General features: G+C 43.5%; 1 protein-coding gene across 1 annotated transcript; it reads right to left on the minus strand.

The window, feature by feature from the left end:
* Positions 1-1,712: 1,712 nt before the first annotated feature.
* Positions 1,713-57,720, minus strand: MUC5AC (mucin 5AC, oligomeric mucus/gel-forming). The gene is made up of 54 exons (XM_086748145.1): positions 57,648-57,720; positions 55,655-55,726; positions 53,994-54,065; positions 52,782-53,043; positions 51,613-51,727; positions 51,048-51,138; positions 50,513-50,625; positions 49,787-50,003; positions 49,315-49,440; positions 48,144-48,261; positions 47,161-47,299; positions 45,292-45,402; positions 44,807-44,876; positions 42,079-42,216; positions 41,822-41,986; positions 40,997-41,091; positions 39,902-40,028; positions 39,131-39,386; positions 38,481-38,530; positions 37,760-37,860; positions 37,480-37,631; positions 36,804-36,942; positions 36,589-36,702; positions 36,089-36,268; positions 35,380-35,619; positions 34,643-34,799; positions 33,924-34,052; positions 33,434-33,575; positions 32,120-32,163; positions 31,814-32,020; positions 29,676-30,722; positions 25,883-29,099; positions 19,829-24,754; positions 16,062-17,596; positions 15,868-15,898; positions 14,355-14,395; positions 13,938-14,158; positions 13,508-13,682; positions 13,077-13,327; positions 11,446-11,629; positions 10,855-11,053; positions 9,735-9,913; positions 9,446-9,515; positions 9,012-9,112; positions 8,606-8,637; positions 7,626-7,803; positions 6,832-6,936; positions 6,597-6,631; positions 6,095-6,217; positions 5,886-5,984; positions 5,025-5,153; positions 4,161-4,212; positions 3,448-3,553; positions 1,713-2,964 (listed from the first exon to the last, which is right to left on the minus strand). The coding sequence occupies exons 1-54, from the start codon at positions 57,718-57,720 to the stop codon at positions 2,739-2,741; spliced, it is 17,277 nt and encodes a 5,758-aa protein (XP_086604271.1). The 3' UTR covers positions 1,713-2,738.
* Positions 57,721-62,895: the final 5,175 nt, after the last annotated feature.

A 62,895-nucleotide genomic window follows, 5' to 3' on the forward strand; every position in this document is an offset into this window, starting at 1 on the left:
AGTCCTTCGACTTCCTCTTTCATGCCCAAAGCACATTGTCCACTGTCGGTCTTCTCTTGAATTGAGGGTTCCTGTTTGCTCTTTCCCAGCACTAGGACTGTATCTGGGATACAGATCCTTCCTTGTCCAAGGCAGCATCTCCAGTACGTCCTCAGCCACACATTCTGCGTGCCTCCATGGTTTGCTTTGGCTTATATTTCCCTTCCTTGTTTCCTTGCCTCCTTGTCTCCCCATGCCAGGACCAAAGTCTGTCCATTCCCTTGCTTCTCTCTCTCTCTCTCTTTTTTTTTTTTTCCTCCTTATACCACCAAAGTCTAGGTTAGTTCTGGCCTCTGCTGTCCCCATTATCAACTCTCAATCTTTCCATATGCCACATATTATGTGTTTTATTCCTTTCTTCCTCATCATGTTAGTTTTTCCTCTTTCAGTGAGGTGTATGAAGTGGCTGGTGGCAGAGACTTAACGTACACAGAGTTTTCCAGGGAAGAGTGTAGCTGCTGGAATGCTGAGATACAGGCTTTGCATGGAAGAACAACTAACGATCTTGAAGCAACTTGCAGGGAATTTGTTATTTCAGTGGGTTAACTGGACAAGGAGCTGTTGTGGATCAAAGAAGTGCATAATAGTTGATTTTATATTATAGATAATATCTTTCCTTTCTGCAGAATGAGTGGGAGAAGAATAATTTCCTAGCTTGCCTGGGAAGGCCAGAATATCTGTCACTCACCAAACCAGTCATGAATTCAGTAGTACTGCACTGGGAAGCCTGGTGGGTTAGGTGGAAAGTAGTACGCCACATGGGACCTCACTGGGAAGCAGAAGAGCCTAAGGACTGGGAAAAACTGACTATGAAGTAACAATTTGTCAAGAGGAAGCTGGGAAGACATAGGGATTTTAGCCACCAGGAAGTATGATGTTACTAGTGATCCTCAGTCAGAACTCCATGCTCACCTCTGAGTGGGGGAGTATATGGGTTGTTATTGTTCTGTGAAAGAAAAATGGGTGAGAAAGCAGCCTAAGCTGCTGCAGGGCACCTGCAGAAAGCCTATGTTGTTAGCCTGTTACTTCTTCTTCTGAGCTGTCCAAACTGTAGGCTAGGAGAAAGGTCATAATCTTTAAATTTTTTTACCGTTCTTTCTACTGACCCTAGAACAGTCATTTGTAAATTGTGTAAAATATGTTTCTTGGCATTATACAATCTACGATCAGATCTGTGGTTGCTGGTTCAAAGTGTAGTGTAACTAAAGCTGCACAGTAACCTGTCAAAACTTGTAAATTTACAGCTGGGCAGTTTCAGGTTTGAGATTTATGTTGCAGTGGGCTCTAAAATATGAGACTAACTGGTCTGGGATACTTTGGATAGTTTCTGTCTGTCAGGTAAAGAACTTTCAGAGCTACAAGGTAGGTACAGACTCAAAGATGTGCTTGCTTACTGGAAGCTCACTAATTGATAGCATCTGAAGTGATGTGCTTGGAACAATTTCCTTTTGAGTGCCTTTCATTCAAAGCACTATCAAAGATCTATAGGGGGTTGGCTACCACAATCTAGATTAACATTTGACTTGGAGCTATTGAGAAAGAGCTGTAGTAGGATGGGAAGCAACAGATTGCAAGTCTCATGTGAGGAATTCAGTGAAAAGTCAAAGGAGATACGCTGTAAAATGCTTAGAATTTATTAATCATCATTACTTTTTTTTTTTCATAAGGAACAAAAATAAAATTATATTCCAAAACAAAACAGGAGAAAATGTACCACACCCAGATAACACGACTAAGACTAAGAAATGGGATGACATTAATTCTGAAAGAAATGACTCAATAAATCAATTTTCCAAAACCAAAATAAATAGCAATGGTTCAACTTTTAAAAGCTTCCGAGGAAAGGATTTACATATATTATTATTATTGTTATTATTATTATTATTATTATTATTATTAACTTTTGTTTACAAAAATCCTTCATATGCCCCTGTTGGCAAAAATATATATATATATACTTCTTCTGTAAACAGTTAACCACAAACAAAAAAAATAATCCATATTTTCATACAGTTACTATGTGGATGGTATTATGTAAACAAAGAGTAGTGTGCAGCAGCTTCTTATTATAGGATTTCCTTCTTTTTCCCATAAGAATATACAGGGAAATATGTCCATCATAAATTGTTCAAAATATTGGAGTTTATAGTTTTGAGAAGGTATGGCTTTCTGCAGTCTAAGTTTTCCTTAATGCAAAGAGAAAAATAAAGAAACAAAGAGGTACAGTTTTCCTTGGGTTTTGTTTGTTTGTTTTCTGGACTTTAGCTTTTGATTTACCTCAATGAACTGAAATGAAAATGTTGTAAAAAATGTCAGTCTGCATCAATGAAAGTATTAGATATTGTCAAGTGTCTATGTTATGCCACCACAGGCAAACTTCAAGCCAGAAAAGAATGTTATTCTTGTAATAGACTTTGTGCAAGTGTAAATCCAACTCAGTCTTATGCTACAGCACTTCTCAGAAGACAAACAAATGAACAATGTCAAAATGACCTTATGCTGTACCTCTAAAGGTGTAAAAGAAAAGATGTGAAAAACAATGGGAGATATATTGGTAGACAGACATATTGTGTTTGCATGCAGAAAATATCATCTGTTCATCCAGAATTTTAGCTGCTTTTGACACTTTTGTATTTCTTCAAAGCTTTATTTAGTCTTAAGTTCAACCCTTGTTTGACTTCCTCTGTTTAGTTATAATTTTAGACATCCGCTTGTTCCTGAGAGACCGTTATCTGGTTTGTTGCCTGTTGGGTGCCGGCTTGGGGAATGCACTCAGCACTCACACAGCTGCATTTGTCCACATAGGTGTATGAGTGATCAAGGTAGGTTCCATCACTGCACATCAGAGTTACCTTTCTTTGGCTGGTCTTGATTTCCTGACAACATGAACATTTATGTTCCATTGTGTTCGCCTCTGGAGAATATCTGATTGCAAAACCAAGACAGATTCAGAAATTGGGTTAGAAATACCACTACCACTCATACCCATTGCTAAGTATAACCAGAAGTTGTTTGCTTTCATGTGGACTGCTGCTCCTCATTGTAAAAATGAATGGATCTAGCCCTTCATTAAGACACAGAAAAAGTAAATCAATTAATCCAGATCACATATAAACCCAGTCCAAAATGAGAGAATAGTGAGAAACAAATAATCTCACTTTCACATGGGCAAAATCAAAACTCAGGTCTATTCACTATGACACTGAACAGGCTGTTAAAACATGGTGAGTCTTGGGGTAACTAAGCTAGTACAACATAATGTCTGTTAAAAATTCTAGTTAGCACAATGGAAACAGCTGATGATTGGGTGGATGTTGGACATATTAGAAAATCACTTGTGATTTACTTTATGTAACTAGTGTAAAGAGTAGAAGACAAAGGACCGTGATTATCTTCTATGCCACTTACCGTGAGTAAGCACCACAGCTGCCTTCACAATATGTCATTTCAACAGGTGCAGGAGACACACATCCATGATATTTGATGACAGTAGTAGTATTGTGCTTCATACAACCTGAGGTTGTCACAAACCAATGGAAAATAGGTTAAAATATATGTACATTTAAGTAGATATATGTGTATGATAGTTTGTAATGGAAAACTGAAATGCATGGAGCTGAAATAGGAAAATTGGGTCCCAGTGCATTTCTCTTGTAATTGTTAAGGGCCAAATTATGACTCTTGCTGCTTGTGTTATCAATGAATGAAAAATTCCCTTTTGCTTATGCAACTTTGGTACAGGATGCAAAAATAAAGAGCAGTACTGTGGCAACTGCTCAATGCACACCCACCTTCCAGGACTGGCTTCACTTTCTTCCTTAAAGAGATGTATCTATGGAAGTTGGACAATAGTAATAGTCTTCTCCTTCCCACAAAAAGGCTAACATTTAACAGTAGGGGATGGAAAAGTTCACTATATCCATGTTTTCCAAGACCTTAAAGTGTGTGCTGGAAGTGTTCTGTTCCTTTCCTTATCCACCTGTTTCCTTTCTCACCTCAGTATGAGGCAGTGGTCCCAAATCTGGTCTGTTTATCTCTTCCATCTGTGCATCTACCACGCAAAATGGACTAATATACCTAATAAGGCACATATTTCTCTTAACAAAATTATCATTACTTACTCTTCAATTGGCATTCTTTACAGCAGCCATCTTCAGATAGCTTGATGTCATCCTTGAGTGGAAAAACAGAAAAAGATAACTCAAGTTTTGTATTTGCATACTAAAGCACAGACTTTCCCTGCTTCCTAGGTTTCTCTGGTACCAGAAAGTTCTTTGTATTGACACAGAATCTAATTATTTCAAGCAAGGCTAAATATTTAGGGCACATAACTACTTCAATCTAATATTAACAAGAGTTCTTTGAAAGCTGACATTGAGGGTACTGTAACTGGTTTGTTGTCATCAGAGTCCAAGTAGTAAAATTTCAGAAGTAAAGCTTATAGCGTATGTGGGGTATTTTGAGTAACCAAAGTCAATACAGGTGAAGAATTATCTCAGACAGGATAACACAAGTAACAAAATAACTCACTCCCCAGATGTGTGGGGCTGGTCCTAATCTACCCTGAGCTGTATTAAGCTGAATGATGTTGTGAACTGAAGTAGCTTATTTTCCTTCACCTTTGCTCTCAGTAAGTGAGTTCCAAAAAAGAATTCATAATCTTAAGTAATTTAGGAATAAAAACCCCATTATTTTTCAATAAGAGTCTTACTTCTAGGTCACACTTTTAGGAATCCAAAACATTATGCTGTACCATTTTCTCTAGTGCCCAATCCTCAATGAGGGTTGATATATCATCCATTTTAATTTGTATTTACTTTTCTGAAATGAAATTTGATGGGAACCAGATTCAGAGAGGATAAAATGAGAGCTACATCCTGTGTGATTGTGATGCTTCTGCTAGGAATTTTGCTTGGACACCATAATCCTTCTATCACTACCATTGCAACCTTTTCAAATATGAGAACTGGTAGAAGGGTACTTACTGGATTACACTCATCAGGGTTAAAAGGAGGACAGCTTTTCTCTAAGATGACTTGAATGAACTGGTCATCGTATTTTTTACATGTATAGGTTGTACAGTTATCACCAGGTAGGTTCCAGAATTCTCCAACCTTAAAGTAGTTAAAGTGATTAAAATCTGCACATAAGAATGAAACATCCTCCCCTACCCCTCCCTGTCACGTCTTACCATTGCTGCCTATTGCATTTTGATTATTCTGAATAATTTCCTTGAACTTCAGCTGATAGTTACTTGTCATATTATCATACTGCTGTAAGTCTTTTTCATTAACCAAGCTATATTTTTATCTGGATATGGACGTGCTTTTTGTGTGAATAGGATAAGTATGTGGACTCATTTGGAAAGATTAATTTATGTTTCAGTGGTTTTGCCATCAGAATTTATAGGTATGTCCATTGAAATATATGGCAGAATTTCTACTGGCTTCACTGACTTATCCTGTCCTAAAGCTCTCAGCTAACTTGAGATTGGCTGTTTGGTGCAGAAAACTGCCTCTGCAGATAAAATTATCGTTCAAGCAAAATGAAGGCTATATTTTCAGAGCTGAAGGCAAATAAGTCCCCATTGCTTTCACCTATGTATTTTTCTATGTTGATTTCTGAAAGCCATTGTTCAGTGTCACAGTTGCTTCTGAAATTCTTAGAACTGGAGTTTCATGGCTCAAGGTACTGTTCAAGCTATATGAGACAGTCCATTCCCTGCCTGAATTAGCATTTGTCTAACATAAGAAAAGATGTGGCAAATTAATGCAACAAAGACAAGGAGGGGAAAGAGTGAAAAGACCAGCAGAGTTCACCAAAAGTGAATGAAAATAGGCAGTTACCTGGAGCACGCGTGTAATGTTGTCTCCCACAGTCACTACGCAAGCTGCTGCCTTGCACGTGCCGCAGCACTGTCCAGGTTTCTTTGTATACTTATAGCCCTGTTTTGAAAGAAATAGAGAGGACATGACGTTGATTCGGGACGCTGACCTTAACTGATGGGTGTTTCAACTGAGTTGGGTAGAATTACTGACAGCAAAATAGCACTCACTGCTGGGCAGTACGTATTACAGATAACAGGCTCGCACTTGACAGTAGCGTGGTGAGGGCTTGAGTACGGCGATTCAGAGCACATGCATTCTTCACAGGGGCCTGATGGAATGACAGTTCCAGGCTAGGGGAAGTCAGAAAAAAAAGTCATTATTAGCCAGTAAAAGCAAGTTACTTGTTGTGTGTACATCACAGACAATACAAGCAGAACTACGTATGGGCTAAGCTATCCTTAAATATGACTTCGGTTGTTTTATTTTAAGCAGAGTTTCTGCTGTTGGTAATATCCATTTTGGAATAAAATTCTCCTAATGCAGAAAGGAGAGCAGAAAATACTTTTGCTTATAGAGAGGGTGCTGATATGCTGTCCTCGATTAAATAATTAATAATATTTTATCTCAGGCCTTTCTGCAAAGTATGGTCCATGACAGGAGTCTCAAAAACATTGCATTGTTAACCTATGTGAAGATGTATTTTTATAGTGAGTTACTCTGTGTACTTACTGCATAGTAGGTTTCATTGACTACACAGCCATGCCCTGTAAAGAAGGAAGAAGGATGGTGTCATAGAAGTGTAAGTTTCAGGAAGCAGAAGAATGTGATAAAACTGCTGCTTTGTTGGCCCAATATGATAACACAGATAACTTGCATCTTTCTTTTTTAAGGTTTTTTTTTTGTATTCATAGACTTAGAAAAATATAGTTGTGAATAACACATGAAGAAGGTACATAGTACTTACTGCATTCAAAGGTAGGACAACATTTTCCAGGCTGCATTATTGTGACTACTTCCTGTCCATCTAAGCACTGGGGTGTCAACTCAGGGCAGAGGCTAGTGTTGCAGTCTGTTTAATATGAGAGAATACAGAAAATAATGAACTTAGAATTTTTAAATGAAAGTAATTTTGTTTTACATGAACTTGAGAAGTTTTCCCATGGGGCAAATATGGTCTTGTTTACACAAGCTAGTTTAATGACTAATTCAGTTTATTTGCTCAGCTATTTTTAAAGTGAATGAGGTTTTCCATAACCTTTGTAAAACAAAGCATTGTCTGAGAAGAACAGAGTGGTGATTGCTGGAAAGAGACACTTCCAAAGAGAATTTGTACCAATTGGGAAATCTGATGTATTCTCAGGGGTTCAGAAACTTTCTTGAGCAATTTTTAAAAGTTCAAGACACTTTTTTTTTTTAAGTTAAGATCATTTTTTGGTACTGTTCTTTGAAACAGAAAATGCTTTGAATGATTTTTTAATATTGTTTCAAGTGATGACAGCATTAAAGATTTTAAATGTTAAAGTATAGGAGATTTCCAGCTACTTTTCTATGTCTAATAATATAAAATGTTTTCATCTTTAAATTGATTTTCTTCAGGCATTTAGTAAATGCTGTGCAAGAAGGTCTTAAGGAGTGAGATGAGGGAGAAAAACATTATGAAATCAATGCAAAGTACTAAAGAAATGAGAAATTATTGCTGTAGTTACCCAAAATAAACATAGAATATTCCCCATGTTAAAGAACTAAGACCATACTTACAGCACTCAGTCCTGGTACAGCATGGATCTTCTGGTATCTGTATCTTAACAGGCACATAACCTGGTTCATCACAAAATACTTGCTGTGTCAGAGGACATTTGTGTTTTGTACAGTGCACTTGAAGAGTATTTTTGTCACAGACACATTCCTGGCAATTTTCTGTCCATATTTCTCCTGGCTATATAAAAAAAGAAGCAAAAGGAAGGAAAAAATTATATATAAATTCAAATAAAAATGTTTCTGTTTGTTTCTAGTTGACTTATTCATGGATACAGTGATATCTGATTACATCAACCTTTTCATATTTCTAGTATTTTTAGATTTTATAAGAAACCCTCAAACTGAAGCTAATTAGGGGAAGATACTGGAGACCACTGAAAGTTCTGAGCATGTTCATATTGCTATCACTTTCTATTTATCAGTAGTGTTAGTATGAGGTATACAAGAGGTATAAAGGAGAAGCGATTGAGCTTTTCATGCATTTTTGAATAAGAAATGACCATATGACATAGTCATTTGCACATTAGGTTACAAAGAGAAATTTCTATGTGTATGCAGCTGAGGAACTAAGAACGCAGACTATCAGTATTATCAGCAACAGGTGAGCTTTATTATCCATCTACCCATTCATCTATAGTAACTTTAGTAAGCCAAATTTGTGAAATAAAAGAAGCACATATGCCAAAGTTCCCCTACTACCATCTAGCTATTTTTCTCTCTCTCTTTTTTTTTTTTTTACCCCAGTATGTGAGGTGATGGTTATTGAAAGAATATCCCATCACTTACTGTTAAATTTCTTAGGGAGTAATGTGGTTAGTGCTCTGGAACTCATAATTATTTTTAAGACTAAAGGGGAAAGAACACTTGGAAAAACCCTAAAGTCTCCCTCAGTCTAACCAAAATTTGTTTTTGTGAAACACTAAATATCCTCTTATTTCACTTATCTGTGCCTAATAAACCACATTGTTTGTGATACTCACACGTCTGGATACTCCATTTGGCTCCCTGCAAGCTGGAAACAAACAAACAAAAAAAAACAAACCACTTAATGAACATTTACACCACTGAAAACTGATGTAAAGGAGTAAATTTTGCAGTTTCAAACAGAAATACTGTGAAGATAAAACTAAGAAGAAAATGAATATGCAGACTAGTTCTTCTGAAATGTAGAATTCTGCCATCTCAATAGATCTCATGTAAGGAGGGAAAATTGAAAAAAAAAGGTAGTATTGATTATTATTCTATTTTTAGATGTGGAAAATAAAGGAGCTTAAAGAGGCTGATTTGCCCATGATCTGACCATGTAGAAGATGGGAGTAGAATACTGGCCTCCTAACTATCAATCCTAATCTCTATTTATTCCCAAACTAGCTACAGATTACTTACAGCATTCAGGGACACAGATGTTGCTGTCTTCACTCATCAGTGTCATTCCTTCAGGGCAGAAACATCCTTCACTTACTCCATAGCTGGGAAACTCAACAAAGCTAGAGCGAGAGGAATGTATATGTTTGAGTACAATGTTTTTGCAGAGAAGCAGGAGAAAGAGCAGCATATGTATAAGGTCCCCATGTCAGATACAAGGAAGACAAAAGAATTAACATGTTCTGAAGTGCAACAGGAAATGTATATTCGTACAGCTGATTGATATTCATGAATCTTGAATAACGTATAAAAATCCGTAAGACATTTCATTATGAAGTAACTCGATTTTCTAAGGTGAGTATATAGGTAAAAATAGAAAAAAAAAAAAAGAAAAATACAAGCAGTTATTTCTGGGGTAGGTTTTTTATTTTTTTGTTTTGTTTTGTTTCCCATACCTTGGTTCGCAGGTTGCAGGATTAACGGGCCCACATGGCTTGTATGCCATGCCTGCTGGACAGTTGTATGCTGTATGGAAAAAGAAGAAAAAAGATTCAGAAATTGACAGTAGATGCATTTTTGCAGCAAAAGTGACTACAGCTTTGCCTTCTTCATCTGCAATTTCTGTAAGGATGTTGCTATATTTTTCTAGACAGTAGTCAAGTGTTAAGTGTAAAATGTTTTTACTAAATAAAACACTAATTACTACCATTTCTCACATACATTTTTGAGTTCTGCAATACTTACGGCATATATTGTTGGTCTTCCATCTCCAGTCAATGCAGACACCTCTAGCAGCACACTCTGTAGCATATATCTCCAAACTGGAGCACTGCATGGATTCATTGGCTATGCGACATCCATCAAAAACACAGCCTTTGAAAAATGGTTCTGGTGGTATCACGGCATGGCATTCTGAAAAAATCCTGCAGACAGACAAGAAACCAAACCCCTTTTGTGTTAACCAGTCATTATATAAAATCCAGCACTTCCCAGTTAATGGCATGTGACTCTCTGCTTCAGGAAGGAATGTATTACAAGAAACAAAACCCTAAGAACGGCCAATAATCTATGAGGTAGATTCAGAAAGCAAAGATTAGGAAAATTGACGCTCTATTTTTTTTCTAGAGAGGCTAATGGTCATAGTGTTTCTATCTGCATACACAACTTTTCATCAGTCTGACACTGGAAATTTAATGGAAAAGGCAACTGCGTTAGATTGAGGAAAAAGGGATGATAAAAGTAGCTGAGGGATGGTGAAATTGCACATACAATAACTCATAACTTATTAGACATTGCAGCAAATGTGTGTAAGAGGGCCTTTATAAGTGACTGAGCTGAAAAAAAGCTTTTGTCAGAGCTCACATAAGTGTAGGAAATACTGAGCTTCCTGTTTTACATAAAATCTACAAAGAATGAAGGGCGCTTTTTGGCCAAGATGTTTCTATCTGCTTTGTTAACCTGGGTGGTAACCAGGTTCTTTACGATTTGTACTGAAGGCCCACTTTAAATTTAGCATTTACTCTTGACTTAATAGTGTAACTAAGAGTGAGTGAGTATACTGTGGAAGGTAGGGAGGGAGAAAGGTAACATAAATCTGTGTGGTTGCAACCCAGGGAGTATGGATTTTAGTGCTTGCTGCATCCCTGATTTTCTAACTTCACCTCTCCTTGCTTAGTTATCTTTGGCATGCAAGCCATCCAAGAAGAGTGGTGTCTTTTGCGAAAGCCTTTTACTGTATATATCCTGTCATTAAGCTGACATTTTCAGCTGTTATCAGGTGCTAGGTCTATAGTTCTTACTCTTCTTGTAAGATGCTGAGACAGTTTTGTCTAAAAAGAGTGAATTCATTCAGTTTTTTTCTTACTCGCTCCAGATAAGCTTGCAGAGCTGAGGCGTTTCACAGTGAGGCTTTGGTGGAGGTGTGGTTACAACTGGTGGTATTGGTACTCCATGGCATGACTTGTTGTTATCAACGATCCAGTGATGAGCCATTTGTGGACAGGAAGAAATGATCTTTCCACTTGGTAAGCGGCATTCATCTGATTTATTATTTGTACATGTTCCTGGAAGAGACAAGCTATGTAAGTCTCAAAAGCCACATCAGAGATGCACAATACACTATTGTGCATGATATCACATTTACATGTGGTGTGCTTATGAAGTGTATAAGGTGTCTTGCTTCATAAGGAGTGCTTTCTTTAAAGTTATATGAACTTTAGTTTAGGTTAGGGAAAAACAAGAAACCCAAATCACCAGCCTGAAAGAAAAGAAAAATGTGTTGCTGAAATATCGAGCTTTTGATCCTACAGAAGTGGAAAAGCAGAACTGTTTTCATTTCCATTTTACTGCTAATTAAAAATGTCTGTCAATCATGAGACTGCATAGCCAGAGTGGGTGAGAATAACCACACAGGGTAGGGAAAGAGTCCCACCTCCAATTAGTGCATCTGTCTTACCACACTGCCCTTCGGTGTTGTTGCCAAATTTGCTGTATGGGAGTTTCACGGAGAAAATCAGCCCACTAAAGGTGATGGTTGCACCAATCTCTGGTATTTCAACAATCATGTTGATGCCAAGTGTGGAGAAAGAAATGCCATCTTTTTTGAAGCCTGGTTTGACAATCTTTTTGTTGAAGTACATCTGAATGCAAGATTAAAAAAAACACAGCTTCAGAATAAGCACTGCTTCTGCCTGATTGTTTTAAATAATGTATTTTCTAATCTTCATAATCATGCATAACTCCGTATTGTTGTGCGTCACATCCAGTGCCCACTGCCATCACAATACAACATATATTTGCATTAATGTCTCAGCTTGTATTGCTATATTGCTACAATGTGATAATAACCTGTGTCCTCTATGTATCGTGTTTGTGTAGATTGTGTGTTAATGCACAGCATTCTAAATCCAAGTATTTTTTTTATCCCTTATCATTTTATTCACTGTAAACATTTTTTGTATGCAAACAAATGGTAGTTTTCTTTAACTACAGAAATATTTCTGCCGTTATATGATAACTTTCTGCAAAATCGCACTGTCACTATACTATATGTTGCTTGCCATTGGCAGAGTTGTCTGAATTCAAAATAAAGTCAAATGTCCCTGGCACCAGCTTTATGTAGCGGTCTTATTTGTTCATCAATCTAAGCTGTTCCGTTTGCAGCCTGTATCTTATATGATCTAATGAAGATGAACATATTTGCTTAATAACATTTTGTCAGGAATTATTCTGCAACTTTTTTCTCATTGAATTGGGATAAAGTAAGAGTTAAAACTGTCAGTTATTGTTTTCTTTCTCAGGGAATCACTGGACTAATTGTTTCAGCATGCCTTTCTGACTGTTGGTAAGGAGAACTTGGCATGGCTTTGTAGGGGGAGAGTGCATATTGAGACAAACTTTTCCTTCCACCTCTTTGTGTTCTCCAATCAACTAATGCATTCCCCAGTGTACCAGTGGGACTGATTTTCTGTTTTCACTGACTCGCCAGCACTAGTTTAGGATTGTGAAGGTGAAGTGACACCCCCAGTCACACCTTTTCTTCATCTATACCTCTCTTCCCAGCAGGGAATTGGAGAGGGAATTATGTCATGATTCTGGTGCCCGAAGTTCCCCCTTCAGAGGAAGCAGTCCCTAGTTATCCAGCTGATAAGGCATATATATACATCTTCACCATTAGAGAAGAATCATGCTTGTGATTTGCATCTGTTTCTTTGTAATGTGGTTTTTTTTTTACGTAAGTGAATGGCACAACATACAAGTTTTCATGAAATGTGAATCAAGCACCAGTATAAGCATTCTTTCTGTCTTCTCTATTGGCTGTATTAGTCTCTTTCCTAGTATTATTTATGTATATACATACATGCACATAGTATATTCATATCTGCATAGTGCTAAGCTGTTTCTGACATTTTATTCTTAGAAACTGGTGTAACTCTTTTTTTTTTTTCCTCCCAATGATACCCCATGCCCTCATCACCTCCATGATATGATATTCTAACAGACTATATTTTAAAAGAGAATAAGTAAGGCCTATGGAACTTTTTTCTTTTTTACAAAATATATAGAAATAAAAAATGTGTATTTTACCACATTGGCCATCACACCATTCATGAGTTTACGCGTCAGCACCACTTCTGCAGATTTGTAGAAAATAATAATGGATTTAGGGCAGGACAGTCCATCTTCTGCATCACAGTAATAATTGTCAATATAAACACGGAAGTTGTCATATTTAGGTATGATCTGTTTCACTAGGACGTAAGTACAGTTTTCAAGGAAAGTATAGTAGGTTCCATCAAAAGTAATATAATGAGGATCTCCCCATCCACTGCACACACCTGGTAGAGAGAAAATATTTAGAAGATTAATATTAAATTTAACATAGAAGATGTAATTTAGAAACTGACATGAATACACTACAATTTATAGAGCAACCCTAAGAAACAAAATGCCTCTATAATGTGTGCAAAGTTTTGCTTTTTTCAAAAAACATTATTCCTTGATCTACTGGTGCTTACATTGACACTCATATCGGTAACAGCAGCCATTTTCATCTGGTACCAGTATTGCTGGATATTTGTTTGCACAGGTAATTTCCTTTACAGGTGGGCAGTGCGTTGGAATTACTTCTACCTTGTTGTCTCCCTTACAGATGAGTTCTGTACAGTTGGATAACTTGTATCTTTGTCCAGGCTGCAAAATGAACAAAAATTACCGTCACAGGAGTTTGTAAATATATTTGCTCATATTTCTGCTTTAATGATATATTGTTTCCAATAATGGTGGTGTTGGAAAGGAAATTAGTATGTGTTACTTCTCTTCAATTTGTGGTACTAATGACTTGTAATGTTGACTAGAGGGATTCATATTCTAACCATGATATGAAGGATCAGAAACTGTTTTGTTTTGCAAATCTGAAGCGAAGACTAAAATGAAGAAATTACATACCTGTAGGGGAGGGTGAGTGGCAGAAACACAACCATGAAAAGGAACTCTTCCAGAAGTGGAAAGCAGAGGAACTGATGTTACAGGAGACCATTCAGTTGAAGTTGTGGTTAGAGGAGTAGTAATGTTACAATCTACAGTGTGTCGTTCGATTGTACATGTTGGACTACAGATGGCATAAAACCTACAACCATCACTATCCATTCTGTTATAAATCAATTCACCTGAAAAAAAAAAGAAAAAACAGTAAGATAAACAGAAAAAAAAAAATTAAAAAAAAAAGATAAAAGAGGAACAAAAAAAAATTGAAAAAAAAGTATGACTATGTAAAAAATGAAAGCAAGGAAAACAGTTATGGAAAAAATAAACAAGAAACATTAAATATGCTACATATGAACAAAGAAAAAGAGGAAAACTAACCAGGTGAAAAAATGGCATCCCCAATTTTACAGTAACACAGTCTTGATACAGGGGCAGAAGAAGTGCTGGCAGTAATGGTGGTGGGGCTGGTGGTGGGCAAGGGTGTTCCGGTTGGGCAATTGTAGTTCGGGCTGCAGCAGAGCACGCGGATCCTGTAGTTGAGGCACATCTTAAGGTTGCCGGTCTGGTCTTCGTTCTTGCACACCAGTCCAAAGTGGACGTCGCACTGCACGACCTGTCCGACGTACTGGATGGCAACCTCGGGGTAGCGCTCTGCCCGGCACTCGATCTCCTTTGGATGCTGGCAGACTTCCTTGCCGGCGGCCCGGATGTGCTGGTAGGTTTCAAAGTCTCCCTGGCCGGGCCCCGAGGAGGGGAAGTCGACGTCGAACCATTCGCTCCAGGAGCACACTTCGGGCTCACAGGCGGTGGTGGACTGGGTGGTGGAGGTCACGGTGGGCAAGACGATGGTAGGTGTTTGCGTGGGGCTGGTGGTGGTGGTGGTGTAGGTTTGCGAGGTGGTTTCTGAGGAGGTGGGCCGCGTGGTGGGTGAGTAGAAGGTGGAGGTGGAGGTGGTGACCGAGGTGGAGGTTGGGGCGGTGCTGGTTGAGCTGCTGGTGGTGATGGTGGTGGGGCTGGTGGTGGGCAAGGGGCTGCTGGTTGGGCAATTGTAGTTCGGGCTGCAGCAGAGCACGCGGATCCTGTAGTTGAGGCACATCTTAAGGTTGCCGGTCTGGTCTTCGTTCTTGCACACCAGTCCAAAGTGGACGTCGCACTGCACGACCTGTCCGACGTACTGGATGGCAACCTCGGGGTAGCGCTCTGCCCGGCACTCGATCTCCTTTGGATGCTGGCAGACTTCCTTGCCGGCGGCCCGGATGTGCTGGTAGGTTTCAAAGTCTCCCTGGCCGGGCCCCGAGGAGGGGAAGTCGACGTCGAACCATTCGCTCCAGGAGCACACTTCGGGCTCACAGGCGGTGGTGGACTGGGTGCTGGTGGAGGTCACGGTGGGCAAGACGATGGTAGGTGTTTGCGTGGGGCTGGTGGTGGTGGTGGTGTAGGTTTGCGAGGTGGTTTCTGAGGAGGTGGGCCACGTGGTGGGTGGGTAGAAGGTGGAGGTGGAGGTGGTGACCGAGGTGGAGGTTGGGGCAATGCTGGTTGAGCTGCTGGTGGTGATGGTGGTGGGGCTGGTGGTGGGCAAGGGGCTGCTGGTTGGGCAATTGTAGTTCGGGCTGCAGCAGAGCACGCGGATCCTGTAGTTGAGGCACATCTTAAGGTTGCCGGTCTGGTCTTCGTTCTTGCACACCAGTCCAAAGTGGACGTCGCACTGCACGACCTGTCCGACGTACTGGATGGCAACCTCGGGGTAGCGCTCTGCCCGGCACTCGATCTCCTTTGGATGCTGGCAGACTTCCTTGCCGGCGGCCCGGATGTGCTGGTAGGTTTCAAAGTCTCCCTGGCCGGGCCCCGAGGAGGGGAAGTCGACGTCGAACCATTCGCTCCAGGAGCACACTTCGGGCTCACAGGCGGTGGTGGACTGGGTGCTGGTGGAGGTCACGGTGGGCAAGACGATGGTAGGTGTTTGTGTGGGGCTGGTGGTGGTGGTGGTGTAGGTTTGCGAGGTGGTTTCTGAGGAGGTGGGCTGCGTGGTGGGTGAGTAGAAGGTGGAGGTGGAGGTGGTGACCGAGGTGGAGGTTGGGGCGGTGCTGGTTGAGCTGCTGGTGGTGATGGTGGTGGGGCTGGTGGTGGGCAAGGGGCTGCTGGTTGGGCAATTGTAGTTCGGGCTGCAGCAGAGCACGCGGATCCTGTAGTTGAGGCACATCTTAAGTTTGCCGGTCTGGTCTTCGTTCTTGCACACCAGTCCAAAGTGGACGTCGCACTGCACGACCTGTCCGACGTACTGGATGGCAACCTCGGGGTAGCGCTCTGCCCGGCACTCGATCTCCTTTGGATGCTGGCAGACTTCCTTGCCGGCGGCCCGGATGTGCTGGTAGGTTTCAAAGTCTCCCTGGTCGGGCCCCGAGGAGGGGAAGTCGACGTCGAACCACTCGCTCCAGGAGCACACTTCGGGCTCACAGGCGGTGGTGGACTGGGTGCTGGTGGAGGTCACGGTGGGCAAGACGATGGTAGGTGTTTGCGTGGGGCTGGTGGTGGTGGTGGTGTAGGTTTGCGAGGTGGTTTCTGAGGAGGTGGGCCACGTGGTGGGTGAGTAGAAGGTGGAGGTGGAGGTGGTGACCGAGGTGGAGGTTGGGGCGGTGCTGGTTGAGCTGCTGGTGGTGATGGTGGTGGGGCTGGTGGTGGGCAAGGGGCTGCTGGTTGGGCAATTGTAGTTCGGGCTGCAGCAGAGCACGCGGATCCTGTAGTTGAGGCACATCTTAAGGTTGCCGGTCTGGTCTTCGTTCTTGCACACCAGTCCAAAGTGGACGTCGCACTGCACGACCTGTCCGACGTACTGGATGGCAACCTCGGGGTAGCGCTCTGCCCGGCACTCGATCTCCTTTGGATGCTGGCAGACTTCCTTGCCGGCGGCCCGGATGTGCTGGTAGGTTTCAAAGTCTCCCTGGCCGGGCCCCGAGGAGGGGAAGTCGACGTCGAACCATTCGCTCCAGGAGCACACTTCGGGCTCACAGGCGGTGGTGGACTGGGTGGTGGAGGTCACGGTGGGCAAGACGATGGTAGGTGTTTGCGTGGGGCTGGTGGTGGTGGTGGTGTAGGTTTGCGAGGTGGTTTCTGAGGAGGTGGGCCGCGTGGTGGGTGAGTAGAAGGTGGAGGTGGAGGTGGTGACCGAGGTGGAGGTTGGGGCGGTGCTGGTTGAGCTGCTGGTGGTGATGGTGGTGGGGCTGGTGGTGGGCAAGGGGCTGCTGGTTGGGCAATTGTAGTTCGGGCTGCAGCAGAGCACGCGGATCCTGTAGTTGAGGCACATCTTAAGTTTGCCGGTCTGGTCTTCGTTCTTGCACACCAGTCCAAAGTGGACGTCGCACTGCACGACCTGTCCGACGTACTGGATGGCAACCTCGGGGTAGCGCTCTGCCCGGCACTCGATCTCCTTTGGATGCTGGCAGACTTCCTTGCCGGCGGCCCGGATGTGCTGGTAGGTTTCAAAGTCTCCCTGGCCGGGCCCCGAGGAGGGGAAGTCGACGTCGAACCATTCGCTCCAGGAGCACACTTCGGGCTCACAGGCGGTGGTGGACTGGGTGGTGGAGGTCACGGTGGGCAAGACGATGGTAGGTGTTTGCGTGGGGCTGGTGGTGGTGGTGGTGTAGGTTTGCGAGGTGGTTTCTGAGGAGGTGGGCCGCGTGGTGGGTGAGTAGAAGGTGGAGGTGGAGGTGGTGACCGAGGTGGAGGTTGGGGCGGTGCTGGTTGAGCTGCTGGTGGTGATGGTGGTGGGGCTGGTGGTGGGCAAGGGGCTGCTGGTTGGGCAATTGTAGTTCGGGCTGCAGCAGAGCACGCGGATCCTGTAGTTGAGGCACATCTTAAGGTTGCCGGTCTGGTCTTCGTTCTTGCACACCAGTCCAAAGTGGACGTCGCACTGCACGACCTGTCCGACGTACTGGATGGCAACCTCGGGGTAGCGCTCTGCCCGGCACTCGATCTCCTTTGGATGCTGGCAGACTTCCTTGCCGGCGGCCCGGATGTGCTGGTAGGTTTCAAAGTCTCCCTGGCCGGGCCCCGAGGAGGGGAAGTCGACGTCGAACCATTCGCTCCAGGAGCACACTTCGGGCTCACAGGCGGTGGTGGACTGGGTGCTGGTGGAGGTCACGGTGGGCAAGACGATGGTAGGTGTTTGCGTGGGGCTGGTGGTGGTGGTGGTGTAGGTTTGCGAGGTGGTTTCTGAGGAGGTGGGCCGCGTGGTGGGTGAGTAGAAGGTGGAGGTGGAGGTGGTGACCGAGGTGGAGGTTGGGGCGGTGCTGGTTGAGCTGCTGGTGGTGATGGTGGTGGGGCTGGTGGTGGGCAAGGGGCTGCTGGTTGGGCAATTGTAGTTCGGGCTGCAGCAGAGCACGCGGATCCTGTAGTTGAGGCACATCTTAAGGTTGCCGGTCTGGTCTTCGTTCTTGCACACCAGTCCAAAGTGGACGTCGCACTGCACGACCTGTCCGACGTACTGGATGGCAACCTCGGGGTAGCGCTCTGCCCGGCACTCGATCTCCTTTGGATGCTGGCAGACTTCCTTGCCGGCGGCCCGGATGTGCTGGTAGGTTTCAAAGTCTCCCTGGCCGGGCCCCGAGGAGGGGAAGTCGACGTCGAACCATTCGCTCCAGGAGCACACTTCGGGCTCACAGGCGGTGGTGGACTGGGTGGTGGAGGTCACGGTGGGCAAGACGATGGTAGGTGTTTGCGTGGGGCTGGTGGTGGTGGTGGTGTAGGTTTGCGAGGTGGTTTCTGAGGAGGTGGGCCGCGTGGTGGGTGAGTAGAAGGTGGAGGTGGAGGTGGTGACCGAGGTGGAGGTTGGGGCGGTGCTGGTTGAGCTGCTGGTGGTGATGGTGGTGGGGCTGGTGGTGGGCAAGGGGCTGCTGGTTGGGCAATTGTAGTTCGGGCTGCAGCAGAGCACGCGGATCCTGTAGTTGAGGCACATCTTAAGGTTGCCGGTCTGGTCTTCGTTCTTGCACACCAGTCCAAAGTGGACGTCGCACTGCACGACCTGTCCGACGTACTGGATGGCAACCTCGGGGTAGCGCTCTGCCCGGCACTCGATCTCCTTTGGATGCTGGCAGACTTCCTTGCCGGCGGCCCGGATGTGCTGGTAGGTTTCAAAGTCTCCCTGGCCGGGCCCCGAGGAGGGGAAGTCGACGTCGAACCATTCGCTCCAGGAGCACACTTCGGGCTCACAGGCGGTGGTGGACTGGGTGCTGGTGGAGGTCACGGTGGGCAAGACGATGGTAGGTGTTTGCGTGGGGCTGGTGGTGGTGGTGGTGTAGGTTTGCGAGGTGGTTTCTGAGGAGGTGGGCCGCGTGGTGGGTGGGTAGAAGGTGGAGGTGGAGGTGGTGACCGAGGTGGAGGTTGGGGCAATGCTGGTTGAGCTGCTGGTGGTGATGGTGGTGGGGCTGGTGGTGGGCAAGGGGCTGCTGGTTGGGCAATTGTAGTTCGGGCTGCAGCAGAGCACGCGGATCCTGTAGTTGAGGCACATCTTAAGGTTGCCGGTCTGGTCTTCGTTCTTGCACACCAGTCCAAAGTGGACGTCGCACTGCACGACCTGTCCGACGTACTGGATGGCAACCTCGGGGTAGCGCTCTGCCCGGCACTCGATCTCCTTTGGATGCTGGCAGACTTCCTTGCCGGCGGCCCGGATGTGCTGGTAGGTTTCAAAGTCTCCCTGGCCGGGCCCCGAGGAGGGGAAGTCGACGTCGAACCATTCGCTCCAGGAGCACACTTCGGGCTCACAGGCGGTGGTGGACTGGGTGCTGGTGGAGGTCACGGTGGGCAAGACGATGGTAGGTGTTTGTGTGGGGCTGGTGGTGGTGGTGGTGTAGGTTTGCGAGGTGGTTTCTGAGGAGGTGGGCTGCGTGGTGGGTGAGTAGAAGGTGGAGGTGGAGGTGGTGACCGAGGTGGAGGTTGGGGCGGTGCTGGTTGAGCTGCTGGTGGTGATGGTGGTGGGGCTGGTGGTGGGCAAGGGGCTGCTGGTTGGGCAATTGTAGTTCGGGCTGCAGCAGAGCACGCGGATCCTGTAGTTGAGGCACATCTTAAGTTTGCCGGTCTGGTCTTCGTTCTTGCACACCAGTCCAAAGTGGACGTCGCACTGCACGACCTGTCCGACGTACTGGATGGCAACCTCGGGGTAGCGCTCTGCCCGGCACTCGATCTCCTTTGGATGCTGGCAGACTTCCTTGCCGGCGGCCCGGATGTGCTGGTAGGTTTCAAAGTCTCCCTGGCCGGGCCCCGAGGAGGGGAAGTCGACGTCGAACCACTCGCTCCAGGAGCACACTTCGGGCTCACAGGCGGTGGTGGACTGGGTGCTGGTGGAGGTCACGGTGGGCAAGACGATGGTAGGTGTTTGCGTGGGGCTGGTGGTGGTGGTGGTGTAGGTTTGCGAGGTGGTTTCTGAGGAGGTGGGCCACGTGGTGGGTGAGTAGAAGGTGGAGGTGGAGGTGGTGACCGAGGTGGAGGTTGGGGCGGTGCTGGTTGAGCTGCTGGTGGTGATGGTGGTGGGGCTGGTGGTGGGCAAGGGGCTGCTGGTTGGGCAATTGTAGTTCGGGCTGCAGCAGAGCACGCGGATCCTGTAGTTGAGGCACATCTTAAGGTTGCCGGTCTGGTCTTCGTTCTTGCACACCAGTCCAAAGTGGACGTCGCACTGCACGACCTGTCCGACGTACTGGATGGCAACCTCGGGGTAGCGCTCTGCCCGGCACTCGATCTCCTTTGGATGCTGGCAGACTTCCTTGCCGGCGGCCCGGATGTGCTGGTAGGTTTCAAAGTCTCCCTGGCCGGGCCCCGAGGAGGGGAAGTCGACGTCGAACCATTCGCTCCAGGAGCACACTTCGGGCTCACAGGCGGTGGTGGACTGGGTGGTGGAGGTCACGGTGGGCAAGACGATGGTAGGTGTTTGCGTGGGGCTGGTGGTGGTGGTGGTGTAGGTTTGCGAGGTGGTTTCTGAGGAGGTGGGCCGCGTGGTGGGTGAGTAGAAGGTGGAGGTGGAGGTGGTGACCGAGGTGGAGGTTGGGGCGGTGCTGGTTGAGCTGCTGGTGGTGATGGTGGTGGGGCTGGTGGTGGGCAAGGGGCTGCTGGTTGGGCAATTGTAGTTCGGGCTGCAGCAGAGCACGCGGATCCTGTAGTTGAGGCACATCTTAAGTTTGCCGGTCTGGTCTTCGTTCTTGCACACCAGTCCAAAGTGGACGTCGCACTGCACGACCTGTCCGACGTACTGGATGGCAACCTCGGGGTAGCGCTCTGCCCGGCACTCGATCTCCTTTGGATGCTGGCAGACTTCCTTGCCGGCGGCCCGGATGTGCTGGTAGGTTTCAAAGTCTCCCTGGCCGGGCCCCGAGGAGGGGAAGTCGACGTCGAACCATTCGCTCCAGGAGCACACTTCGGGCTCACAGGCGGTGGTGGACTGGGTGCTGGTGGAGGTCACGGTGGGCAAGACGATGGTAGGTGTTTGCGTGGGGCTGGTGGTGGTGGTGGTGTAGGTTTGCGAGGTGGTTTCTGAGGAGGTGGGCCGCGTGGTGGGTGAGTAGAAGGTGGAGGTGGAGGTGGTGACCGAGGTGGAGGTTGGGGCGGTGCTGGTTGAGCTGCTGGTGGTGATGGTGGTGGGGCTGGTGGTGGGCAAGGGGCTGCTGGTTGGGCAATTGTAGTTCGGGCTGCAGCAGAGCACGCGGATCCTGTAGTTGAGGCACATCTTAAGGTTGCCGGTCTGGTCTTCGTTCTTGCACACCAGTCCAAAGTGGACGTCGCACTGCACGACCTGTCCGACGTACTGGATGGCAACCTCGGGGTAGCGCTCTGCCCGGCACTCGATCTCCTTTGGATGCTGGCAGACTTCCTTGCCGGCGGCCCGGATGTGCTGGTAGGTTTCAAAGTCTCCCTGGCCGGGCCCCGAGGAGGGGAAGTCGACGTCGAACCATTCGCTCCAGGAGCACACTTCGGGCTCACAGGCGGTGGTGGACTGGGTGCTGGTGGAGGTCACGGTGGGCAAGACGATGGTAGGTGTTTGCGTGGGGCTGGTGGTGGTGGTGGTGTAGGTTTGCGAGGTGGTTTCTGAGGAGGTGGGCCGCGTGGTGGGTGAGTAGAAGGTGGAGGTGGAGGTGGTGACCGAGGTGGAGGTTGGGGCGGTGCTGGTTGAGCTGCTGGTGGTGATGGTGGTGGGGCTGGTGGTGGGCAAGGGGCTGCTGGTTGGGCAATTGTAGTTCGGGCTGCAGCAGAGCACGCGGATCCTGTAGTTGAGGCACATCTTAAGGTTGCCGGTCTGGTCTTCGTTCTTGCACACCAGTCCAAAGTGGACGTCGCACTGCACGACCTGTCCGACGTACTGGATGGCAACCTCGGGGTAGCGCTCTGCCCGGCACTCGATCTCCTTTGGATGCTGGCAGACTTCCTTGCCGGCGGCCCGGATGTGCTGGTAGGTTTCAAAGTCTCCCTGGCCGGGCCCCGAGGAGGGGAAGTCGACGTCGAACCATTCGCTCCAGGAGCACACTTCGGGCTCACAGGCGGTGGTGGACTGGGTGGTGGAGGTCACGGTGGGCAAGACGATGGTAGGTGTTTGCGTGGGGCTGGTGGTGGTGGTGGTGTAGGTTTGCGAGGTGGTTTCTGAGGAGGTGGGCCGCGTGGTGGGTGAGTAGAAGGTGGAGGTGGAGGTGGTGACCGAGGTGGAGGTTGGGGCGGTGCTGGTTGAGCTGCTGGTGGTGATGGTGGTGGGGCTGGTGGTGGGCAAGGGGCTGCTGGTTGGGCAATTGTAGTTCGGGCTGCAGCAGAGCACGCGGATCCTGTAGTTGAGGCACATCTTAAGGTTGCCGGTCTGGTCTTCGTTCTTGCACACCAGTCCAAAGTGGACGTCGCACTGCACGACCTGTCCGACGTACTGGATGGCAACCTCGGGGTAGCGCTCTGCCCGGCACTCGATCTCCTTTGGATGCTGGCAGACTTCCTTGCCGGCGGCCCGGATGTGCTGGTAGGTTTCAAAGTCTCCCTGGCCGGGCCCCGAGGAGGGGAAGTCGACGTCGAACCATTCGCTCCAGGAGCACACTTCGGGCTCACAGGCGGTGGTGGACTGGGTGCTGGTGGAGGTCACGGTGGGCAAGACGATGGTAGGTGTTTGCGTGGGGCTGGTGGTGGTGGTGGTGTAGGTTTGCGAGGTGGTTTCTGAGGAGGTGGGCCGCGTGGTGGGTGAGTAGAAGGTGGAGGTGGAGGTGGTGACCGAGGTGGAGGTTGGGGCGGTGCTGGTTGAGCTGCTGGTGGTGATGGTGGTGGGGCTGGTGGTGGGCAAGGGGCTGCTGGTTGGGCAATTGTAGTTCGGGCTGCAGCAGAGCACGCGGATCCTGTAGTTGAGGCACATCTTAAGGTTGCCGGTCTGGTCTTCGTTCTTGCACACCAGTCCAAAGTGGACGTCGCACTGCACGACCTGTCCGACGTACTGGATGGCAACCTCGGGGTAGCGCTCTGCCCGGCACTCGATCTCCTTTGGATGCTGGCAGACTTCCTTGCCGGCGGCCCGGATGTGCTGGTAGGTTTCAAAGTCTCCCTGGCCGGGCCCCGAGGAGGGGAAGTCGACGTCGAACCATTCGCTCCAGGAGCACACTTCGGGCTCACAGGCGGTGGTGGACTGGGTGGTGGAGGTCACGGTGGGCAAGACGATGGTAGGTGTTTGCGTGGGGCTGGTGGTGGTGGTGGTGTAGGTTTGCGAGGTGGTTTCTGAGGAGGTGGGCCGCGTGGTGGGTGAGTAGAAGGTGGAGGTGGAGGTGGTGACCGAGGTGGAGGTTGGGGCGGTGCTGGTTGAGCTGCTGGTGGTGATGGTGGTGGGGCTGGTGGTGGGCAAGGGGCTGCTGGTTGGGCAATTGTAGTTCGGGCTGCAGCAGAGCACGCGGATCCTGTAGTTGAGGCACATCTTAAGTTTGCCGGTCTGGTCTTCGTTCTTGCACACCAGTCCAAAGTGGACGTCGCACTGCACGACCTGTCCGACGTACTGGATGGCAACCTCGGGGTAGCGCTCTGCCCGGCACTCGATCTCCTTTGGATGCTGGCAGACTTCCTTGCCGGCGGCCCGGATGTGCTGGTAGGTTTCAAAGTCTCCCTGGCCGGGCCCCGAGGAGGGGAAGTCGACGTCGAACCATTCGCTCCAGGAGCACACTTCGGGCTCACAGGCGGTGGTGGACTGGGTGGTGGAGGTCACGGTGGGCAAGACGATGGTAGGTGTTTGCGTGGGGCTGGTGGTGGTGGTGGTGTAGGTTTGTGAGGTGGTTTCTGAGGAGGTGGGCCACGTGGTGGGTGAGTAGAAGGTGGAGGTGGAGGTGGTGACCGAGGTGGAGGTTGGGGCGGTGCTGGTTGAGCTGCTGGTGGTGATGGTGGTGGGGCTGGTGGTGGGCAAGGGGCTGCTGGTTGGGCAATTGTAGTTCGGGCTGCAGCAGAGCACGCGGATCCTGTAGTTGAGGCACATCTTAAGGTTGCCGGTCTGGTCTTCGTTCTTGCACACCAGTCCAAAGTGGACGTCGCACTGCACGACCTGTCCGACGTACTGGATGGCAACCTCGGGGTAGCGCTCTGCCCGGCACTCGATCTCCTTTGGATGCTGGCAGACTTCCTTGCCGGCGGCCCGGATGTGCTGGTAGGTTTCAAAGTCTCCCTGGCCGGGCCCCGAGGAGGGGAAGTCGACGTCGAACCATTCGCTCCAGGAGCACACTTCGGGCTCACAGGCGGTGGTGGACTGGGTGGTGGAGGTCACGGTGGGCAAGACGATGGTAGGTGTTTGCGTGGGGCTGGTGGTGGTGGTGGTGTAGGTTTGCGAGGTGGTTTCTGAGGAGGTGGGCCGCGTGGTGGGTGAGTAGAAGGTGGAGGTGGAGGTGGTGACCGAGGTGGAGGTTGGGGCGGTGCTGGTTGAGCTGCTGGTGGTGATGGTGGTGGGGCTGGTGGTGGGCAAGGGGCTGCTGGTTGGGCAATTGTAGTTCGGGCTGCAGCAGAGCACGCGGATCCTGTAGTTGAGGCACATCTTAAGGTTGCCGGTCTGGTCTTCGTTCTTGCACACCAGTCCAAAGTGGACGTCGCACTGCACGACCTGTCCGACGTACTGGATGGCAACCTCGGGGTAGCGCTCTGCCCGGCACTCGATCTCCTTTGGATGCTGGCAGACTTCCTTGCCGGCGGCCCGGATGTGCTGGTAGGTTTCAAAGTCTCCCTGGCCGGGCCCCGAGGAGGGGAAGTCGACGTCGAACCATTCGCTCCAGGAGCACACTTCGGGCTCACAGGCGGTGGTGGACTGGGTGCTGGTGGAGGTCACGGTGGGCAAGACGATGGTAGGTGTTTGCGTGGGGCTGGTGGTGGTGGTGGTGTAGGTTTGCGAGGTGGTTTCTGAGGAGGTGGGCCGCGTGGTGGGTGAGTAGAAGGTGGAGGTGGAGGTGGTGACCGAGGTGGAGGTTGGGGCGGTGCTGGTTGAGCTGCTGGTGGTGATGGTGGTGGGGCTGGTGGTGGGCAAGGGGCTGCTGGTTGGGCAATTGTAGTTCGGGCTGCAGCAGAGCACGCGGATCCTGTAGTTGAGGCACATCTTAAGTTTGCCTGTCTGGTCTTCGTTCTTGCACACCAGTCCAAAGTGGACGTCGCACTGCACGACCTGTCCGACGTACTGGATGGCAACCTCGGGGTAGCGCTCTGCCCGGCACTCGATCTCCTTTGGATGCTGGCAGACTTCCTTGCCGGCGGCCCGGATGTGCTGGTAGGTTTCAAAGTCTCCCTGGCCGGGCCCCGAGGAGGGGAAGCCGACGTCGAACCATTCGCTCCAGGAGCACACTTCGGGCTCACAGGCGGTGGTGGACTGGGTGGTGGAGGTCACGGTGGGCAAGACGATGGTAGGTGTTTGCGTGGGGCTGGTGGTGGTGGTGGTGTAGGTTTGCGAGGTGGTTTCTGAGGAGGTGGGCCGCGTGGTGGGTGAGTAGAAGGTGGAGGTGGAGGTGGTGACCGAGGTGGAGGTTGGGGCGGTGCTGGTTGAGCTGCTGGTGGTGATGGTGGTGGGGCTGGTGGTGGGCAAGGGGCTGCTGGTTGGGCAATTGTAGTTCGGGCTGCAGCAGAGCACGCGGATCCTGTAGTTGAGGCACATCTTAAGTTTGCCGGTCTGGTCTTCGTTCTTGCACACCAGTCCAAAGTGGACGTCGCACTGCACGACCTGTCCGACGTACTGGATGGCAACCTCGGGGTAGCGCTCTGCCCGGCACTCGATCTCCTTTGGATGCTGGCAGACTTCCTTGCCGGCGGCCCGGATGTGCTGGTAGGTTTCAAAGTCTCCCTGGTCGGGCCCCGAGGAGGGGAAGTCGACGTCGAACCACTCGCTCCAGGAGCACACTTCGGGCTCACAGGCGGTGGTGGACTGGGTGGTGGAGGTCACGGTGGGCAAGACGATGGTAGGTGTTTGCGTGGGGCTGGTGGTGGTGGTGGTGTAGGTTTGCGAGGTGGTTTCTGAGGAGGTGGGCCGCGTGGTGGGTGAGTAGAAGGTGGAGGTGGAGGTGGTGACCGAGGTGGAGGTTGGGGCGGTGCTGGTTGAGCTGCTGGTGGTGATGGTGGTGGGGCTGGTGGTGGGCAAGGGGCTGCTGGTTGGGCAATTGTAGTTCGGGCTGCAGCAGAGCACGCGGATCCTGTAGTTGAGGCACATCTTAAGTTTGCCGGTCTGGTCTTCGTTCTTGCACACCAGTCCAAAGTGGACGTCGCACTGCACGACCTGTCCGACGTACTGGATGGCAACCTCGGGGTAGCGCTCTGCCCGGCACTCGATCTCCTTTGGATGCTGGCAGACTTCCTTGCCGGCGGCCCGGATGTGCTGGTAGGTTTCAAAGTCTCCCTGGCCGGGCCCCGAGGAGGGGAAGTCGACGTCGAACCATTCGCTCCAGGAGCACACTTCGGGCTCACAGGCGGTGGTGGACTGGGTGGTGGAGGTCACGGTGGGCAAGACGATGGTAGGTGTTTGCGTGGGGCTGGTGGTGGTGGTGGTGTAGGTTTGCGAGGTGGTTTCTGAGGAGGTGGGCCGCGTGGTGGGTGAGTAGAAGGTGGAGGTGGAGGTCGTGACCGAGGTGGAGGTTGGGGAGGTGCTGGTTGAGCTGCTGGTGGTGATGGTGGTGGGGCTGGTGGTGGGCAAGGGGCTGCTGGTTGGGCAATTGTAGTTCGGGCTGCAGCAGAGCACGCGGATCCTGTAGTTGAGGCACATCTTAAGTTTGCCGGTCTGGTCTTCGTTCTTGCACACCAGTCCAAAGTGGACGTCGCACTGCACGACCTGTCCGACGTACTGGATGGCAACCTCGGGGTAGCGCTCTGCCCGGCACTCGATCTCCTTTGGATGCTGGCAGACTTCCTTGCCGGCGGCCCGGATGTGCTGGTAGGTTTCAAAGTCTCCCTGGCCGGGCCCCGAGGAGGGGAAGTCGACGTCGAACCATTCGCTCCAGGAGCACACTTCGGGCTCACAGGCGGTGGTGGACTGGGTGCTGGTGGAGGTCACGGTGGGCAAGACGATGGTAGGTGTTTGCGTGGGGCTGGTGGTGGTGGTGGTGTAGGTTTGCGAGGTGGTTTCTGAGGAGGTGGGCCGCGTGGTGGGTGAGTAGAAGGTGGAGGTGGAGGTGGTGACCGAGGTGGAGGTTGGGGCGGTGCTGGTTGAGCTGCTGGTGGTGATGGTGGTGGGGCTGGTGGTGGGCAAGGGGCTGCTGGTTGGGCAATTGTAGTTCGGGCTGCAGCAGAGCACGCGGATCCTGTAGTTGAGGCACATCTTAAGTTTGCCGGTCTGGTCTTCGTTCTTGCACACCAGTCCAAAGTGGACGTCGCACTGCACGACCTGTCCGACGTACTGGATGGCAACCTCGGGGTAGCGCTCTGCCCGGCACTCAATCTCCTTTGGATGCTGGCAGACTTCCTTGCCGGCGGCCCGGATGTGCTGGTAGGTTTCAAAGTCTCCCTGGCCGGGCCCCGAGGAGGGGAAGTCGACGTCGAACCATTCGCTCCAGGAGCACACTTCGGGCTCACAGGCGGTGGTGGACTGGGTGGTGGAGGTCACGGTGGGCAAGACGATGGTAGGTGTTTGCGTGGGGCTGGTGGTGGTGGTGGTGTAGGTTTGCGAGGTGGTTTCTGAGGAGGTGGGCCGCGTGGTGGGTGAGTAGAAGGTGGAGGTGGAGGTGGTGACCGAGGTGGAGGTTGGGGCGGTGCTGGTTGAGCTGCTGGTGGTGATGGTGGTGGGGCTGGTGGTGGGTAAGGGGCTGCTGGTTGGGCAATTGTAGTTCGGGCTGCAGCAGAGCACGCGGATCCTGTAGTTGAGGCACATCTTAAGTTTGCCGGTCTGGTCTTCGTTCTTGCACACCAGTCCAAAGTGGACGTCGCACTGCACGACCTGTCCGACGTACTGGATGGCAACCTCGGGGTAGCGCTCTGCCCGGCACTCGATCTCCTTTGGATGCTGGCAGACTTCCTTGCCGGCGGCCCGGATGTGCTGGTAGGTTTCAAAGTCTCCCTGGCCGGGCCCCGAGGAGGGGAAGTCGACGTCGAACCACTCGCTCCAGGAGCACACTTCGGGCTCACAGGCGGTGGTGGACTGGGTGGTGGAGGTCACGGTGGGCAAGACGATGGTAGGTGTTTGCGTGGGGCTGGTGGTGGTGGTGGTGTAGGTTTGCGAGGTGGTTTCTGAGGAGGTGGGCCGCGTGGTGGGTGAGTAGAAGGTGGAGGTGGAGGTGGTGACCGAGGTGGAGGTTGGGGCGGTGCTGGTTGAGCTGCTGGTGGTGATGGTGGTGGGGCTGGTGGTGGGCAAGGGGCTGCTGGTTGGGCAATTGTAGTTCGGGCTGCAGCAGAGCACGCGGATCCTGTAGTTGAGGCACATCTTAAGGTTGCCGGTCTGGTCTTCGTTCTTGCACACCAGTCCAAAGTGGACGTCGCACTGCACGACCTGTCCGACGTACTGGATGGCAACCTCGGGGTAGCGCTCTGCCCGGCACTCGATCTCCTTTGGATGCTGGCAGACTTCCTTGCCGGCGGCCCGGATGTGCTGGTAGGTTTCAAAGTCTCCCTGGCCGGGCCCCGAGGAGGGGAAGTCGACGTCGAACCATTCGCTCCAGGAGCACACTTCGGGCTCACAGGCGGTGGTGGACTGGGTGGTGGAGGTCACGGTGGGCAAGACGATGGTAGGTGTTTGCGTGGGGCTGGTGGTGGTGGTGGTGTAGGTTTGCGAGGTGGTTTCTGAGGAGGTGGGCCACGTGGTGGGTGGGTAGAAGGTGGAGGTGGAGGTGGTGACCGAGGTGGAGGTTAGGGCGGTGCTGGTTGAGCTGCTGGTGGTGATGGTGGTGGGGCTGGTGGTGGGCAAGGGGCTACTGGTTGGGCAATTGTAGTTCGGGCTGCAGCAGAGCACGCGGATCCTGTAGTTGAGGCACATCTTAAGGTTGCCGGTCTGGTCTTCGTTCTTGCACACCAGTCCAAAGTGGACGTCGCACTGCACGACCTGTCCGACGTACTGGATGGCAACCTCGGGGTAGCGCTCTGCCCGGCACTCGATCTCCTTTGGATGCTGGCAGACTTCCTTGCCGGCGGCCCGGATGTGCTGGTAGGTTTCAAAGTCTCCCTGGCCGGGCCCCGAGGAGGGGAAGTCGACGTCGAACCATTCGCTCCAGGAGCACACTTCGGGCTCACAGGCGGTGGTGGACTGGGTGCTGGTGGAGGTCATGATGCTGGAAAATGTCGTAGGGATTGGCGTAGTTATTGTTGGCACTGTTGTAGTCTTTCTTTCATATTGTGTTTGTGTTGTTGTTTGTGATGTTGTTCTAGTATGAATATATTCTGTTTGTGGTGGAGCGGTTAATATTGTGGTTGTCTTATGTTTGGTTTGTATTTGTGGTGTTGTTGATGTGGGTGATATCATTGGTTGGCACGGTACAGTTATATTTGTACAGCATTTAAATCTTAGTTTATAATTATAGCAGATGGGTGGTAGCTGATCTTTGTTGTAGCATATCAACCCTTCCTCTGTATTACATGTTATGTGTTGCTCCAGGAGAGGATACGGTGTATTTGGGAACCTTACTGCTCTACATTCAACAGCCTTTCTGTTATCACATACTTCGTATCCCTTTTTTCTAATGTTTTTTATTGTATCAAAATCTCCATCATCATATCCAGACCCTGGATAACTGACATCATACCACATTGACCAGTGACATTCCTCTTTAGTGCAAGGAGAAGTTGTTGAAGGAGTAGTTGTGAAAGGTGTTTTCATTTCGGTTGTGCTTGTAGTTGCTTCTGTAGTGGTTGAAGTTGTGAACGTTGTACTTTCAGAAGTTGTAGTTAATGGTGAAGTTGTGGTTGAAAATGATGTAATTTCTTCAGTTGAACTTGATGTTTCTGTGCTCTTAGTTACAGTCTTGATCATTGATGATGTGCTGGAATATGTTGTAGAAGAGCATGGTACAAAAACACAGCATAAGATTCTTATTTCGTAGTTGTTGCACATTGTTGAAATTTGATCTTTGTTGTAACATAGAAGCCCAGCTGTTGTACTGCATTCTACTTTTTGGCCAAGTTTTTTCAGTGGTATATCAGGGAATTTCTTTGCTCTGCATTGAACAGCCCGTGGAGATTTACAGACTTCATAACCTTTAGCTCTCAAATCATCAAAGGTTTCAAAATCTCCACCATCGTAGCCAGGGGTTTGCAGACTCCCATCATACCATTCTGACCACTCACAGATTTCATGAACACACACTGATGTAGTTGGTGACACTGTGAAAGAGAAAAAGAAAAGACCATGCATCACTTAGCAATTTAATGTACAGACATGCTTGGAACTGTCACTTCCCAAGAGAACGCCAATTATTTTTTACGAAGTGCTGAAACATGTCTCAGTCATAATTTATACACATTGAGGAAAAAAAAAATTACTTTTTTGTGTGTTTGATTCAGTGTAATTACTTGGTTTCTACCTTGCTTCAGTATTTATTAGTCTTTCTGGAATGTCAAAGCCTAGATTCAAATCCAGTGGAAATAATAACATTTAGTCTATGCATCAAGATTCATAGGTAATTTTTTCTTCCAAATGAGTTGACTCCTCATGTAATACTCGGCATTGTCTGTGCTCCTCCATTTGAAGTTAAAGGTGCCTAATACAGCATTTTTATCACCGTTCATTGGTTTGAGAGCAGTCCGTAAGCTTTCACACGTGAATTCTCATTGTGAAATGGCTGGAAAATGGCTAATGAATTCCAGCAGTGCTGATGGCTTCTGTGATTTCAAAACTTGTAGCTCTAAATTTTGTACTGAATACTTATTTCATTAAACATGTGCCCACAGTAATTCAAGATTACCAACCTGAAGAATGCTGAATGACAATTTTAGAATTGAAAATTTCAGTATCTCAGCACCAGTATCTCAGCAATCCACTTAGTACCGTCATTATAAATACTATGAACCCTACCAAGAATTTTATAGAAAGTAACAATTATGAAATTTAATAGGAAAAATAATTAATTATTTGCTCACTAAAGATTATTCCAGGTACAGAAATAGTTACTATTACAGATAATAAATTTGATACTGTTTTTTTATCATTCATTATGAAGATAAGCAAAATAATAGTATAAAATCAGTGTGCAGTAGTTTCCATTTTGATGCTTCGGAAGTGGTTTTATTTTCTATGTTTATTTCCTTATTTGAAATTGGTTGCCAAATGCTAACTGAAACTAACTGCTAGTAACAAATGAGACTTACTGTTATTTAGTTTGAGGTTGTATTAATCCATTTAGATTTTGTGTGTCAGCATGTTTCGTAGCTATATTTTACTTGCTAATGCACAGAATGGGCTATAAAGGATGTACCTGTGGAAGTAGTGACAGGTGGCATAGTGCTGAAGTGAAACGTTGTTGCTGTTGTGGGTGAAGTTGAGATTGGACATTCATAGACAACCCTTTGAAGTGTTCCATTGGGACCACAGGTTGCGACAATACATCCTCCTGTGCCATCCGTAGTATTGTAGATCACATCTTTATAGTTGTATTTCTGGCCCTCATAAATGCAGACACATTCTGTAAATCAAAAGTGGGTGTTATTCCTTCATACCCAAAATACAGAGCAGAGTACCTCCAATGCATCCTATTCAAATAAAAACAACTTTGTCAACATACCATATTTATCATATTTGCATGTTTTGCCATGATTTGTGCATTCACTGGAAAAGAGAAAAAAAAGGAGATGATGAATGTGAGTATATTGATTCATTTTATTGTTCCAGTTTTTTATGTTGATCCTTTGCTATTCATTGTGTGTTTAAACATAGAAAGACCCTATCTTCTCTGAGTTAGATATTCAATTCTGCTGTACAAGTTCAGGTTAGATAGGATCACTCAGTTTTCTGGCAAGAAAGGTGACTCTTCTATGTCAGCATACTAAACATGCAGTATCCTTATTGGTGCTTTTGGAGGCTGGACAAAGATATGGGGAGGGTGATTTGGAATGTTTTTCTTTCCCTGATAGGTACACTTATTTTTTTGGAAGGGAAAGTGCAGTAAATTTATCATTTGGGAAAGGATCACTATATCACGGATGTTGAGGTTATCTACATAGAGAATTTCCATCAGACTTCCAAAAGATGTAAGAATGCATTCTGGTTTTACAGGAATTTTTATATTATCTGTTAAGAACTGAATATTGATATAATTATTTTCAGTGACGAAGGATATCCGTACACTGAATAAACCTAAGTAAATATAGATGCTTTTAACAGGTTAGGTTTAGTGCTGCTAATGATAAAGACGATGCAGGCAAAGCTGTCTATGAACTGTGAAACATACCATGAAAGTTGGCTTAGCTGAGATGGGCTTCGTGCTAACCTCTCTGCTATTCTGGCTGCACTGCTTACAGTATTCAGGTGTAGCTACTTTAAAGGTACCTTAGGACAGGTGTTAACTGCTTCACAACTGGTTGTGCTAACTTTGTGCTATTTGATAGAAGGCACTTGTCCCAATATGTCAGCAGTTCTGACAGAAGGTGTGGGAATACTTGCTGACTGTTGCAAATACACAAGTACCAGTACAGTAAGAGAAACAAGCTCAAAACAATGAAGATTAGTTGCCTAGTAACTTCTAAATAATTTAACATAATGATTTTAAGGATATGTTAATCAAAATTCTCAGACTATTGCCATAAGTATTATTATTTTAATTTGGTTTTACTTAATTTAATAATGATAATAATAATTTAAGAGTACTTTAATAAGAATACAGAATAAGTAGTCAATTAATCTCTCTATGGTAAAATATTTCACCACGTCATCATATGGTAAAATATTTCACCATGTCATCTGGGAATGGAAGAAAATTAGACATTGTTTAGCAGCCTATGACTGGCCTATCTCCTACTCACAAACAGAGAACTTAACGCATCATGAATTATGCTACACAACTTTAAACTCAAAGTTTAAAAATCTTTACTGATCCTACCATGATTGACAATTCTGGTTTGAAGGCATCTGCATTCCTGGTTTGTAATTTTTTCCATTTTCGTAACAACCACAATTAGAAACACAAGTCATGGTTTCTTCATCAAAATAAGGCTTATTCTTTGGACAGTGTGGATAGCAGCCTGCAATAAAAAAAAAATCAAAGTTATGTTGACACTAGGACTTCCACAATTAGAAGCAACTCTATACTCTGTTTATATCTACATTCCCCAAATTATCCCATATGGTAAGTGGAATTTCAGTCTCTGTTACTAATATTCCTTGAATTGCACATTAAACTTTGGGGCATTTTGTCCTCATCTGCACTCCAAACAAGTTCATGATCTATTAGGGAGTAAGATACTAATTAGAAAATCTCATCTTATAATTTGCAATATAAGCATGTCATATACTGAGTAATATAAATTTTATTAGTAATATAGCATTTTAGCTTTTTATAAGTTGAATGAGATATGCATAATTATGTTTACCTTCCAAACCTCTCAACTCATGAAGGCAGTTCCCGCTTGGATTATTGCAGGTCTTCATACAAGGGGCTCCACATGGCTTGTAGTGCCACTCACATTCCCCTTGTGGATTGTAGTAATCGCAAAACAGAGCTAGAGGAAAAAGAAATTACAGAAAAAGACCTTTGATCTTTTTGCTCTACAGTCTTTCAGTTTTGCTGGGTAAAAATCCCATGTGATCAGTATAATCACATAGGTGGTGAACAGTATATTGTCTTATTTCTAATTTAATACAATTATTACACTTCTACCAGCTTTTGACACCAATAAAGTTATAAAGCATAGAATAGTTACACATTAAGCATGAAAAACCAATTAACTGAATCACTGATTTTAGCTAGTATGCACTAATATTTATTTACATTGAGCGTGATGTAGACAGGTGGGAGTGTAATATAGTATTATAGTTCACCAGTTGTGTATCATGACTAACAAGTAAATCAGACGCTAATGACACCTTGGTAAAGTTACTATCAGTGTTTTCATTTTAAGAAGACAGATTGGCCTCCAGTGATTTACCCAACTTGCTTTGTGGGGTTTTTTTTGCTGTTTTTAGAATACAGCAGTGCCTTTTACAAATACAATTGTATCCTTCCTTCTTTCTTTGTTCTAATTGTTTTTCTTTTTTTCTTCTGTTTTATTTTCCTCTGGACTCCTTCAAAAAGTAGTAGGGTGAGACTCACGACAGATGGATGGGGTTCTCCATGAAATGCAGATGTCCAGCTCATTGCACGCTTGAGCATAGGCGGCTACTGCTGTACAGAAGCATTCACAGTCTCCTCCAGTGTCGCAGGCACAAGCATCATCCACACACGCTTGATAATATTCATTTGGTTCAATCTATTGGAGAAAACATTTGAGTTTTCATGTACTTGTTCTCTTTGAAAAGGCATTTACTGTCCTAAAAAAGCTGAATAAAATATCTGAAACTGACAACTCTGTACGTATGAAGAAAGATAAGAAAGGAAGAAATAGTGAAAATGCTTTGAAAAATCAAGAGGAAAATGAAGAATAAAGCTATTACTAGTAAGTCATAACACTAAGAACTATTTGATGTTGGAGATACATTCGCAGAAAGAATACTGTTAGACTACTACAAGCTAGCACACAGTCATATATATCTGATATTTACATTAGTATAAAATGACACCATTAGAAAATAAACATATCCTGAGATTTATCTGGGATTGTCCTTTCTATTAAAAAAGCCCAACTATCAATTTCATTGGTGTACTAGTTCAAGGCACAAGCTGAGAAAATGAAAGTGAAAATACTTTTTATACAGTCTCCCTGGAACTTAGTCTAACTTCACTTTGTCAAGCATGACAAAGTGTATTTTAGTGTATTTTTCAGCTATCTCACATAAAAATTAATGTAATCTCTGGCTCAAGACAATTTAAGACTGAAGTTTTTGTTGTACCTGGGAGTGACACTTCGCAAACACTTCACTGGTAATAATGCTGCATTGCTTCTGTGCCCAGGCTTTCCTGTATGGGTTAGCAGTGCATGGATCCATGGTACGATTGGCATTTGGGCAACTAGAAGATACTTTCCAGCTATTGGCAAACTCCAGCACATTTCCTACCACAGACTGACTGCGAGTAGTGAAGTCATTATTTCCATTGCCATCATAGTTTCCACAAAGTCCACAGACATGTCCCTGCATGAGGATAAACACAAAATTACGAAGATCAGTACGGTACAGTTTCTCAGTATCTGTAAGTAACAGATCTCAGGATGAATCTTATTTAAGATTATCTAGGCCTCTTCAGTAACAGCCTCGGACATTTTCATAAAATATCTTTCAACATCTCTAACTTGTTGTTAGGAAGGATAAGGATAGGAAGCGGAGCAGACTCATGTTTTTATTCTTAGTATTGAGCTAATTAGTTTTCTCTAATCCTGAACATACCTCTCCAGTGAGGGCTTTTTATGAAGACAGCTACAATGTAGTTGCTGTTACGCCATTACTGAATAATGCAATTTAAGGAAAATATGTAGTACATAATCTATCACTACAAGGATAATAATATGCAATCGCTGCTCTTTCAGTTTTCTGGTTACAGCCAGAGTTAACATGCATATGTTTCAGAAATCATTTTATCCAGGTTTCAGATATTTAAATGTACCTGAAAGCTGGGACTAAGTTTGATGAATATACTTGTTTTCTTGTCCCACATGAGTATCAGGCCAACAGTAGTGTCAACCACCAGGTAGATGCCCATGGAACGGATTTGGAATGGCATTTTTCCTCCAGGTGTCCTCTGGATGACATCAGAGTTTCCATCACTGAGTACCAGCTCATAGTTCTAGGAAAAGAAAAAGTTAGAGGCCAATTTTAAAACTCATCTATTGGGTACAGTTCTATATATTGCCAGTAACTGTTATTGAAATAATAACTCTATTTTCATGAAAGCATTTCTGTTCAACAAGCTCATGTTATGCAATTTCTCTTTAGAATTCCCTCCTTTGCTTTCTCTAGCAGAGAGCAGAATCATTGGCCGTGAGCAAAGAAGTGTATTTTCACTGTCTTGGAGGACACTTCTATGATGCAGTCTGTCTGGAACAGCTTGTTTCAACCTCCTGGCACATTAGGCTCAGAGTACAACTTATTAGAGAAAATACTTACCTCCAGGAAAACTTTAATAGACTTAGAGCAGGTGGTTCCTGTAGTGCCACATGGAATGTTTTCAGTGATGACTCTGAAGGTTCCCTGATTCATACCTTGTCGACCACAGTAATTCTGAAACAGGGGAATGATATTCAGTGTTTACTATGCTACATGGTCATATGTAAAATGCAAGGTACATAGATAGCGCAAAAATCTGTGAAGAACTCTGTTACCTGAATCAGAACATATTCACAGTCTCCTTCAAAATCAAAGCGTTTGCCATCAAAGGTGGTGTAATGCCCATCTCCATAAACAGAACAGGTTTCCAGGCAAGGTTCCTTGGAGCAGTGCCATTTTCTGTCTCTACATGTACTGCATAAGATGAAAAGCACTCCAAATGTAAAAACCAGATATACACACGATATAGATATATATACATTCCTGCATGTACATCAATCTGATTTTAAACGTGTTAAGCCTATAATGAGAAAATAAGGTTTGCTTATTCTTGGAAATGCAGCACAGCTCAAGAGCCTCTGGGATTTGCCCAAAGACTGTGTTACTTCATGATATCATGAATAATTTGGGTTAGAAAATACTTTAAATCTTTCACATCTCCAAATCTTGTTGGATGTATTAAAATAAAGGGATTGCCTGCAAGGAAAAAAGCTTTCTTGGCTTGAATGAAGATGACAACATGCAAACTGTATTGTTCTTCTGACCACTTGCAAACTCTATGCCATTGTAAAGAACAGACAGAGCTTGCTTTTTAGGTACTAAGTGGATCATCTTCTGTAGGATTCCTTCCTATAAATCTTGATACTGCTAGAGTGAATGCTGTGATTCACCTAGAGCTTAAACTATTCCCAATCAGATGCTTGAAAATAATATTTTTCAGTATGGTCTTACCAGTTGTTACAGCCAACTCTGATTACTTCTCCTGGACTGTAGAAATTCCCATTGTGAACACATGGACAGTCTTCTGGAGCTATACAGCCACCTTTGCCATCTAACACTTGGTTATGAGGACATACACAGCCAGAGACACAGTGGGTTCTGTACTGTAAGGACCATATAGAATACATGACTTGAAACATATCCCTGACAGAAGAGTCTAGTTGCAACTGGTAATTATTAAGGAGATCTCTTTTAATACACTTTCAACTAGGCATAAAGAGTCTATACTTACGCATTCCATATCTAGAGTCTGACAGCTCTTCTGACATCCTGCTCCTACCACATCTGCAGTGGCATTGCCACAGTCAATGTAAACCATGGGAGGTATGCAGACTGAAAGAGCGAAAAGCCATGAGAAATGTGAGATGAACCATGTATTTATATCTTTGTGTTTCCTTAAAGCAGACCAAAGGGGGACAAAAGGTCTCCTTTGTAAGATATGTGTAGCTTAATATAATGCACTTGACCAGAAGGAGAAACTTATTATTGTTTTGAAGTCATGCTCATCTGGTTTTTGTGCATATGCTTGGACTACTCATGGAAATTAATGTTTAGTTAGTTTGCGAAACACTTCCTTTCAGAAAAAAAAAAAACCCAACAACAAAAAACAGGAAAACAAAGATCCTGGTTTACTTTGTATTTTTTTAGGCTTTTAATACTTCTATTTTATTTAAAATGTGGATGGTTTTCTCTTCATGTTCAGTGAAGTGACAAGTATTCTTTTCCCCTGGGTAACCCAAAGGGTTATAACTTATTTCAGCAATCTGAAAATTAAGACAGTGTTTCTTTATATTTTGGCAATATCCTCTACATTAAAGAAGTCATCAGTTCATTTTCTTGTTTGATTTCAGCCTCATACAATTTGCATTCGCACCATTATGATTAAAAAGAGAGAACTGAAAAGGGTGAAGAAGGAAAGGGAGAATTAAAGAAAATCTTAAGTGATGTGTTACCTGGTTCAGGTTTCTCTCCAATGCAGCTCAACTTTCCATAGGTGCAAGTGCTATTAAAAAAAAAAGATAATGGATATGTTTTTGCTTTTCCTCATTAAGTTTCTGTTTATTTCATAATGAATTTGAAATAATGAAAAATTTCTGTATGATAAAACAGAGAAAATGTGTCCTTAATCAGAATAGTTTGTACTAGTCAAAAATATTTTATATTATAGCAGACCAAAGTACAGGTATATTCTATATAAAGATAGTCTTGCTCTGTCCATTTGCCTGTCCTTCAGAATAGTTCAGATTCCATTCATAATGGGAATAATCTGTAATGGGATTATCAAGCATCTGTCACCATGGAACAAGTCTTTTACAGTCGTGGGTAAGAAAAGTATGTGTGGTGGGGAGGGAGTGACTGGCCAGGAGTTTTGCTGTTAACCAAGGCTAACGCACCACGGTATGGTTTGTGGAAGTCCTGTAGTAGTCTAAGTACAATCTTCCAAACACGGACAGCCTTAACAATTTTTAAGGATCTGTGATTTTTTTTTGTATTGAAATTATTAGGGAGGAAAATGCATTTTATTTGAATAGATTGCACAATGTATATATTGATTCATGATTGCCCATAGCCAGTCTCATTATTTTCTTTACCAATCTCTTACCAGACAACACCGTTATCATGAATAACTTCTCCAGAAGACAGAGGCATTCCTTTGTAGTAACAAGGACAGCTAGAAGCAGGCACACATTTGCCACTTTCATCCATGTAGGTTCCATTTATGCAGGTGCAACCATCAACTGGGACAAACTTGATGCTGCATGTGACATCAGGCTCACTCAGGGACCGGCAGGTGGGTTGACAGGAGTCAACATTGTAAGTGTACTTCAAGGATTTTGGACACAAGGTGGTGTATTTTGCTTGAGAGTAAAAAGGTGAGTTACATTTAAGAATCAATGTAGGTATAAATGCAGTATTTGAGGTAAAGCCTATATGATAAACATGGCAACGTATGTACATGTAGTTTTCCTGATATCCTAGGTAGAGTAATTTGTTTTCCCCTATAAATGTATCATGAATACAAAAGTTTTGTCCAAATTAAAAAAAAAGAAAAAGTTCAAGTATATTAATACATAGTGTGGGGGTTTTTATTGCTATTTTTTTTTTGTCAGAGTAAATTGAGAAACACTCTACTTATTTTATTCCTTTTGCAAAGGAATTGAGTTTCTGAGCAAGTAATCTAACAAAGCATCTTTTTATATTTCTTCCTGCTTACTGCTTGTCTTTTATGGTATTCCACTCCTGCTCAAATTCTTGAAAGTCAAAGCTACACTTAAAACACAGTTTAACACAACTGCTGTGGGAATCCATGAGAGCCACTGTGTGGGGCCTTCTGGATGATCATTTTCAAGAGGCAAAGGGATGTAGTACTTACTGCAGGCTTTGCTCCTCCACTCAGTGAGGAGAACTCCTTTAGCAGCACAGGCCCTGACGTAGCTGGAAAGGGCAGCACACATGCAGTCCTCACTCTTCTCACAGTTACATGTGTCAAACATGCAGTTCTAGGGAGAGAGGATACCATATGATCATCAGATTGTCATGTCAAAGCCATGGTACTCTGTGCTCTTTAAAGTGTAATGTTCAATAGAGCTAAGAGTGTAATCCACACACATAAGTAAACATATGCCTGGTTTTCATTTGAAGATTTCATTGAGCACTTTCAAAAAAGATTCTTTGTAAGGAGTGTGAGTAATTAGAGGTCCACAATTTTAAACAATTTTTTCTTGTTCTTTTTTACTTTTTCAGGTGTTGATACATTTCCCAAACTGCCAGTTTGTACCCACTATGCCATATATACCTAGAACAAGTAGAGGGCATTTGATGTCACCCAACTTTTAGGGCTCGAACTTAGTCTTAGGAGCTTGGGCTTTCTGCATCAGAGAAACGAAGAAAACAAGAAGTCTTTTAATGTATTGCTGTGCCAGGCAAGGTCACTATGATGTTATCATTCCAGAAGATGTTTGTTGAACATAATGTTACAGATTTCCAACAGCAGGGAGGCTTTGTAAAGTCCCCAGGCAGTCTATTCCAGAGCTTCATCACCTTGAATTCCTGGAACATTTTTGTTAACATCTTATCTAAATTTCTCTGCTACTTCTGAGAGCAGTTTAGAGCAACTAAGCAAAGTGCTAGTTAAGATTTTGACTAAAGCTTTCGTTATATTTCAGGAGGGGATGGCTTCTGTCCCTTGGCCTGATAAGTAGTCTAGGGAGTCCAGGCTCCTAGCTTAGGCATTTAGGTTAGTAACTAAAAACATGGGAAGCACCTGTAAGTTTATCCTCCTGGGAGCTGAAAGAAATCTACCTTTATGAAGGAGTAATTATTATGATGTGTAGACAAAAATGAACCCTTGGCTTGAAAAGAACTATCATGAATGCATCTCTTCCCAGTTAGCAAGTTATTCTCTCAGGTGTTAGTATCAGAAATCTGAATCTTTCTTTTAAATGGGAAAAAGTTAAGAGCAAAGTACCTTCTCATAAACTTCAGGATTCACTGTTGAATGACATTCAGCAAAAGGTCCCATGATATCAGAGAGCAGTCCACACCAGTGCTGAGCATACTGGTCTGTGAATTGAAAACATAATAAGAATTTCTATTGCACTTCATTGTCTAAACTCTTGTCTCAATGTAGCCATACTTCCTGCCAGGAAATTGCAGAAGCTTAACTTTGCAATAGAATTCAGCTCTGCATTTGCTGAAATACAGTCTTCCACTTCCTCTACACAGAAATATGAACTCTTCATAAATGTTCTTAATTCATGGCAGTTGTAATGGAATAAACTGAGGCATCCTTAGCTGAATTTTGAAAAAGACGGTTTACATTGTGAATTTAAAATATGCTAGTTCATCTCAGAAAACAGAAGAGTGGCTTGTGAATGCTCAAAAATTATGTATTTCATTGCCTAAAATTGAGCCCGAAAGCTATGATGCTCTGAATTGTAAGTCTGGTTCTCAGTTGAGCAGTGGAAGGACCACACTGAGTCCAGCCTTCTGTGGAGCTAAGCACAGATTTTTTCCTATATGACAATCAGTCCTTTCCAGGAATGGATCTCTGATACTCTGTATGCTTCCAGTTTCCCTTAAGTAAGCTGGCAAAGATACTTGCTTTCTTTATCCAAAGGAGTATTTTCGAAGATCCAAAATATTATCCTAATTATTATTTATTAATGGAAGACTTCTAGTGTCAACTGAGGAAAACAGTGTGTGTGCAAATGGTCACTGTTATTTTGGCTAAATGCTTGATGGTTGATCAGCTTAAATGAGAGTAGAAGAGGTTACTATACGCTGAGCTTACCATTTTGTATGCTGACGGTACAGGGGTTCTCAAAGGTATTTTTGGCATCAGGACAATCAGCCTGAGTTTTCCAAGTGTTGCCAAAGGCAGCTGAAGTACCCTCTATTACACCACTGGTGGTTTTGAAATCATCTGTCTGCATGTCATTGAAGTTTCCACAGAGACCTAAAAGGAAGCAGATAAGCAGGTGGGCTGAGAAAGTGTCCTGCAGAATGAAGTGTAATGATGAAGGCAGTTGCTAGGATAAGATCACTTACCACAGGTCTGCCCTTTATGTGATGGGTCTAACTCTATAAAAAGTTGCATGAGAGGCACAAGCTGAACCTGTAGCTGAAGACCAAAGGTTGTTTGCAGAATGATGAAGAAAGATGATGGTCTGAAGATGGTGACATTTGCTAGGAACATAAGAATGTTAGAGTTATAATTTCATATGAGATGAGCAGTTGAAATAACTCTTTCTTACACAGAGGAATTCTACAGCTGTTTTTCATATGGTCTTCATAATTTCTGAAGAACTGGGGAAAAATGATCCAAATAGGATCTCAAATACAGCACCAAAACAGGCTGTCTTTACCCTAAACAATAAATGTATAAAACCCCTCCACTTTGTGAGGTATTTTAAAATAAAGGGAAGAACACACACTTCTGTTGCTATTTAAAAAAACACCTTTGCTTGACGAAAATGATATAGTGGTAGAGTCCAACCTGGACCTATTCTGCCCTTTCATGGTTTGCATGGTTTGTTCAGGTGCAGTAGTATCTGATAAGAACTGCTGTGAGAGAAACTCTCCAGTGATGGATGTGCACCAAGCAAAGGGACAGAGGGAACACAGGGAACTAAACAACTTGAGATATTGGAGCCCTGTTGCATATCAGAGTTTTTCTTTCCTCTTGTATGGCATTTTTTGGATCTGGAAGTGTGCAATGATACTATTTGCTTGAATTGAATCTCCATTTAATTATATATTGCTAAAATTAGACCATAATTCTGCTAAAATTATAAGAATTGAATAGGCAAACCCTATTACTTTAAAAATCATAGAATCATAGAATGGTTAGAGTTGGAAGGGACCTTCAGAGGTCATCTAGTCCAACCCCCCTGCAAGGAGCAGGGACATCCCCAACTAGATCAGGTTGCTCAGAGCCTCATCCAGCCTGGCCCTGAACGTTTCCAGGGATGGGACATCCACCACCTCTCTGGGCAACCTCTTCCAGTGTTCTATAACTCACATTGTAAAAATTTTTTTCCTAATATCTAATCTAAATCTACCTCCCTCTATTTTAAAACCATTACCCCTCGTCCTATCACAACACGCCCTACTGAACAGCCTGTCTCCATCTTTCCTGTAAGCCCCCTTGAGGTACTGGAAGACCGCTATCAGGTCTCCCGGGAGCCTCCTCTTCTCCAGGCTGAACAGCCCCAACTCTCTCAGCCTGCCCTCATAAGAGAGGTGCTCCAGCCCTCTGATCATCTTCGTGGCCCTTCTCTGGACCTGCTCCAACTGGTCCATGTCCTTCTTGTGTTGGGGGCTCCAGAACTGGACACAGTACTCCAGGTGGGTTCTCACCAGGGCAGAGTAGAGGGGGAGATTCACCTCCCTTGACCTGCTGGCCACGCTCTTCTTGATGCCTGGGATTTGTGCCTGGGATCATCTGCCTGGGATTTGTGCCTGGGATTGCCACGACCCAGGTGCAGGACCTTGCACTTGGCCTGGTTGAACTTCATGAGGTTGGCACGGGCCCACCTCTCCAGCCTGTCAAGCTACCTCTGGATGGCATCCCTCCCTTCCAGCGTGTCGATGGCACCACACAGCTTGGTGTCATTGGTGAACTTGCTGAGGGTGCACTCTATCCCACTGTCCATGTCGCCGACAAAGATGTTGAACAGGGCCAGGCCCAACATGGACCCTTAAGGGATGCCACTCATGACCAGTCTCCACTTGGACATCGAGCCGTTAACCACCACTCTCTGAGTGCGGCCATCCAGCCAACTCCTTATCCACCGAGTGGTCCGTCCATCAAACCCATGTCTCTAGTTTAGAGAGAAGGATGTTGTGCAGGACAGTGTCAAAAGCTTTGCACAAGTCCAGGTAGATGATATCCGTTGCTCATCCCTTGTCCACCGATGCTGTCACCCCATCATAGAAGGCCACCAAATTGGTCAAGCACGATCTGCCCTTGGTGAAGCCATGTTGGCTGTCACCAACCACCTCCTTGCTCTCCATGTGCCTTAGCATGGTTTCCAGGAGAATCTGCTCCATGACCTTGCCAGGCACAAAGGTAAGGCTGACCGGCCTGTAGTTACCTGGGTCCTCCTTGTTCCCCTTTTTAAAAATGGGGGTTATGTTCCCTCTCTTCCAGTCATCGGGGACCTCACCAGACCGCCATGACTTCTCAAATACAATGGTCAGTGGCTTGGCAACTTCATCCACCAGTTCCCTCAGGACCCACAGATGGATCTCATCAGGTCCCATGGACTTGTGCACCTTAAAGTTCCTCAGATGATCCCGAACCTGCTCTTCAAGTACAGTGGGCGGTTCTTCATCCTTGCAGTCACTGCTTGTGCCTTCCACAGCTTGGGTGGTGAGACAAGAGCCCTTATTGGTGAAGACTGAGGCAAAAAAAGTCATTGAGTACCTCAGCCTTCTCTATGTCCCGGGTAACCAGGACACCGGTTTCCTTCCGGAGGGGTCCTACATTCTCCTTGGACTTTCTTTTGTCCCCAGCATACCTATAGAAGCTTTTCTTGCTTTTTATATCCCTGGCCAGACTCAATTCTGTCAGGGCTTTAGCCTTCCTCACCCGATCCCTGGCCACTCGCATAGCCTCTTTGTAGTCCTCCCAGGCTACCTGTATGCTCTATTAAAGTAACTTGGGTTTGCTGCAGAGTAAGCAATGGTAGAATTTTGCTTTAGATTAACCAATGAAATAACATTTTAAAGTAAAAAATGAGAAACATTGCAGAAGTCTTCTGAAGGAACTTACCTGCAGAGAATGGCAGCTGTGTGTAGATCATATTCACAAATACACTGCCAGAAGGCTGGATCACAATATTCTGTCCACAAGAAAACACAATTATTATCAAGCATATTTAGGAAAGTTAAAACATTTTCCAAATGTTTTCTATCTAGTGTTGTTCAGGAGAAAGGAAAAAAGAAAGTGGAGAGAGACTATGACAATGTTCTCATTCCTGTACTATTTCTTTAAGCTTTGTTACTGTGGTCCTTTAACTGTGAAAACAAAAAAAAAAGCAAAAGCCCAAAGATAACTAAATGAAAGAAAACTACTAGGATCTTGACTTCCAATATATATACTTTATTCTTAATTTTTCTTTGAATAATGTTCAAATTAGATTAAGAAATCCGTGCAGATTCCCTGTCTGTGCTGTTATGTTTCATTTGCAGACTACTTGTCTATGAAGTTTTGAAGGCATCCCTGCAGAATGTTAGGTGTCTCCACTTGCTACTTACAGTTTGTCCTCCACTTAGGCTGATGGCTATACCCTTGAGACATGTCTCAGTGTCAGTCAGGCCACATTTGTGGATATCTCCCAGAACAGTGAATTCATTGCTGCCACAGATCTAGAAGGAAAAAAAAATACCATTAAAAGGATTTGTTATGGTAAAATATTGTTATGGTAAAATATTGTTATATTAAAAAAGGTTCACACTCAGATGGCATTCTTAGTAAAGTGAGTCTTTTAAAATACTGTTTCCTTTTCTTCCTATTCATATGTTCTTACATATGTGTATACAGTCACCAAGTAAGCTGGCATTCATGCAGTTTGCACGGTGGAAGATACCCATTACTTCTGACACTTAAGGCAAAGTTAGACATATTAAGCTGATCATAAAAACGTCCTAATGTTTAGGTAACATTAGTTTAATACACTAGAGAAGAAGGAAGTGTGCCTTTTTTCCCCATTGGTTATGGTGTTTACCTGGAAGAGGAGCGAAATTGTTTCCAGTCTCTTCTGCACTGAATAGATTATGAAAGAGTCTGGTGATTTGGACATTTTTTCAACAGGTAGGAAATATGCATTTAAATATCCTCTCAGAGGAGAAAATTAAAATAAAATCACTATTCACTAAGCTACTGAATAAAGGCAAAATTCAATTTTTCTCTTAGTTCTAGTTTTCATTGGACTGCGTTCTGTGAGCTGTATTAAAAGTGTGCCGAATGGCCAAGACGTTACAGGGAAACACACAGAAGACTGTGATTCTGAACATGTCTTATGACTTTCTTGCCATAATGAAGATTAAATTAAGGACAGCTGAGATACAGAATTACAGCCATCTGGAAATTTAATGTCAAAATTATGGGCTTTTTGACCTTTAGTGTCCAAGTTTAGGGGTTTTCTGTACCTCCAAAGCCTCTGAGAATCTAATTTTGGTGCGAAAAAGGGAGTTTAATATATAAATCTGACCTATGCTCCCATTGTGGATTGAGTCCGGTGCTTGGAATCTTGTAAAAAACCTTAATTGATTTAGTCTAATCTATTTCTTAATTACATCATTGTATCTAATTTCTAAGTTTTTATGATTGTCTTTCTTGGTAACATTCGGTTTGAGTGTTTAGAGAAGAGATTTTAGTTAATACGAAGTCTTTATGAAAATTATATATATCACTCAACCAATACAAATAAACAATAAATATACTTAGCGCTCTGAAATCTGCAATTCTGTAGTCATAATTTTAGACGTATCTACTCAGAATTCAGTTCCTACTAATCTGAAAACTCCAGTAAATCTTAGGTATTTTTGTAAATCATCGATTTCTAATTCAGGTTTCAGAATACATGTAAGACTTCATAGATTTTTTGCTTTTAAACTCTAGAGTCTTCTATGTCTACTGGGAAAGACTGTTTGGAAAGCTGGTCATCTTAATGAAATGACTCCTCTCCCATGAATTCTGCAAAATAATAATTCCATTACATATACTGTTAATCAAATAAGCCATTGAACTATATTAACTATGACAAAAAGGACAGTGCCAATGGACATAATAAGCACATTGCTCAGAAACAAGTAGTTATAAAACACCAGACAGGGAATATTTAATTTAAAAATTAATGGGAAGCATGGAGATTTTTTCATGGAACCTAAAAACTCAGTGCAATTCTTAAATGATGACTAAAGAACACAAAACTACTACAATATTTTTATTTAGTATAACCTTAACAGAAAGCCCCCTGAAATCCATTTAAGGTTCCGTCTTGACCCTCTAAGTTTCAGAAAGTTGATGTGATTGCCAGTAGTTTTAATTAAACAATATTAATATATAACAAAAACATTTTCTTTTAGCATATTGCTTTAGCAAGGATTGTGGCACATTTTTACCTTGGTTAGGACATAGCTACAATCTCCAAAGAAGGAATAGTATTTCTCATCAAATGTTGAAATGTGGGAGCCTCCTTCAATACTGCAAGTCCCGGGGCATGACTGGGTGACACAAGACCATTCACCTCCAGCACAGGTACTGAAATGAAAAAGGCATTCAGTAACCTTGGGTAATGCAAGTGTAAATTAGGTAAGACACAATAAGGGCAGCTGATGCCTTAATTTTCCTCTTGAAGCATTGATAATACTGTCAAAGAAACCAACATAGCTTTGAAATCTCGGAATAAGTATGGGGCAGGCACATTTATATTAGTGATATTTTTTTATATATTGCTGTTTATTTCCAGTCTTTGGACAGAATTCACTCCCAGTGAACCTGGCATCCATTCTGCTACATGTTTGCCCCTCATCTCCATTAGCATGGCTCAAGCTTCAAAGATGTTAAGTACTTCTTGAAAAATAACACGCACGTCTGTGGTTCCCGTATTCATAGATAGATAGGTACATTGGCATACACTTATGTAATAGTACATCAGTAATTATAGTAATATTGAAAAAATACATATCACATCTGTCAAACATGCCTCTCAAATGGGATCTCTCACTCTGTCTAATGCAACATGTCCCTAAATATCACATCCTCCATAGTATTTACATGAGCATCCTAGTATTACACTGGAGTGCTGCAAAGGACTTATCACACTAATTCATATTTTTAAACACCTCTGGTGTTTTAATTTGATTGTCTGCTTTAATTGATTGATCTTGAAATTGGAAAACCTGTATCAAAACTCAAATTTTTGCTTCCGAGTGTGAGGAGAAAACAGCGATGCAAGTATTCTCTAAAAATGTATAATAAGGAATTTCAGTTAATAAGTAGTTCCTAATTTCTTTTTAAGGGGAAATTAGTAATTTTTCCCTGTCCTCAAAATGTTCAGGCCATGCACCTAAAAAAAAGAAATATGACAAAGGGAGTATGTTACCATGATCTGCATTTAGATGAGAAGGAGGCACCAGGAGCATAAGTTTCACCTTCATAGGTACAGTGGCACTCTTTACGGGGAATGCAGCCAGCACCATTAATGTCATCAAATACCATTCCTGGGGAAAGAAACGATCTGTTATTCATTCTGTGCACTGCAGAACCCGCTTTTGTACACGTATCTGGCAGATGTCTGAAAGCATATTCCATTTCTTCTCTGTTACACAGAAAAAAAAATAATAGAAATAACTTTAAAATAACAGGATGCCAGCTATGTAGGGATCGAAGGGCCATATTCAACTGAAGCCTATGAAAAATCTTTGGGTTATCAAAAGAGACCTCTAGGGAAATACCTTTCTCTTATGGACTTTGTCAGGTTGGAATTAAGATTAAAATTTCTAGATAATGGGTGGAATAGATGAATCATTTGTAAGACTACCCAGGGACATATTTGTACAGTAAATGTTTTTATACCTAAAGACAGGGGATTATCTAAGAGAAGACAATGCTAGTATACAAACAAGTGATGGTGAATTCTGTGAGGCATCATGGAGGATGGACAAGAGAGCTGCAAGGGATGAAGATCCTACCACACAGTCACTCACAACAGCAACAATTCTTAGCTCCAGAAGTATGTGTGCACAAAGAGAACATGTTTGCACTGTTTATCTTGTACTGATACTCAGTTGTCATGCATAATTCTCTAAAACACCGGATTTTACACACTGCCCAGTGCTCTCTCAGCTACATCTTGTTTAGACATGTTTAGACTGGCCAGGAAAAGTTTAGTAGTTTGGGGAATCAGCCACATCGTTACTAACACCAGGAGTTGTCATTGTGGGAAAAAAAAATTGATTAAATATTACGTACTTTCTGTGAACTGAATATGGATGCTGAGAATAGATGACTTCCCCATATTGTTAGGAGTGAAGTATCTTATTCTCTGTTCCGTCATTATGTACATGTCTTAGGCACGTTTGTTTTTCAAAAGGGCATTTTTAGTAATCTGAATAGACATGGTGCATGTCTATGAAGGAAGAAACTTAGTTATTTGACGGTAATAACAGCAATGATGTGATAAGAATGATACCCGAGTAGGAAAGTTGTTAAATGTATACAGGTAAGTGTTCCAGCCATTTTGGCTATGAGAAAAGGGCAGGGAAAAAGCTTACCTGGAGGACAGGTGCAGCCATCTGTACAATGATCTTCACAAAGTGCAGATCGTTCCGGGTTGCTGCACGTGTCAGAGCAGGGGGAGCCACACTCCTGGTATTGCATGTTGAAAGGACATGATTTGGCTGAAAGTAGAAAGAGTATCATAATGCTGACTTTTCTTTTGAAATGTTGAGAAAACGATATTTGCAGTTTAGAGTGTTTTCTGTCAAGATATAATGTAGTATCCTGTTCCAAGTGGAGGCTGCAACATTTTAGACTTTCTGATATATATTGAAAATCCTTAGTAATGCAAAATCGTCTAAACTTCCATATTCCCAAAGTCTTGGGTATGGTCACGTTAAAACTCATGTAATGAAAATTACAAGTACCTTTAAATGGCTGTCGTCTTCAGGAAAAAAAATCACATATTTGATATTTACTAGATATGGGTAGAAAGCACAGGTGAAAGTCCCTTGCTGAGATACTTACGACACAGTTCTGAGGTTCTCCAGTTCAGAGGCTGTCCACCTGCATGAGCACACTGCCGGGAGTATTCAGCAAAGGTGTTGCACATGCAGAAGTCAGCCATAGAGCTATCACAGTGGCACAGGTCTTGTATGCAGGTTTCAATGTAGTCCTGAACATTCACAAGTGCATTACAGCTTGTAAATGCTTTACTGGTTAATACTGTCTCACAGATAGAAGCCTAGGAGTGAAGACAGAGAAGGTAAAAGAAGTGTTTAGAAAATACAAAACTAATTATTTAAGGCATGTGGTGGAAAAAAAAAACAAAGGTCCAACTAGTCCAGAAACCCATCGAACAGTATCCATAAGTGGGTGTTTAGGGAAAAGTATAACAATAGGGCAAGTACACATGGAACTCCTTTGAATAACTTCCATATCTTCTCATATCTTGAGTTACTTTCAGCGCAGGTGATTTCCCAAGCATTATACAGTTTCTTGTATTAAGACATCCTCAGTGAATTCCTCTTTCCTTAAAATATCCATTCTTCTCTTGGAAGTGGAATGCAACTTTTCAGCATTAATTTTAGCAAAGAATAAAAAAAAATAATTAATTTTAAAAAATTTCTTTCCAAACCTATGATTGAGTCATATTAATGCTATATTTTTTTTCCAATTTCAACAACTTTTCTCCAAAGACAAGGAGAATGTATTTTACACTGAGAAAATAAATGTTGAGAGAGATGTTCTTACAAATTCAGCTGAGCAGTTCAGCAGAACAGCAGGAGGAATGGGATCAGCACACTGCTCTGTGGGCCCATCCATCTTCTGCCTATTCCCAAACTGTATGGGAGTCAGTTTTGTCCCTGTAAAAAGTAGTCAAAATATTAGAATAATATTTACTGGTTTACTGGCTTTTGCATAAAGATATTTTCTTTTTTGACATGACATGACATGACTTTTTCTCCTATGACATGAACTGTGATCACCAAATAATATGACTATAATATGAAAAGCAAAAGAAGATGAAGAAGATATACAAAGAACTGCATCCTAACTGTTGAAAACAAACAGAAATTTGCATGTGGCAGGTTTTAAAAGATCTAACAGTGATGGAAGTAGCCTAATACATCTCAAAGCCCTGACTATACATAACTGACATCATAGAAATGCATAAAGAAGTATCACTAGTTTTGCAGTTAATATAACCCACAACCTGTGTTACAATGTACTGCTAGAAGAAAGAAAAACAAAGCACCAATACTTAATAATACTTTTTACTACTTACTCTCTGAAAAAAATTCATTGCTAATTGGAATTCCATTGAAGTCCCCACAAAGTCCACAAGTTTGATTGGCATATTTCTTATCTAGTTCCACCTAAAAGAGAGGAGGAAAGAGAGCTTAGGTTCATAGTAATGTCAGCCTTGATGGTTAGGAACACAGCCTACATCAATATTGATTATGTACTTAAAATCTGACATGTATGCTGTGCAGACTGTGTCGTGTGGTAACAAGGTAGGCACCATTGGGAAAGTCAGTGACCACCAAGGAAAACTTGGTCTTATTCTAGCTCTGAGGCTGTGAACATGAGTTCATTGCCAGATCTGGAATCTGAGGAGTACTTCACTGTGAGGTGGGGATGTTATAACTGAGAGCCTATTGATCCTGAGCTGAGCTTGGGAAAAAAAAAAGGGAAATTGAGAGAAGACTGGAAGATAGAATCATGCACTGAAAGAATAATGCACAAATCCAAGAGTAACTAATGCCTGCCCAGCTGATTAAGACTGCAAAGATGTAAACAGACTATTTTTAAAATACAGACTTTCTGACATGTTTTGGATATTCTCTTACCAGGAGAGCATCCCCTTCATTCCAAAGGAAGATCAATCCTAACTTGGCAGAAACTTTCAAATAGCTGTTACTTCTCTCTATCAAGACTCCCATATGGCTGTAGGGCATTTGAATCCTGGGGAAAAATCAACATAATTGAGCAGAGGTAGGGACAGAATATCCATTGAATATCCTTTCTGATATCTGAATATCCACTGATATCCTTTCTCATTCTGTTTGAGAACCTTCAACATGTATAAGTGAGGAAATTAGTCAGACGAGTAGTTCAATACAGATGACACAAGTTTGTAACATTTTGACTGTTTCCAATGCAATTGCTTCTCATTGTGCAAATGGATCAGCCTTGCTTTCCCTGTTGCTCCTTTTGGCTATCTCTGTTAATGGTGTTTTGCTAGGTAAAATGTTGGCATATGTCTTTGGTTGTATTGTTCAAAAAAGTGCTGGGAGGTTCTGTTTTGCAGGCAGTATGCTTCAGGATATTGCTATTTACTCCTTAAAGCCCTTGATAATAAAGGGACAGACTCTTTAGGCTTTCTGTGATGAGTGCCATTCACAAAGGTGTACCCAAGATAACCTTTAGACCAGCTCGCTGCACATACCTGCTATAATGCACAAGTTACCGTGGGATAGCTGCCCAAATATTTACCCAGCCTTTTGGACAGGTTTCACACCCTGTGCCAAAGTCACTGCTGCCATTGCCACACAGATAGCAAGTTTCCAGACTAGCCCATTTTAAAAGAGGGCAGGTGCAACCTACAGTCACTGCTTAACTGCATACTGTTCAGTTCAAGGACAAAAGCCATCAAAAGTTCCTCTCAAGGATCCTATTCTTGTAAAATTAATGGAAAGTAGAAATTTAAAGGGTGTAAAAACCTAACACTTTAACAGAATACAGCTTATTGGGTCAACTTCATATGTACACACACAATTGTAGCAGTAGGGCAGCGTCTGGGATAACAGCTCATCTGAACAAAATGAGCACAAGGATAATCTGCAAAGTGGCACTTAGCTCACTTTCAGGCCCTCTTATTTTTGTTGATACTTCAGGAAAGACTTGAGCCCTCCAGCTGCTTGGGAGCATTGTGAAATCAGATGAGGGAAAGGGATGCTCACTCAAAGAGCCCTCTGGGAGCAAGAGCAGTGATGACAGTTTCAAGTTATGAACATACGATTTGCCATCAAGCAGGATGGAGCCACGGGTCAATTCAATCACTGCTCCTTCCAGCTTCATGATGACGCGAGTGATCACGGTAGCATTTTCCGCCATTGTACGCCTAATCTGGATGTTGAAGTCCTCATAGGGCGATTTGCAGTTGGATGCAAAGATGTAATTGCAGATCCCAGGGAAGTAAAAGATGTCCCCATCAAAGGTCTTGAAGTGGAAGTTGCCCCATGTGCTGCACACACGGCCATTGTGAGAGGGGTTGCCAGCTGTGGATTCAAAACAAGCAGTAAGAATTTTCTGTAATTTACTGTAGATACTCTCCCTTTAGTTGCTTTTCTCCTTTTTTTTTCACTAGGCTCTGTTCAAAACCCCATCTTCTGTTTTCTTTCTTGTCAAGCTATTTGTTTATCAATCTGTTATTTATTTCAGTCAGTTATCTTTTTTGTTTAATCTGTTTTGCATAGGGACATAGGTTCTGAGATTGGAAGAGAACTATGTCCAATGCTCTAACAGCCATATTCTATAAATCCTTTCCTAAATGTATGAATGTTCTGAAATTTCACCATTAAACCAGTTTAAAGTTAGTTTAAAACTATCTGATACTCCTACCAGGGAATTCCACTCATAGCTGCACTCTTTGGATGGCCAGCATCTTCTGAAACATATCCCTTTCCCATGTATGCCTGGTTGCTTTTGTGCCAGTGTTATACTTCACCTTGAAGGGCTTCCACCTCGCTGCCCATTACAGAAATCATATAATTTCAGTTTTAATTTCCTTACAAGCAGGCCCTCCTATCTCCCTGATTATCCTCACAGTCCCACTCTGCATCTCTTTCAGATTTATACTCACTCTGCTTGAACATGGATAGTCAGAATTGTACCCTATACCCTAGATAATATGTCTCACTAGTGTCTTGAACACATTATTATTTCCCTCTCTTTACTGGAAATACTGTGCATGATTTATCCCAGTTGGTTTTTTGATTCTTGTTTTGTTTTTTTTTTTTTACAGCTGCATCATATTAACCAAATGCAGGCTGAGTACTGGGGTCATATCGTTGTTACTTGATCAACTGACTATTTTTTTTGTTCATTTTTTAATTTTATGATGCTAAAGGAGATTACACAATTTATTGATCTCATAATTTACTCTATGCTTTACATTTTTGATCAAAAAGAACACAGACATCTGAGCCATGACATTTGTTTAAGTTACCTTTTACTTTTAGTGTGTTCTGGAAAGGTGGAATGATTGTCACTTCTTGTGATTTCAAAGATGACGAAAAACCTAAGGTGGGAAAAACAATGAAGCTTAATCTTATTAGAAGTCCTAAAAAATGGATAGAGGTTGCCTAGTCTCTTTAGTGATTAACATTTCTTACTACTGGTTGCACTCTAGTGCAAAGTTTCCACAGGGTTTTATTGGTAGTTTTTACACAGTGCTTTGTCTTCTGTCTTTCTGTATATTTCACTAACAGCCAAATCCTGAAGGCCATGCTCTTTGGCTGTAGTACTCTCCTCCATTATATGTTCAAGACTCCCATCTGATGCTGGCCTGATGTTCTGAACTTAAAGGCAGCAGTCTGATCCTTAGAACACAGTGTTGTAATAGCGATGCAGAAAAAGCAATGCTAATGTCTACGATGTCTGAACCTTTGCCTCAGAAGACTCAGAAGCAAAAAGTTACTGAAGAATATTACAAGCTGAGGATGAGAAACAGGAGCTGTTTCTTTTCTGAGGTTCATCTCTTTCTTTGTGCTGAGACATGTGCTTTTGCACAACCAACTCTAAACAGATTTTTTTAAAAAGCAGTTTAAATTCTGTGAAACTTTAATAATGTGCTTTTCATGCAAATACTTCTATTGGTAGGATCCAACTCTAAATTTTCCATGTCCAAATACAATGCTTTCTCTTTGGATCCACCAATGAAAGGGATAGAATACTTAGAAAACCTACAATGTGATTTTCTTAACATGAGAGTCTGAGGAATTGATGCAGTTTTTCCCTTGAAATTACTAAAATCATAGAATATGTTTACTTCCGAACTGTAGACTGTGAAATATCAAGCATTGACTTCTTCATTTAGACCAGAAAATATCACTAAAACAAATACATGTTTTAGAAAGACAAACTAATTTAGTCTTAATGTAAGGATTTTAAGGGAAAGTACACATATTACCTTCCTTGACAATCTGTTCCAGTAAATGCACTCACTATTATTAAATAATTTATGGTACACTTCCAGTTCGGGTTTATCACTATTTCAGTTGCTAGCTAGTGACCTCACAAATTGCAGATTGCAGGGTAGGCTTAATGACTAATTGTTTCAGCCCATCATCACTAATATACTGGTCAATGTCATATCCTTCCACCTTTTTTTTTTGCTCTGTACAGTTATGTGTCATGCATGATCTTGTAGTGCTTAATTATTCTAAGGTACTTACAAATTTCTTATTCTTTTGTGAGTGGTGCAGTCATCTTGACACAGCATAAAAAAAAATGTATCTTTTATTACTTACTATCAAGTATCTTGCTGATATGTGTGTATACACACACCTCTTCTGAAAACACACTTTTTGATAGAAGGTATGTACCTTTCATGAAGTTAAAGATTAGATAACTGTATCATATCAGTAGACCAGATCCACTGGGCCAGATCTCAGAGGAAGTTCTCCAGTTTAGAGCACTCAGAGATTGGCTGGGAATTGGATATATTGTACAGAGGATTTTTCTCCCCTCTTTTTCAGGGGGGTAGGGAGCAGAGAACAGGAAAGGAAAGTGTGTTCTACCTAGGGATAATAAGATTCTAGTAATCTTATTATTTATCAATTTCATTTGGGACAAAATCCTAGAAATATATCAGCATTAAATACTTACGTTTTTGTCGCTGCAGGATCGATGGAGAAACATAATTTGATTTTATTTGTTGCTCATTATCCTGGGCTTGAACTGCATCAAGAAGAGTGGAGGAGGAAAATGTTAATGTCTAATTTTCTTGAGTTTCTTCATAATTTCTCAATTATATCTGCTTAAACATGCAACACTCCATATATCAAAAATCAGCAAGGCTATGTTCATGTACAGGAGGTCAGATTTGCATTAGGACCTGTGCTACACGCAACCATGATGGCCATATACCACTCCTTCAGGTTTTGATTTTGAGTTTTTTGCTAACGAATTACTACACGGAGGCCATCAAAAACACCCCTGTGATAATTTGAGCGGATCCTTATTCCGTTATTGTCCTTGGATGCCCTCATAAGCTTTTCAGATAAAGGACTTAATTTTCTTAATTTTACTATTACCATGTGCTTAAAGCATCAGTAAAACCCACTGTTTAGCCAAAGGGCTTTAAAAATAGGTTGCTTCTGTACAGAAAGAATCCATTTCAGAGTCAGAGGACTAATCTCTGTCTTCTCTTACTGAAAGCCAAAGTTTCTCTGTATTTTACAGTTTCAAGTACTTTTTGTAATAAGCAGAATGAAAATAAATGGACAAGCCACACAGAAAGAAATAGATCTTTACAATAGATACATTTGTGACTGTTGATTTTGCCCCAAAGCAAACCTTTTTTTTTCCCAGAGAAAAAAAAAACATTTTTCATTTCCATTCCACTGCAGCGTCAGAGTAGGAATAGGCACAAAATCTGCAGAGGCCGGAGGGGCTTTTAACGCACAGCTTAGCGAGAGTTCATCAGAGGGCAGGTTGTTGGGGAGGCTATGCTGGCCAGAGAAAACTGAAAAAGCAGGCTCACCCTCTGCTGCATCCTACCCCAAGGGCAGCCGGTGGGCAGCACGGCTAAAGGGGCTAGTGCTGACATCAGAGCTGCAGGGAGCTCCCTAAGCCCCTGCCTTTTTGCACCAGCTCGGGGTCTGCAGCTGGCATTGGAAGGACGCTTTGTGCTTGCTTTTAAGCTATGAACCACTTCTGGGCTCCTCTTCTCCACTGCTTAGCCTCAGACAGCTTTTTGCTCCTCTGTCCATGCACTGTATGCCTCCAACATTCTGCCTCATGCTGTGTGCATTGCTACACCTTGTCTGTTGATGGGCTAATCTGTCACACTATCACTTTTTAACATAAGTTAGTGTGGAATTACCTGGAAGTAGGAAAAAGTAAAATAATACAACAGGATCTGCATCTGAGTTCAAAAGGCATGAAAAACTAATGTTGTTACCTTTAGGTAACATACCTGTAACTTTAAGGGAAATTAATGTAAAAAAGATTTCCACTCATCTGTGAGCAGTAAGTGCCCTCTTAGATTATTTAAGGCAACTTCATTTTCTTTTACCCCATCCAAAACCAACCCTATACTCTAAGCATTTGTGCAATCTCATGTGCAAGAATAGAGGAACTTTTAAAATCTGTTTTACAATGTTTTCAACGAAATCTCTCTCCTTTTTTCAACACTTCATCATCAACTGATAAAACAAAAATCTATAATAATGCATGCAGACAAGCTCCACTGATTTGTTCCGTCCTAAAACTGTTTTTGAACCTTTTGGTTTGTGCATTTAGAAATGCTGTACCACCTCGAAGTGAACATCAAAAGCTAAATGCAAATCTTGAGGCATTTCGGTAGAAATGTGAGTTGCAAGTGAGTTCCACTGAATTCAGTGGAGCTATTCCAGATTTCAACTGGAGAAAATAGGATGAGAGCATGGACTACAATATAAATTTTCAAGATAGTTAATTTTCTCTACTTAGGAAAGAAAGTATTTGTAACAGAAAAGAAAACCTTGCATAAAGGTAACAGGTTTATTAGCTTCACAAAGCCAAGGGAAAAAAAAAACAAAACAAAACATTTCAAACTCTGAAGCAAGTTATAAATTCTTTAAAACAGTAAAAATGCCAAGCAAGTGAATCTTCTTACCTTTGAGCTGTATGAAGGCAAGTGCTAGTATTGATATCCATAGTGGTATTCGCGTCCCACCACCTGTGCCCATCTTCTGGAAGTCCGGTATAAACTACCGAACAACCTGCCTCTAAGGAAACACCTGTCTGCTCCCAAGTCTTATATAGTGAGAGAGTAGGTTTTGGCTCAGTTCCCAGATTGTTTCACAAGGTTCTTAATAGGTGGGGCTTCAGACATTTTAGTTTTCCTTTGCAAGTGCACAGGTAAATAGAGGATGCTCTGACTTTCCCTCAGGTATTTGCACTCTAGGAGGAGTCTTCTTTCTACAGGTCTTTTTTGATGAAATGTCAAGAAGTGAGCAGGAAGAATTTTTGCTCAGACCTAGTCTTTCTAAATTGTTATATATTATGGGATAAATGCAATTTAAGGGACTTCTAAGTGACTTTCGAGCAGGAGCTTGGAATGAATTAGTTCACTTTGAAAAATTTTCCTCCTTATGGTAAATGATGGCAAATTAATTTCTCTGAAAATCCAAGGAAATTCAGTCTGACACAGATTTTTTAAAATGAGTTTGCACCTGTCTATGTAGCTACTTTGCCTGTGAAAACCAAGAAATCAAATGCCATCTAAGGTCAGCATTTATCCACAGGCCAGACACAACACAGAACTACACAGTGAAAATCCACCAGCATTGGAGAGTCAGTAATATGGACCTTTCCTTGAGGGATTCTTCGTCTCACATAGGCAGTTTTAGTGCTACTTCAGCTGTTTCCCTTCTAAGTAAACACGATTTCACCATAACAACTTAGATTGATTCTACCTACAATAAAAAAATAAAGATATTCTTGGTGATTGCTGTTCCTAGAGACACAAAAAGACTGATTTGCAAGAATATCCTTTGGAATGTTCCTTATCTTAGGAACAATGAGAGATGAGAGAGTGAACAATGTTTTGTGAATATGTTAATATATTTATTTACAGCTACATTACTTTGGTGAATTAACCTTTTATAGTGTTTTACTCCAGGGTGTAGAGAAACACAGTCTTTCAGTGGGAGGATGGATGCCATAATCCCACGTGCGATCAAACAGTTCCTGTAAAGAAGGATTCTCTCTGTTGGAGGAGTTACATTTGAGGAAGTAACTTCAACATTAAGAGAGAAATAAAAGACTTTTTTTTTTTCCCCTAAGCAATAAACAGAAGTAAGAAAAGATAATATCTTTCCTGAACATTTTAAAAGTACAACTGGTTATTACTATTTAAATAAAAGTGACATAACTAAATAAAATTGCAAGTGTTGAGGAAAATAATTGGTTGATTTCATGAGTGATACCTCTGGCAACTTCATTGAGTCTACGTCTGTAGAATTTTGCTTAGTATTATTTAAATGAGGAAAAGAAGATGATTACAAGATACTTTTATATATAAAAATACATGCATTGAAAATTTAAGGGAAATGTTATCGCCTCTAACAGTTATTATCAAAGTTCCAGGATGAAGATCTAAAAAAGAAAAAATTTAATGGATATGACTGGTGCGTAATTAAAGTAATTATAAAATAGTATGGTAAACCCAGCTGGTTAACACACATAAGCTTATTAAGTGATTCTGTTAGTGAAAAGAAAAATATGCTTTATGAATCATTACATTGTTGGCACAGAATAATCAATTCATATCAACAGCTGCTATGCTGTGGTATCATATACACAAGTTAATATTTCCTGCATGTTCAGGAAAGTACTATGACCTCTCAGAGATGCCAGTTTGGTCAATACTGATATTTCCCTTCACATGGCCACCACAAATTAGGCTGAAACTGGTTTACAGTTAAATTTAACCCCTTTTACTGAGCTTTAAATTACTACCAAAAGTGGTTCTCTATACCAGCATTTTTGGCTGAAAGTCTCAAATCTCTTATGCATCATGGATCACATTGTTCTTACACTCCTAAATGGTTACTTCATTGATTAATCCTCTTGTCATGTTAACTTCCATTATCTTGTGCTGATTCTTTTCAGAAATCATTACAAAATGTGTCAAAATAGATGACACCTGCAAAAATAATTTCCAAATATTTATGATAAATTAATTTAGTAGTATTTCTAATTATTCAAAGAAATAATTCCTCTTCAAACTGCATTTCACTTCCGTTTACTCCATAGACCTACATAGCTGACACGGGAAAGTATTTTTTTAAGATTGATTTGGAGCAACATGTCCAGATTTGTGTAACTTTTTATTTTCAAATCAGTGTACAGTTGACTGCATAAGCAGAAGTATTAATATATTAGAAAAATGTATCTATGTGTTTTAGAAAAAAAAAAACCAAACTGAAACGATAAGAGATTCTGTCATTGCATTTGATCTGAAAACCCTGATAATTCTTTCTATAGCTTCTCTTTCTTTTTCACGGGATCATATTCCTACTCTCTGCATCTCCAATATTAAATTGAATGAAACATTTCATTAAAAGAGTTACTAGCATTTTCAGATCCATTATTTATAATATTACACGACCAAATGCTCCACAGTGACAATGTTATTCATGCCATCTTACTCATGATTTCTGAATCTTGTTCTTAATAAGAAAAAAATGAGACTATCATATCTTATTTTCATACATCCTCTCTATAGAATGCAACTAAAATGTCATAGCAAATTTGTTTAACTTTTGGATGCAGTAATGATTGACATCAGTTTATCCATTTATATTTTTAAGACATAGAATGATGGACTGATATAGACTTGCAGAAGGTGTCTAGTCCACTAGTCCATCTAGTGCTACATTGGAGTAGCTTCATTTTGAGGGAAGGATGAAAATATTTGTAATGGTAGAAACTATGCTGCTTCCTCTGTGCCAGTACTAAAATGCAAGTTGACAAGGATGTGTCTGCTGGGCTTTTTTCTGACTGGTCATTTGCCCACTTCTGAGACCAAGTTTAAGCTCCAGAATTGGTGCTGGGACATTAGGCTTTGCATTCAGCTGAAGTACCACTCTGATTGTCTCTAGTTTTTGATCTGTGCAAATTCAAACCCACAATTTTTATGTGAAAGCTTCTGTGTGAAAAGTGAGGCAACTGATCAGTTTCTACTCAAAAGTTGTTTATTAACATTATAAGTGTTGTCTAATTATGTGAAGGTGAAATAGCAAACTGTTGCAGTAGGTATCTTATAGTATGATATGATACAGTCTATCGAAATAAAGCTATAATTAAAGAATAAAATAGGGGTACAACTCCTTTTATGTCCTTTACTAGATCTTGTTAAACATGGTGCCGTTGATCCATTCCTTTACTTCCAAATACTTAGATAAAACTCATTGATTGAAAATCAAATCACATTAATACCTGAGATTTGAAACCTTGTTTCATTAACACAAGTAGTTCTCCTGCTGTCTTTTTGTGTGTACATTGTAGAGGACTAAGCGGACACTGCTTTGATCTCCTTTGCAGCCTCTATGCTTCACTGTAAAAGAGGTAATATGTAATATGATTAGGATCTGCTTCTGGTTTTATTTCTATTATCTGTTAATTTCTAAGGTTGCAGTGTCATTTGGAAGAATCCAAGCAAAGCATAACAAGTTCAATCAGGCATTGGAAGTTTCTAGCTGCCACATAAAAGGCTAGTTTACACCAATATGACTAGGAAGTAAAATATATTGAGTATAGTATCTCTCATTTTATTTAACAGTTTTCCTTTGGGAAGAAATTCAGTCAGAGAACATCTTAGAGTCCTGTATTAAGACATTCCACTTACGCAAAGTTAGTAAAGAGACCTCATTTAGTAAGTAATGCATGTCAAATACACTCATGCTCTTATGTTAACCATATTCCTTTTCCTGGGAAAGATCTGAAATGTCATGACTGGTGTGTACTGGGTCAAGTGGACAACAGTATTAGTATTAGCACAATAATGTGAGACTACCACAAGTTCCCAGAGTAACCCTGCACTGGTCTGAAGTGTTTTCCTTGTAATAAAACACTCAGAGGTTGCACAGTACTGTTTTAGCCCATGCCGTCCTTCACACATTTTCCGCAACTCCGATGCCAAATTTCAAGCAGTCATTCCCAGGATTTTTGCATACAGAACAACCCTTCTCATGACTGGCTGCTTCTGCCATCTGTGTCATTACTATGTCTGTGCTTCAGATCTACCTGCAATCAGTGCTGCTCTGCATTCTTCTCTTCCCCTTCTTCCTCCAATGTCCTTTATCTTCTTTTTGAGATATCCAGTTGAAGACAACTTGGGATCTGTTTGGTTGGTTTTTTTCCAGAGCATTTGGCATTACATACGGTACTATACATTGAGAGTATGACTCCCACTGGTTTCAGCAATAACTGAATGCTCAGCACTTCCACATATTCAGTCTCAGTGGTTCAAGCTGATTGTCCAGAAAATGAAGAATATACAGTTAAAACCCACTATTATAATTTGATATAAATAATTTAACTGTTATCACAAACTACCTTTGTGGCACTCAAGCAGCTTGATATGTCCTTGCTCTTTTCAGTATTTCCCTCATTCACTGACTTCAAATTTAAGTTCTACAACAAATAAACAAAGCAGGAAATCTTAAAGACAATTTTACCAGAAAGATCCTTGCAATGTTCTGAGTAAGAGAAAGTTCTGCTGAACAAATAATGTGCATCCTGTACCATGAGGATGTTCTGGTTTTATTTAGTGAGGGGGGGCTACAGTGGTAGCTTCTGCAGGAAACTGCTAGAAGTTGCTCCCCTTTGTTCAGTGGACTCAGCCAGGCCTAGGGTGGACCCGCTGCTGGCCAAGGCTGAGCCAATAGGTAGCAGAATGTTCCGTCATAACGCCTCTGCGATAATGTATTTAAGAACGGGAAAAACGGAAAAGAAAAAAGAGGGAGAAGATGTGAAGCAGCTGAGTGGGGGCAGAGAGGGGGAGGTGCGAGCCTTGTGGGCCTTGCAGGCCTCACCCTCTGGCCTCCCGCCGGGCAGCTGACTGGGCCCAACTCAGCCTGGCCTGGCTGCAAGAACTGGAGAGGAGATGAGATGTGAAGAGAACCTGAGAGGCATCTGCCTGCCTGATTGTGAAGAATTTCTTGTGTGAGGAATGGCTGCAGACGCCAAGGTCAGTGAAGAAGGAGGGGGAGGAGTAATGCAGCTCCTGGCCAAGATTCCCCTGCAGCCAGTGGTGATGACCATGGTGGAGCAGGCTGTCCCCCTGCAGCCCGGAGGCCCACGGAGGAGCAGAGATCCACCTGCAGCCCGTGGAGGAACCCACGCTGGGGCAGGTG

Source organism: Chlamydotis macqueenii, chromosome 5 (assembly GCF_036417535.1).
Source record: "Chlamydotis macqueenii isolate bChlMac1 chromosome 5, bChlMac1.mat, whole genome shotgun sequence".
Taxonomy (NCBI): domain Eukaryota; kingdom Metazoa; phylum Chordata; class Aves; order Otidiformes; family Otididae; genus Chlamydotis; species Chlamydotis macqueenii.

Excerpts from the sequence above, each read along its gene's own strand:
- MUC5AC (XM_086748145.1), bottom strand. The coding sequence starts at position 57,720 with ATGGGCACAGGTGGTGGGACGCGAATACCACTATGGATATCAATACTA. Across the intron at positions 51,728-52,781 it reads ATCCTGCTTGATGGCAAATC|GATTCAAATGCCCTACAGCC; the intron begins GTATGTTCATAA and ends ATTTTTCCCCAG. Across the intron at positions 4,213-5,024 it reads ACCCTGATGAGTGTAATCCA|GATGACATCAAGCTATCTGA; the intron begins GTAAGTACCCTT and ends TTTCCACTCAAG.